This window comes from Pelobates fuscus, chromosome 4 (assembly GCF_036172605.1).
Source record: "Pelobates fuscus isolate aPelFus1 chromosome 4, aPelFus1.pri, whole genome shotgun sequence".
Classification (NCBI taxonomy): domain Eukaryota; kingdom Metazoa; phylum Chordata; class Amphibia; order Anura; family Pelobatidae; genus Pelobates; species Pelobates fuscus.
In genome coordinates this window covers 308,469,784-308,530,731 of record NC_086320.1, presented here as the reverse complement: position 1 = coordinate 308,530,731, position 60,948 = coordinate 308,469,784, and the positions used below count along the sequence as shown (strand labels likewise).

The 60,948-nt window shown below is 43.0% G+C and overlaps 2 protein-coding genes across 2 annotated transcripts; one reads left to right on the top strand and one right to left on the bottom strand.

The window, feature by feature from the left end:
• Positions 1 to 1,267: 1,267 nt before the first annotated feature.
• Positions 1,268 to 23,479, bottom strand: NKIRAS1 (NFKB inhibitor interacting Ras like 1). Its single transcript, XM_063450690.1, has 4 exons — positions 23,388 to 23,479; positions 19,711 to 19,820; positions 3,611 to 3,852; positions 1,268 to 1,634 (listed from the first exon to the last, which is right to left on the bottom strand). Exons 1-4 carry the CDS (start codon positions 23,432 to 23,434, stop codon positions 1,395 to 1,397), a joined length of 639 nt encoding a protein of 212 aa, XP_063306760.1. The 5' UTR covers positions 23,435 to 23,479; the 3' UTR covers positions 1,268 to 1,394.
• Positions 23,480 to 54,437: 30,958 nt separating this feature from the next.
• On the top strand, positions 54,438 to 59,533 carry RPL15 (ribosomal protein L15). The gene is made up of 4 exons (XM_063450689.1): positions 54,438 to 54,515; positions 55,604 to 55,786; positions 57,070 to 57,206; positions 59,181 to 59,533. The coding sequence occupies exons 2-4, from the start codon at positions 55,615 to 55,617 to the stop codon at positions 59,484 to 59,486; spliced, it is 615 nt and encodes a 204-aa protein (XP_063306759.1). The 5' UTR covers positions 54,438 to 54,515; positions 55,604 to 55,614; the 3' UTR covers positions 59,487 to 59,533.
• Positions 59,534 to 60,948: the final 1,415 nt, after the last annotated feature.

Sequence of the window (60,948 nt, the reverse complement as noted above, 5' to 3'; positions counted from 1 at the left end):
TGGGTCATCCCCTTCTGGGGTGAAATTCGCTTGTTGATAGCTAAAGTGAGATATTGAGGGAGTTCATACGAAGTGCGTCTTTTCTCCATGACAGCTAGGCCCCGCCCCCCAGAAGCTGCATTCTTAGTGAGAGGAGGGACAGTGTAGCTGCTGATTTAATAGGGAAATCGATAGCTAGGCTAGTGTATTCAGTGTCCACTACAGTCCTGAAGGACTCATCTGATCTCTGCTGTAAGGACAGCACCCCAAAAAGCCCTTTTTAGGGCTAGAACATCAGTCTGTTTTTTTTTTCTGTGTAATCTAATTGCAGTTGCCTGCCAGCGTGTCAGGCTCACAGCGTATACTGTGCCCACTTGCCCAGTGCCACCACTCATATCTGGGGTCACATTAGCTTGCATTTAAAAGAAACTAAACTTTTTTGACTGTAATATAATAGCAGTCAGTTTCCTTCACATGTGTGCGTTTCAGGGCCTGCCAAGGCACAGTGTCACACCAGTGCAACTCATATCTGGTGTAACAGTAGTGTACATTAAAATAAAAAAAGAAATACAGGGGGCTTGTTGTCACCTTTCGGGGACCCTTGGTGTTGTACGTGGCTGGGTGGAGGAAGAGACCTTCAATGACATCAGTGAGGACAAGGAACGGGACATGGCTAGCTTGGTTTCCAACCTTGTGCAAATGGGGAGTTTGCGGTTGTGCAAATGGACTGTTTGCGGTTGTTTGTGGTGCGTTAAACGGGGAGTTTGGTCTGTCACTGTGAAGCGGGCGTAACCCTTACACTACCTGATCGATACAACATCATACCTGATGTTTTAAAGCATGTTATTCCAAACAATTTAGGAATGTTAGGTGATTTATGCCCTTTATGGATTAAAACCAGACTGCATCAACTATGTAATTTTCCATGGGAGTTTTGCCATGGATCCCCCTCCGGCATGCTACAGTCCAGGTGTTAGTCCCCTTGAAACAACTTTTCCATCACTATTGTGGCCAGAAAGAGTCCCTGTGGGTTTTAAAATTCGCCTGCCTATTGAAGTCTATGGCGGTTCGCCCGTTCGCGAACATTTGCGGAAGTTCGCGACATCACTATTTCCCATATATCTTGGCAAACACAGTTTAACAATTTCCCACCACAAACAAACCAATCAACATGCATTATGCCACCCCACCTTCCAAAATCCTAAACCCTTCAATGTAAAACCAAGACCTTTTGAAGAAATAGGTTGAACAAGTGTAAATAAGATGTGAGCATCACCAACTTCGGTTGTATTAATAATTTATTTAGAAAATATAGGGTTCAAATGCATAGTGATAGAAAGACTGCTTTGGAACATTAAACTCTCAATGAGAACATTGAGGAACAGGGTTTATCTATCTCAGCAGAAATAGTCATTTTAGGTGTCGGAAGGAGTGCCTTTGCTTTTCCTCCCCGGCAAAGGGAAGGAGGATTTGGTCTGGATTTGATTCAGTTTGTTTGCTAGATATGTAAATGGTTCAATCAGAGTACTTCGGTCTGTCACAGACACATCCCAAAGCTTCACTCGCTCACTCTTCGCCCACTGACGAGCCATTTCTGGGTCCACTTTTCTTTGGTCAGCAAGATCCGTCTTGTTTCCTAAAACTATTATCATTACCTTTAAAAAAATAAATAAATAAATAAATAAATTAAATAATAATAATAATAATAATAATAATAATAATAATAATAATAATAATAATAGGCATTGGGCTGATGCAAACTCTCCTAACTGGCATCTAATAACACATCAAGCTTTTTATTCTCTTTGAAAAAGGTGCCTTAGTAGCACCCACACATATGTTTTCAGGATACTAAATACACCATTGTTTACAGGAATAAGGACTAAATTATGCCAACTCTAGTCTTTGCGACCATATTCATACAATGTCCTGCTTTAAATCAGGTCTCACTTGCCTGGCAGAGACAGCTCCTCCTCTCGCACCAGTAGTTTCTGTTGAAGGGGATAGTGGCATGTGTAGTGAAGTATGGTTAAGTACTTACACTTACAGGGTGATCCCAATCTATGTGCACACTGGCACCTGCAGATGAATGCCATAGAGATGCATGCATATAGTATTGCACAGGTTACATTTCTTTGCATGGCATGCAGCATCTGCCAGGGAAGTCAGGTATACAATATAAAACTGAAGCTGTTCAAGTTTGAATAAATATGCAAAGAATACTAAACTCATGCACAAAAGCAGATATCTACTTAATTGTATATGGTCGGTTACTTGTGGTCAACCTGGCAGAGTTCAAACTGCAGTATATGAGGAACAGTCATGTTGGTAGTTAAATTTGATTCTAGAGTTTAGTTTCTTCAAGGATTTTCAGCATATGGTCCTGTGATAGCTTATGTCCACCAGAGGTCTCACTACTTTGCTTGACACCTCGTGTTTTTCCAGACAAGTAAAAAAAAAAAAAAAAAAATTTACCAAGTTTAATGGTCAATGGAGAATAATTTGTAACCTAAAAAGCACATTTTAGCTCGATCGCAAGTATTCATCTTTTTTTTGGGTCCCTAGTAGACTTGTTCACAAATCCACTTCACCTGGGAACACATCAAATTACTGTTAAGCTACAGCAAAGACAACTTGGATAGCTTAGATCAGGGGTTACCAACCCAGTCCTCAAGTACCCCCTACCTACCAGGCCATGATTTAGGAATTACCCTGTTGTGTCTAAAGTGTTTTTATTTTCCTTTTTCTAAAAACATCTTCGACACAACTGGGTAATCCTTAAATCCTGGACTGTTAGGGGATCCTTGAGGACTGGGAACCACTGGTTTAGATGATAAACCAGGGAGAACAATAGTGTGAGTGAAGCGCTAAAAATGCTTTTAAATAAATATACCGTATATCTTTTTAAAAAGCCACACACACTTACCCCTATTTTTCACACAGTCTTATCTTGTGTACAGGTAAAACAAAATAAAAATAAAATAGTAAAGTATTGTTTAAAGTGCTAAAATAATAAAAGTGCACTTGTGTTGGTGAGTTACTTGCACTGACATTTGGTAGTAACATTTTGTAAATGGCTCTAAAATCCTGGCTTCTGTGCCTTTATAGAAAAACACACTGTTATTCTACACCCAAATTGATCTGACAAGGCATAGATTAACAGGAATTTGATTCATTTATCACAGGTGAGAAGGATTTGTGCTCACGTCTAGCCCTTTAGTAATGTTTTAACAAATTGGCTGGAAATCTATGTAGTACAAGCTCTTTCCATCTAGCCACTGTGCATTTATCTGGACCACTAAATAAATTGGCATTGACGTTTTATGTCCACTCCTCTGCAGCAACCAGGAAATATCTGATCCATTTCAGCCAGCCAATCAATGGGTAGAGCATGCTACACCTGACATCACATCTTCAATTCAAATATCAAAGTATCACCTTCTACTGTCAGTTTACTATTGGAAATGGCCAACGATAGACAAAGTGGAATTCTGGAGGTTACCTTGGGATATGTGTGAGAGATTTGCCTTGTTTCTACTATTCTTATTAAACATTATTTCTCATTAAATTCTGGTAATGTATAAAAGTTATCATGGAGCTGGAATATTACAACATGTACCATGTTGCGTACCTCTTTTTTGTCTTTAAACATATCCACTTCCCTCTTCAGCTTCTCAACTCTTTGAAATGATGCCATACAATCCACACTATAGACCAGAATGAAGCCATCAGCAAAGGAAAAATAGTGTTTGGGTAACTCTGCGCCTTCCTGAAGTCCTTGGGTGTCATAAAGCCTTAGTTGTTCCCTTACACCACGGTCTGTTTCTACTGAGGCAATATATATATCTTCTAAGGTTTCGCTACCTTCCAAACCTTAACACAAGTAAAACCACAAGGTACATAGTATTAAATGCAGTCAATGGGCACTGGAGGTTAAAAGCAAACGTTGTGTGTAGTGGGCAAATTGGAGAAAAGCATGCGAAAGATGCACTGGAATAGTCTCTAAAAAATAAAATGGAATAAAACCAGATGCTGCAGCTTTTACACGTCTCTCATCCCTAAAATAGAACAAATCCAATCATTGCGCCCCCCCCAAAAAGAAAAAGTGTAACAATACATTATTCATACAGCATAAATTATTAACATTCCAAAACAGTCACCACTAGTCAAATGTTACCAAAAATAACTGGAAATTATAAGATACTATGTGTCCCGTTACAATGTAACAGAAATGTTACTTCAAATATCTATGAAATTGCAGTTCAATCTACAAAGGTTATGTCACATTCCTTTCTTGTTAAAGGAACACTATAGGATACTATAGTGCTAGGAATACAAAGTTTTATTCCTAGCACAATACTTCCATCAAGTGCCCCCTCCAGAAGTGTAAGGGAGGGTTAATAAATCCTTACTGTACTTACCCAAATCCAGTGTTGATCACCCTCGGCGCTGGGTCGGCCATCCCCATAGGAAAGCATTTCCAAAAGTCACCCAGCAAGCAGGAAGTGCCTCTAGCGGCTGTCTGACAGCCACTAGAGGCAGTGATCTAGGTGCCTATAGTGTCCTCTTTAATCTGTTTTAACCCTGCAATGTAAAACATGGTCATTCTGCAGGAATGGAAATTTATTTTTTTGCAGGGATAACCTGCCTTTAGTGGCTGTCAAACTCACAAGCACTAGAGGCACTTCTGTGAACTAGTCTATTAAAAGTCCACTATTTCTATCAGATAGTCTCAGAGAGAATAGGATTGGTGCAGCATGGCGTTTCCTTCCTAGGAAAGTATTGGATGAGATCATCAATCCCGATAATCTCAGCTAAAGAGGAGCGTCACCAAGGAGATCAGCGCTTCAAGGGAGAAAAGGTAAGTAAACTGCAATTTGTAACCCTTGCAGCCGGGGAACAGTCACTTAAAATACATATCTCTTTTCCCAACACTATAGTGTTCCTTTAAGTGCAGTGTTCACAACCTCAAAATAATAAGTCTATATAATTCCCAACAAATTACGGAATTACCACTGCCTGTGTGATCTTCTGTGTCCCATATTTCACCGAAGTTAGAAAGAACATAACATGTTGTTGGTGATAAAGGTTTTGCTAAATGCATCTCCTGATAGAGTGACTTTATTGTGGTGCTTCACCAATAGGAGTGCGATATATGCTGGCAATGAATTTTTAGGGTTAAATCAGAATGGACAAACGGAGTCAAAAATAACCAATTTGTCAACAGCAGTATTAAGGCCTCAGGCTCTTTCACAATCTTACTTAGCAATATGCCTATTAGTGATCCTCCCCCCTTTCGAATCACCGGACATCTGACAGTGAAACCCCCGGAGAACATCTAAAGCCCCGGTTGGGAGGTGATCCCCTATGAGTACCAAGCACAACTAGTTGCCTATGGCCATTTATCACCACACCTGATCTTATGCCCTCGTGGGTTGTCTCGTTAGCTATTAATTTTTTGAAAAATACAGGAGAGCGCACCTTTTTTAAAAAAGTGAATACAAACAAGATACAAATAATAAAAGTAATAAATAATAAAAATAGTGGTATAAACGTTAGCAGCTAGACATAAAGCAAAACTCCTTAATGATCATGCCCTAGTATATAGAATTCAAAAAATGTCAGCGCTATATATGGTAGCCTATACAATGAGGCAACCTGTAACAATGTGCAGAAAAAAATCGTCAACCAAAATTCTGTGAGTTCAATAATAAATAGATAGAAACATTTAAAATCCCACAGTAGTCTAGATTTATGCACTAGAAATATATAAAAACTTGTTTAAGAGTCCATATAGTCTTATAAGGGAGTCTTGAAGGGGTTAATCCTGTGTTGAGATGGGAGATACACTGTAGCTTTTACCTTTAAAAGATACAAAAGAAAACTTTCATAGTGTAAAACCGTTTTATTAAATCACAAGATACCCTTCCCCCCAAATAGGAACCCTTACTTGAACAAGTTGTGATAATTGTTTCCAATATATCACGAAAAACACTTTTGTAAAATCAGAGGCTGTGTAGCCGTTTACCGTCCGCTGCTACTCAGTGGTTTCAAACTTCCCGCCCGATCTCAGCGCTGATACGGTGGGTATTCTCCTGCAGCTTGGGAGCGTCAGTGTGTGGACGATGGTAAACCGGCTATGAGCATCAGACCTCTGCACCCGATATCACATCAACGCGTTTCGCCCCTTACACCGGGCTTTGTCAAGATAGTGAATCGGATGAAAACGGCATCTTTAAATACATTTTCTCTTGATCAGCTAGTCCAAAACTGCTGATCAAATTAATAGTCTAAAACATATTCAAAGTGGAGGATGAACAGTATCCTGTCATTGTTTAGCAATTTAGAAATTTAAATCACATTTACGTATTTCATATCGATAAAAATATTAAATCATATCTAAAATCATAACGGAGGAGACATTATAGTGCAAAAGATTATGATAACATCAGGAACAATGAAATACATTATAAACTGAAACATGAAGTAAAGAATTTGATTCTTCTAGACATTGTTAATAAAATATCAATTTCGAAAATCATGCTAATAAAAAATGTTAAATATAAAACTAGAGTAGTGACATCTAATGTCTCTATCGATCTTTCAGAGGTGTATATATGGTAAAACAGGAATTCCTGTACCCTTAATAACAATACTTAACAGAAAAAATCCATTGTAATAAAATTACCTATATGCAAATGAAGGGAAACACAAATCTCCGTGTAGTGATAAATCGTTATTAATTCTGTCCAAAGAAAAGGTCTTTGAAATGAGGAAATGGAAACCATAGATAATTTAAAATAATTTCTCAGAATGGAATAGAATTTCCTTTATGGACAATTCTTCACCAATGACTCGCCTTAAGTTAAAAGGTTCCAAGTCTATGTGCCTTATATACAGGTTAGTTATAAAATATTTACAAGTTCTAGATCCACATTTAAACCCCGGGGGGCCAAAGATTTCAAATTAAAAATCCATAGCATTTCCTGATATATCAATCTCTGGGCTAATTCTCCCCCTCTCCATGGAACATTGACCCTTTGTATTCCACAGAAGGTAAGACCACCCGGGTCACCCCCATGGTGTTCCATGAAGTGCCTAGATACAGAATGTTTCTCAAATTTCCTCTTTATATTGTATATATGCTCATTAATTCTCGTCTTTAACATTCTCTTAGTTTGTCCCACGTATTGTAGTCCACACGGGCAACTTAAAAGGTATATCACTTGTTTGGAATGACACGTAATACACTCCTTAATGCTATACGTTTTCTTGGTAACGGAGGACTCAAAGGTAGAAATTCCTCTATATGGGGGACCTGTGGTTTTACATACATTGCAGCTCCCACACTTGAAAAAACCTTTATCTGTATTCAAAAAATGAGTTATAGGTTTGGTCTGTCTATAACTATGCACCAGCTGATTTCTAATCGTGGGTGCCCCCCTAAAGATAATTGTTGGTTTCTGGGGTAAAAGTGGGGCTAGAATAGGGTCTTTATGCAAAAAATGCCAGTGCTTGTGGATTGTTTTCCTTAAAAGGTGTGCGTGACTACTATAGTTAAAAATAATGGGACACTTAAGGTTCTGTGGATTCTCCTTGTCTTTCTTAGATGGGTTTATAAGCGTGGTTCTCTCCAGAGCCTTCACTCTATTAAGTGATAGTTCTAGAAGTTCAGGTTCATAGGCTTTTTCTATAAATTGTTGTTTAACTTGTTCTAGCTGTTGTTCACATGTTACAGGATCCGTGCAATTCTTCTTTATTCTTTGAAACTGACCATATGGGACATTGGTCAGCCATGGTGGATGGTGGCAGCTTGTTCTTAGGATAAAGCTGTTAACGTCAACCATCTTGAAGAAGGTTTTAGATTTTAAGATTCCTTCCTCCACATAAAGGACTAGATCTAAGAAGTCCACGCTAGTGGCACTATATTTAGAAGTAAAAACTAAATTGGATCCGTTTTGGTTCATGTGATCCAAAAATGCGGAGAGTTCCAGTTCCTCCCCTTCCCAAATGAAAAAGCAGTCGTCGATATACCTCCTATAGAGGACCAGGTTCGTCACCCATGGATGGCCGCCCCATACGTTCGTGTCCTCCCAATCTGCCATGAACATATTGGCATAACTGGGTGCGAACCTGGTCCCCATAGCGGTCCCCGTGACTTGTAGGTAGATCTCATCATCATGCCAGAAAAAATTATGGGTCAAAATAAAATTAATACACTCAATTAAAAACTCGACTTGTTCCATTTGTAGTTCTGAATCCCTGTACAAAATGTTCCTAATTGCTTTTAATCCCATCTCGTGTTGAATGACTGTGTACAACGATGTTACGTCACAAGTCACCAGCCAGTAGTTCTTTTTCCAGGTTATATTTTCTAATAAGCGGAGTAATTCGCTACTGTCCTTTAGGTATGATCTAGTGGTTTTAACTACGGGTTGTAGCAATGAATCTATATATTGGGATAGATTCGAGGTCAAAGACCCAATCCCTGAAATAATAGGTCTACCTGGTGGCCTTGTCATGTGCTTATGGACCTTAGGAAGGAAGTAAAAAACTGCCCTCCTAGGATGTAGATTGTGGACAAAGTCGTGTTCTTTCTTAGTCAGAATCCCCATATATTCCCCTCTATCTAAAAGTGATGCAAGTTCAGCTTGGAATTCAGTGCTAGGATCTTTGTTCAATGGTTTATAGGTGCTTGTGTCTTTTAATAGTCTGAGGCACTCCATTTCATAGTACTCTACATCCATTAAAACTGTCCCCCCACCCTTATCTGCGGGTTTGATCACTAGGTCCTTATTGTCACGCAGTTCTTTTAGGGCTTTTCTTTCCTCCACTGTAAGGTTGTGGTGCCTATTTGAGATTTTGTTGGGAATTTTTTCTAAATCCTCCAACACCGCTATGCCAAATGCACTCATTTGTGCGCTTGGAGGGTTTGGCGGACAAAATTTAGATTTCTGTTGGAGAGATGTATGTAGGAAAAAATTATTGTTATCTTGTCTCTTAACATTGGTATTAAAGGGATTATTTGAAAAAAAACGTTTCAAGTTTAAAGTCCTCATAAATTTCTGGACATCCAAAAAATTAGTAAAAGGATCAGATTTCGTAGCGGGAGCGTATTTCAAACCTTTGTTAAGAAGTCTGATTTGATTTGTTGTCAGTTCAGTCTTAGACAGATTAAAGATCCCCATTGGTTCTACCATTTTGTTCTTTTTTCTTCTCTGTATTCCTCTTCCTCCTCTGCTTCCCCTCTGTGTGGTCTCTTTAATCGTTCTTTCGGTTTCTGGTTTTGAAAACGAGGGTTCGTGAACAAATGGCGTGATCCTAAAAAATCTTTCCCCCCAATATGGTTAGGGTGATTGTTGGGCTTATCAAATGTATCATCATCTTTTTTTGATAATGCTTCAAATCTATTGGACATGTACTCTACCCTAGGAAAGGTTTTCTGTTGTGGTTGTGGTGCTTTAGAATAAACGCTAGAGGAATTCCTCCGTTTTTTGTTGGTCACCAGAGTCCAACCTTTCTCTCTAGGTGTCTTTGGGGTAGGTTTATATTGTTTCGATCTAGGCATCTCATGATGATCGTAATTTCTTTTAAATTCACCATCTCTTTGATGATGGTTATGTGTGTCCCTGGTATCATATTCTGTGCGCTTCTTATAAAAAGTGGGGAATTGGGTATTACGTGCCTGTCCCTTTTTGTGGTAATTCCTTACCCTGTTCTCCTGGAAATCTTGTTGATCCCTCTCAAATTTCTTTCTCTTAATACTAATGGTTTCTTCAAAGTTTTTATCCAGCTTTTTCTCTATTTTTTCCATTAATAAAACACATTCTGGAAGTTCCAGATATGGTGTTAAAATCTCCTTCAAATTGCCTATTTCCTCATCTAACTTAGTAAGCATTCTTTTCCTTTTACAGATAATATGGCTGATGAGTTCAAATGAGCAGTGATCTAAAATACGATCCCAGACAACATTAAATTCAATGTCGTCCTTATCAGCTGCTGATTGAAGCATCAATCTTAGGCCCCTTGGTATAATACGGTTGTCCCAATATTTCTCTAATGCAGCTATTTCTAGCTTAATTTTCATCTCTTTAATAATGCATTTCTCTAATAAAAATATATGTTTCCTCCAATGAATACTGTCTTTGTTTAGTAATGGTGCTTCATCTTGTTTCAAGGCTAAATCAATTTTGCATTGATCTCTATAAGTAAAAAGAGACATAATGTCTCTAGGTGCTGCTCTTCCCCTTTAAGGAATGAGAAATAAATGATTTGAAAAATACAGGAGAGCGCACCTTTTTTAAAAAAGTGAATACAAACAAGATACAAATAATAAAAGTAATAAATAATAAAAATAGTGGTATAAACGTTAGCAGCTAGACATAAAGCAAAACTCCTTAATGATCATGCCCTAGTATATAGAATTCAAAAAATGTCAGCGCTATATATGGTAGCCTATACAATGAGGCAACCTGTAACAATGTGCAGAAAAAAATCGTCAACCAAAATTCTGTGAGTTCAATAATAAATAGATAGAAACATTTAAAATCCCACAGTAGTCTAGATTTATGCACTAGAAATATATAAAAACTTGTTTAAGAGTCCATATAGTCTTATAAGGGAGTCTTGAAGGGGTTAATCCTGTGTTGAGATGGGAGATACACTGTAGCTTTTACCTTTAAAAGATACAAAAGAAAACTTTCATAGTGTAAAACCGTTTTATTAAATCACAAGATACCCTTCCCCCCAAATAGGAACCCTTACTTGAACAAGTTGTGATAATTGTTTCCAATATATCACGAAAAACACAAAAAAGAACAAAATGGTAGAACCAATGGGGATCTTTAATCTGTCTAAGACTGAACTGACAACAAATCAAATCAGACTTCTTAACAAAGGTTTGAAATACGCTCCCGCTACGAAATCTGATCCTTTTACTAATTTTTTGGATGTCCAGAAATTTATGAGGACTTTAAACTTGAAACGTTTTTTTTCAAATAATCCCTTTAATACCAATGTTAAGAGACAAGATAACAATAATTTTTTCCTACATACATCTCTCCAACAGAAATCTAAATTTTGTCCGCCAAACCCTCCAAGCGCACAAATGAGTGCATTTGGCATAGCGGTGTTGGAGGATTTAGAAAAAATTCCCAACAAAATCTCAAATAGGCACCACAACCTTACAGTGGAGGAAAGAAAAGCCCTAAAAGAACTGCGTGACAATAAGGACCTAGTGATCAAACCCGCAGATAAGGGTGGGGGGACAGTTTTAATGGATGTAGAGTACTATGAAATGGAGTGCCTCAGACTATTAAAAGACACAAGCACCTATAAACCATTGAACAAAGATCCTAGCACTGAATTCCAAGCTGAACTTGCATCACTTTTAGATAGAGGGGAATATATGGGGATTCTGACTAAGAAAGAACACGACTTTGTCCACAATCTACATCCTAGGAGGGCAGTTTTTTACTTCCTTCCTAAGGTCCATAAGCACATGACAAGGCCACCAGGTAGACCTATTATTTCAGGGATTGGGTCTTTGACCTCGAATCTATCCCAATATATAGATTCATTGCTACAACCCGTAGTTAAAACCACTAGATCATACCTAAAGGACAGTAGCGAATTACTCCGCTTATTAGAAAATATAACCTGGAAAAAGAACTACTGGCTGGTGACTTGTGACGTAACATCGTTGTACACAGTCATTCAACACGAGATGGGATTAAAAGCAATTAGGAACATTTTGTACAGGGATTCAGAACTACAAATGGAACAAGTCGAGTTTTTAATTGAGTGTATTAATTTTATTTTGACCCATAATTTTTTCTGGCATGATGATGAGATCTACCTACAAGTCACGGGGACCGCTATGGGGACCAGGTTCGCACCCAGTTATGCCAATATGTTCATGGCAGATTGGGAGGACACGAACGTATGGGGCGGCCATCCATGGGTGACGAACCTGGTCCTCTATAGGAGGTATATCGACGACTGCTTTTTCATTTGGGAAGGGGAGGAACTGGAACTCTCCGCATTTTTGGATCACATGAACCAAAACGGATCCAATTTAGTTTTTACTTCTAAATATAGTGCCACTAGCGTGGACTTCTTAGATCTAGTCCTTTATGTGGAGGAAGGAATCTTAAAATCTAAAACCTTCTTCAAGATGGTTGACGTTAACAGCTTTATCCTAAGAACAAGCTGCCACCATCCACCATGGCTGACCAATGTCCCATATGGTCAGTTTCAAAGAATAAAGAAGAATTGCACGGATCCTGTAACATGTGAACAACAGCTAGAACAAGTTAAACAACAATTTATAGAAAAAGCCTATGAACCTGAACTTCTAGAACTATCACTTAATAGAGTGAAGGCTCTGGAGAGAACCACGCTTATAAACCCATCTAAGAAAGACAAGGAGAATCCACAGAACCTTAAGTGTCCCATTATTTTTAACTATAGTAGTCACGCACACCTTTTAAGGAAAACAATCCACAAGCACTGGCACTTTTTGCATAAAGACCCTATTCTAGCCCCACTTTTACCCCAGAAACCAACAATTATCTTTAGGGGGGCACCCACGATTAGAAATCAGCTGGTGCATAGTTATAGACAGACCAAACCTATAACTCATTTTTTGAATACAGATAAAGGTTTTTTCAAGTGTGGGAGCTGCAATGTATGTAAAACCACAGGTCCCCCATATAGAGGAATTTCTACCTTTGAGTCCTCAGTTACCAAGAAAACGTATAGCATTAAGGAGTGTATTACGTGTCATTCCAAACAAGTGATATACCTTTTAAGTTGCCCGTGTGGACTACAATACGTGGGACAAACTAAGAGAATGTTAAAGACGAGAATTAATGAGCATATATACAATATAAAGAGGAAATTTGAGAAACATTCTGTATCTAGGCACTTCATGGAACACCATGGGGGTGACCCGGGTGGTCTTACCTTCTGTGGAATACAAAGGGTCAATGTTCCATGGAGAGGGGGAGAATTAGCCCAGAGATTGATATATCAGGAAATGCTATGGATTTTTAATTTGAAATCTTTGGCCCCCCGGGGTTTAAATGTGGATCTAGAACTTGTAAATATTTTATAACTAACCTGTATATAAGGCACATAGACTTGGAACCTTTTAACTTAAGGCGAGTCATTGGTGAAGAATTGTCCATAAAGGAAATTCTATTCCATTCTGAGAAATTATTTTAAATTATCTATGGTTTCCATTTCCTCATTTCAAAGACCTTTTCTTTGGACAGAATTAATAACGATTTATCACTACACGGAGATTTGTGTTTCCCTTCATTTGCATATAGGTAATTTTATTACAATGGATTTTTTCTGTTAAGTATTGTTATTAAGGGTACAGGAATTCCTGTTTTACCATATATACACCTCTGAAAGATCGATAGAGACATTAGATGTCACTACTCTAGTTTTATATTTAACATTTTTTATTAGCATGATTTTCGAAATTGATATTTTATTAACAATGTCTAGAAGAATCAAATTCTTTACTTCATGTTTCAGTTTATAATGTATTTCATTGTTCCTGATGTTATCATAATCTTTTGCACTATAATGTCTCCTCCGTTATGATTTTAGATATGATTTAATATTTTTATCGATATGAAATACGTAAATGTGATTTAAATTTCTAAATTGCTAAACAATGACAGGATACTGTTCATCCTCCACTTTGAATATGTTTTAGACTATTAATTTGATCAGCAGTTTTGGACTAGCTGATCAAGAGAAAATGTATTTAAAGATGCCGTTTTCATCCGATTCACTATCTTGACAAAGCCCGGTGTAAGGGGCGAAACGCGTTGATGTGATATCGGGTGCAGAGGTCTGATGCTCATAGCCGGTTTACCATCGTCCACACACTGACGCTCCCAAGCTGCAGGAGAATACCCACCGTATCAGCGCTGAGATCGGGCGGGAAGTTTGAAACCACTGAGTAGCAGCGGACGGTAAACGGCTACACAGCCTCTGATTTTACAAAAGTGTTTTTCGTGATATATTGGAAACAATTATCACAACTTGTTCAAGTAAGGGTTCCTATTTGGGGGGAAGGGTATCTTGTGATTTAATAAAACGGTTTTACACTATGAAAGTTTTCTTTTGTATCTTTTAAAGGTAAAAGCTACAGTGTATCTCCCATCTCAACACAGGATTAACCCCTTCAAGACTCCCTTATAAGACTATATGGACTCTTAAACAAGTTTTTATATATTTCTAGTGCATAAATCTAGACTACTGTGGGATTTTAAATGTTTCTATCTATTTATTATTGAACTCACAGAATTTTGGTTGACGATTTTTTTCTGCACATTGTTACAGGTTGCCTCATTGTATAGGCTACCATATATAGCGCTGACATTTTTTGAATTCTATATACTAGGGCATGATCATTAAGGAGTTTTGCTTTATGTCTAGCTGCTAACGTTTATACCACTATTTTTATTATTTATTACTTTTATTATTTGTATCTTGTTTGTATTCACTTTTTTAAAAAAGGTGCGCTCTCCTGTATTTTTCAAATCATTTATTTCTCATTCCTTAAAGGGGAAGAGCAGCACCTAGAGACATTATGTCTCTTTTTACTTATAGAGATCAATGCAAAATTGATTTAGCCTTGAAACAAGATGAAGCACCATTACTAAACAAAGACAGTAATTCATTGGAGGAAACATATATTTTTATTAGAGAAATGCATTATTAAAGAGATGAAAATTAAGCTAGAAATAGCTGCATTAGAGAAATATTGGGACAACCGTATTATACCAAGGGGCCTAAGATTGATGCTTCAATCAGCAGCTGATAAGGACGACATTGAATTTAATGTTGTCTGGGATCGTATTTTAGATCACTGCTCATTTGAACTCATCAGCCATATTATCTGTAAAAGGAAAAGAATGCTTACTAAGTTAGATGAGGAAATAGGCAATTTGAAGGAGATTTTAACACCATATCTGGAACTTCCAGAATGTGTTTTATTAATGGAAAAAATAGAGAAAAAGCTGGATAAAAACTTTGAAGAAACCATTAGTATTAAGAGAAAGAAATTTGAGAGGGATCAACAAGATTTCCAGGAGAACAGGGTAAGGAATTACCACAAAAAGGGACAGGCACGTAATACCCAATTCCCCACTTTTTATAAGAAGCGCACAGAATATGATACCAGGGACACACATAACCATCATCAAAGAGATGGTGAATTTAAAAGAAATTACGATCATCATGAGATGCCTAGATCGAAACAATATAAACCTACCCCAAAGACACCTAGAGAGAAAGGTTGGACTCTGGTGACCAACAAAAAACGGAGGAATTCCTCTAGCGTTTATTCTAAAGCACCACAACCACAACAGAAAACCTTTCCTAGGGTAGAGTACATGTCCAATAGATTTGAAGCATTATCAAAAAAAGATGATGATACATTTGATAAGCCCAACAATCACCCTAACCATATTGGGGGGAAAGATTTTTTAGGATCACGCCATTTGTTCACGAACCCTCGTTTTCAAAACCAGAAACCGAAAGAACGATTAAAGAGACCACACAGAGGGGAAGCAGAGGAGGAAGAGGAATACAGAGAAGAAAAAAGAACAAAATGGTAGAACCAATGGGGATCTTTAATCTGTCTAAGACTGAACTGACAACAAATCAAATCAGACTTCTTAACAAAGGTTTGAAATACGCTCCCGCTACGAAATCTGATCCTTTTACTAATTTTTTGGATGTCCAGAAATTTATGAGGACTTTAAACTTGAAACGTTTTTTTTCAAATAATCCCTTTAATACCAATGTTAAGAGACAAGATAACAATAATTTTTTCCTACATACATCTCTCCAACAGAAATCTAAATTTTGTCCGCCAAACCCTCCAAGCGCACAAATGAGTGCATTTGGCATAGCGGTGTTGGAGGATTTAGAAAAAATTCCCAACAAAATCTCAAATAGGCACCACAACCTTACAGTGGAGGAAAGAAAAGCCCTAAAAGAACTGCGTGACAATAAGGACCTAGTGATCAAACCCGCAGATAAGGGTGGGGGGACAGTTTTAATGGATGTAGAGTACTATGAAATGGAGTGCCTCAGACTATTAAAAGACACAAGCACCTATAAACCATTGAACAAAGATCCTAGCACTGAATTCCAAGCTGAACTTGCATCACTTTTAGATAGAGGGGAATATATGGGGATTCTGACTAAGAAAGAACACGACTTTGTCCACAATCTACATCCTAGGAGGGCAGTTTTTTACTTCCTTCCTAAGGTCCATAAGCACATGACAAGGCCACCAGGTAGACCTATTATTTCAGGGATTGGGTCTTTGACCTCGAATCTATCCCAATATATAGATTCATTGCTACAACCCGTAGTTAAAACCACTAGATCATACCTAAAGGACAGTAGCGAATTACTCCGCTTATTAGAAAATATAACCTGGAAAAAGAACTACTGGCTGGTGACTTGTGACGTAACATCGTTGTACACAGTCATTCAACACGAGATGGGATTAAAAGCAATTAGGAACATTTTGTACAGGGATTCAGAACTACAAATGGAACAAGTCGAGTTTTTAATTGAGTGTATTAATTTTATTTTGACCCATAATTTTTTCTGGCATGATGATGAGATCTACCTACAAGTCACGGGGACCGCTATGGGGACCAGGTTCGCACCCAGTTATGCCAATATGTTCATGGCAGATTGGGAGGACACGAACATATGGGGCGGCCATCCATGGGTGACGAACCTGGTCCTCTATAGGAGGTATATCGACGACTGCTTTTTCATTTGGGAAGGGGAGGAACTGGAACTCTCCGCATTTTTGGATCACATGAACCAAAACGGATCCAATTTAGTTTTTACTTCTAAATATAGTGCCACTAGCGTGGACTTCTTAGATCTAGTCCTTTATGTGGAGGAAGGAATCTTAAAATCTAAAACCTTCTTCAAGATGGTTGACGTTAACAGCTTTATCCTAAGAACAAGCTGCCACCATCCACCATGGCTGACCAATGTCCCATATGGTCAGTTTCAAAGAATAAAGAAGAATTGCACGGATCCTGTAACATGTGAACAACAGCTAGAACAAGTTAAACAACAATTTATAGAAAAAGCCTATGAACCTGAACTTCTAGAACTATCACTTAATAGAGTGAAGGCTCTGGAGAGAACCACGCTTATAAACCCATCTAAGAAAGACAAGGAGAATCCACAGAACCTTAAGTGTCCCATTATTTTTAACTATAGTAGTCACGCACACCTTTTAAGGAAAACAATCCACAAGCACTGGCACTTTTTGCATAAAGACCCTATTCTAGCCCCACTTTTACCCCAGAAACCAACAATTATCTTTAGGGGGGCACCCACGATTAGAAATCAGCTGGTGCATAGTTATAGACAGACCAAACCTATAACTCATTTTTTGAATACAGATAAAGGTTTTTTCAAGTGTGGGAGCTGCAATGTATGTAAAACCACAGGTCCCCCATATAGAGGAATTTCTACCTTTGAGTCCTCAGTTACCAAGAAAACGTATAGCATTAAGGAGTGTATTACGTGTCATTCCAAACAAGTGATATACCTTTTAAGTTGCCCGTGTGGACTACAATACGTGGGACAAACTAAGAGAATGTTAAAGACGAGAATTAATGAGCATATATACAATATAAAGAGGAAATTTGAGAAACATTCTGTATCTAGGCACTTCATGGAACACCATGGGGGTGACCCGGGTGGTCTTACCTTCTGTGGAATACAAAGGGTCAATGTTCCATGGAGAGGGGGAGAATTAGCCCAGAGATTGATATATCAGGAAATGCTATGGATTTTTAATTTGAAATCTTTGGCCCCCCCGGGGTTTAAATGTGGATCTAGAACTTGTAAATATTTTATAACTAACCTGTATATAAGGCACATAGACTTGGAACCTTTTAACTTAAGGCGAGTCATTGGTGAAGAATTGTCCATAAAGGAAATTCTATTCCATTCTGAGAAATTATTTTAAATTATCTATGGTTTCCATTTCCTCATTTCAAAGACCTTTTCTTTGGACAGAATTAATAACGATTTATCACTACACGGAGATTTGTGTTTCCCTTCATTTGCATATAGGTAATTTTATTACAATGGATTTTTTCTGTTAAGTATTGTTATTAAGGGTACAGGAATTCCTGTTTTACCATATATACACCTCTGAAAGATCGATAGAGACATTAGATGTCACTACTCTAGTTTTATATTTAACATTTTTTATTAGCATGATTTTCGAAATTGATATTTTATTAACAATGTCTAGAAGAATCAAATTCTTTACTTCATGTTTCAGTTTATAATGTATTTCATTGTTCCTGATGTTATCATAATCTTTTGCACTATAATGTCTCCTCCGTTATGATTTTAGATATGATTTAATATTTTTATCGATATGAAATACGTAAATGTGATTTAAATTTCTAAATTGCTAAACAATGACAGGATACTGTTCATCCTCCACTTTGAATATGTTTTAGACTATTAATTTGATCAGCAGTTTTGGACTAGCTGATCAAGAGAAAATGTATTTAAAGATGCCGTTTTCATCCGATTCACTATCTTGACAAAGCCCGGTGTAAGGGGCGAAACGCGTTGATGTGATATCGGGTGCAGAGGTCTGATGCTCATAGCCGGTTTACCATCGTCCACACACTGACGCTCCCAAGCTGCAGGAGAATACCCACCGTATCAGCGCTGAGATCGGGCGGGAAGTTTGAAACCACTGAGTAGCAGCGGACGGTAAACGGCTACACAGCCTCTGATTTTACAAAAGTGTTTTTCGTGATATATTGGAAACAATTATCACAACTTGTTCAAGTAAGGGTTCCTATTTGGGGGGAAGGGTATCTTGTGATTTAATAAAACGGTTTTACACTATGAAAGTTTTCTTTTGTATCTTTTAAAGGTAAAAGCTACAGTGTATCTCCCATCTCAACACAGGATTAACCCCTTCAAGACTCCCTTATAAGACTATATGGACTCTTAAACAAGTTTTTATATATTTCTAGTGCATAAATCTAGACTACTGTGGGATTTTAAATGTTTCTATCTATTTATTATTGAACTCACAGAATTTTGGTTGACGATTTTTTTCTGCACATTGTTACAGGTTGCCTCATTGTATAGGCTACCATATATAGCGCTGACATTTTTTGAATTCTATTAATTTTTTGGTTTGAGTTCCCCTTACCCATTATATAATTTTAAAAAAAAATAAAAAAAACTGTACTCCCGCACTTGCTCTTAGCTTGCCTTGTATGTGCTTTCCAGACATGTTGAATCTCAAAGAATAAAAAAAAAAAAAAAAAAAAAAGGAAAATAGCCAATTTGTGACTGAATTTGATCATTTCTCTAGATCAGCTATTTTTCCATTCAGATTTTATTTGTGAAAATACTGGAGTTCAGTGAATAACCCTATGTGTGCGTGAGTTTAAAACATACCGAACGTGAAAGCAGGTAAGCGCAATAAAAGTACAAGAAAGAACGGCTTATCAACAAGCCAAGTAACAGCATCCGGTACTAGAGGCTGACTAGGAGATAAATGTAAACACACAAGAATATCATGGGACTCCAATAGACAGACCAGGGAGAGGAGTACATTACATTACAAAGGGGGATCTTTAAATACATTTGTCTACTGGGAAAAAAACTTTTCCTTACCCACTACATAGTTTCCATACAGCAGCTGTTCAATGATGGCAGTTTTTCCAACTGACGCCGATCCGCAAACTACCACTTTGCTACCCTTTCCCATCGCAATCCAGGAAACGCTGTAAATAAATGTATATATATATTTTTTAAACATCTCTTTAAATACATGTATTAAAGCTCTGGTTCACGTGAGAGGCAATTTCATGATCTGAATTTCCTCTCCTCTAGCAAAGGAGGGCTTTAACATTATTAGAGTAACATAGCACACACTAATAATCTGGCCCTCCCTCAGGACCAAATACTTACCCTCTATTACAATCGCAAGACCTGCCTGACAACCCAGGTAGTCCCTCTGCAGCCAATCCATCCAAGTCATGATCACATGACTCAGACTGGCTGCCAGTCAGGTACCAAATATATAGTCAAAATAATTACATAAATATTAGCATCAAAATACACTGTGTATAATACATGTATATTAAAAACATAAAATTATACATACACAACATACTGTTTACAGGTATAGATATTAACATCAAAATACACTTTAACCCCTTAAGGACCAAACTTCTGGAATAAAAGGGAATAATGACATGTCATGTGTCCTTAAGGGGTTAAATAAATATAATATTTATAATGTACATATTTTAGTATAATTCATAACAGTCCAGCAGAAATACCACAGAATTTAATTTGCAAACGTTCGAAAACTGCATACAACCTTCACATGGGGGACATCATTGTACTCATGGGACATCACAGCATGCAAATGTGTATTTTATTGCAGGAAAAGCGAACAGTATTATGAAAATCACAGTTAAAATGCCATGAAGAACTTGGAAAAGAAAATTTCTTAATTTCTCACGTTTTTAGATTTTATTCATATTAAAATTAGGTTTTAATGCATAAATATTTGATGTAAAATGAAAACCCTATTTCCCCTGAACAAAATGATATACAAGTGTGGGTGAATTTAAAGGGATTTTCTAGTTCCAGGAAAACAAAGCCGTTTTCCTGGCACTGTAGAATCCTACAGTGCCCCCCTCTCTCCCGCCTCCCATCCCACGTTGCTGAAGGGGTTAGTCACTTATCTGAATCCAGCACCGATGTCCCACGGCGCTGGGTCTGGCGCTGACCACGCTCCTCACCCCTCAACTTCCGCCGGCGGGGGGAGACCTAATGCGCATGCGTAACAACGGCCGTGCTCGCATTAGGATTTCTCTATAGAAAGCATTACAGAACTCGTACAATTGCCTGGGGTTAAAGTGTTATTCTAACCACCATGACCATTTCAGTCATTTGAAGTGGTCATGGTTAGTGATGTCCCGAACAGTTCGCCGGGAACCGTTCTCCGACGAACATAGCGTGTTCGCAGTCGCGAACACGCGCGATGTTCGGTCCGCCCCTATTCGTCATCATTAAGTAAACTTTGACCCTGTACCTCACAGTCAGCAGACACATTCCAGCCAATCAGCAGCAGACCCTCCCTCCCACCTCCATGATGAATAGGGGGCGGACCGAACACCACTAGTCATGGTTGTAGTTGTATGTACGTGCAGTGTTTCTGCACATTCAGGGATATTTGCAATTGCGTGTTGGGGGCTAGTTGCAACCCCAGCACACGTGACATTGGCAGCCCAAGAAGACAATGTCAATTCTGTGCATATTTTGTCTGTCAGTGCACACAGCAAAACACCTGCAAGGGAAAGATTGTTCCCCCATCCCCCCAACTCAGTACATTTTTAATTACAAAAAAAAAAATCCTTCCTGCCCTCTATAAGAAGCCTGTGATTGGACCACGTGAGGCCCTGTGATCTTAGAGAGGGCTCAGCAGTCAGTGTTGGGAGCCTCGTCTGGTGCTGGTTTCCAGCAGGAGGTGGGGTGGGTGACTTTCTCCATTGTGCCCATTAAGGCATGTTACACAAGAAAGGTTTCCCACCTCCCAACGTTGGACTATTATTTTAAATAGACAGGATGGGAGAGATTTGTGCCAACAGCCTTGGCCAGTGTCCTCAGTAGTCCAGTCAACCTTAATAGCACAGCTGCAGGAACAGTTATGGAGGGTGGGAAGCTCCATGCTGTCCAAGCTCCTCCAGTGTCTGTGTGCAAAGTTTGACAGGAAGTGGAAGAGATCACTTCCCATCTGCCCTCTAACACAGGAGGAGCAGGAACAGCAATGAGTAATGCACACTGTATAACCACTCCTGTACCTCTAATATCATCAGTCAGAAGAAATTGTAGGCTGAGTACTTTGCAAATAACTCCAGCACTAAAGCCTAAACCTGAAAATAGACCCCCTACTTTAATCCTACGTGTAACCCTTATTAAAAACTAAACACCTTATGTACCCCAATACTAAATTTAACCCATTTCTAACCCTAAACTCAATAACCCTAAAGAGCCCTCATGTCACAGCTGTTACCCAGCTCAAGTTTTAATCCTCTTAAAGCGGCACTGCCCCCACCTGCAAACTGAGTATTTCAGAAAGATAAAATCTATTTTACCGAGTTTCCAACCAAGTCAAAAGATATACTGAAACACAGTAATGATTATTTTGTTTCAGTAGATTTCCTACGTCTGAGAAAGGATCCTGCCTGTGTCTCGGGATCCTCCAAAGATCTCAATGATGTACTATCGCGCATGAGATAAGAGGACTGGCCGGAAGAAGGAGGCAGGGCCGCAAGGGACAGGTTCAGGTAAGTAACTCTCACCTTTCCCTGCCCCCAAATTATGCAAAGTCTACAAACTGTGACAGTGCCACTTTAATACTATGTAATATTAATGTTAAATTAACCCCTCACTAATCTTAAACCCCCTTTACAAACCTTCCAACATTGGCATTCCCAGAATCGGGACACGGGTGGGAGGAAAGTAAAGAGGGCAGGCAAGTGATGCAATTGTGTTATTGGCTCTTATATTACGGGCAGGTAAGCCTTGTGTGAATACACACCAGGCATGTTGGTTTTTCACTGTTTTAGTGTTCCCGGCAGGGTCCTAGTGCCCTAATCACAGAGCGAGCACTCCAAATGATGCGCTTGGGCTATGAATATTAGGGACAGTTCCCTGGTTTCCCCAAATGCGGGACAACAGGTTACTAAGCCTGGGCGGCAGGATATGATCTGAAAATCTGGACTGTCCTGCAAAAATCAGGACAGTTGGAAGGCATGCATTTACCATAACCACTTCTAACTGTCTTTAACCCTGCATGCATTTAAACAGCTGCATACACCAACTATACTTACAGATTCAAACAATACATTACAAGCAGCACAAATATGCACATACATATGAAGTTATTTTTTAAAATGTTTTTTTGGCCTGTAGTTTTCTTTTCCATTATACTTACTTTATCTGCTTTATTTTGGGGTTGGGGAGCATGGGGCGCTACAATTTTGTGCCTACAGGCACCTGACATGTAAATTGGGCCCTGTATGCAGGCAGTAAATCAAATTACATTCCTCCTTGGATATTTATTAACTTTTCTAAAAGAAAATAATATTTCTGTATTGACCTATTGTTTTGTGACCATTTGCATTATTCCCCAGATTATCTTCTACAAACATGTTATGATATAAATTCTCCATAATAACGATGGTACTAATAAACTTTTAGCACACATAATGCAGACAACTGTCTACCATCTTGTCTTATAGGAAATATTATTAAATTATAAAACTTCAGCTCACCTCTCACTTTCTCTTGATTTAAAGAATAAAAAAGGCAAGCAACCCATCTGAAGATCTTTACCTCTAGGGTCTGAGTCAAACTTGCAACAGGAAGGAATTATCTCCCAAATCACCTGTTTCCCCTACACAGGTGTGTATTCATGTTATATAACAGGCTACTTAATCCCAGCCTTATAAGGTACAAACTACTTCTAGTGAGTGTCACATGCAAATATTTCCCTGCAATATGTAGCATTCACATGCTGTAGGAAGGAAATCAGTCAGGATTATTCACTGAAGTGAGACTTGTTGGGAATTAAAATTGAATTTTAAATCAAAGTTCAAGATAGCTGAACTGGAAAAATGTAACAATGGAGCAATCTTCCACTTTAGCTAATTTGGCTTTAACCCCTTAAGGACCAAACTTCTGGAATAAATGGGAATCATGACATGTCACACACGTCATGTGTCCTTAAGGGGTTAAATTAGAAATTAACTTAGAATTCACTTTGATATTCAGACAATTGTCCCATTTGTAAATAACCCTGACAGGGTTAAGAGGTACTTATGGTTAAAGGGGCACTATAGGCACCCAGACCACTTCAGCTCATTGAAGTAGTCTGGGTGCAGTGTTCCAGGTCCCTTTAAAGGCATTCTATAGTCACCTGAACAACTTCAGCTTAATGAGGTTGTTCAGGTGAGAACTATAGCTCCCTGCAGCCTTTGTCATGTAAACACTGTATTTTCTGAGACCTCTGCCTCTGTTACTAGTCTTCCTGTGTTACAAATCTGCCTCTATAACCAGTCTGCCTTTGTTACCAGCCTGTCTTTGAAACCAACCTGCCTTTGTATCAACCCTACCTGGAGATCAGAGACTTTCTTTATTTGCAAGTATCCTGTTTTGTTGGATATTGCCTAAAGTCTGTTTTCCGTCAAGTTGCATAATATGTCTAAAGGCACAAATAAAGTCTCAAATAAAAACCCTGGCCAAAGTCTCCTATCTGACCTGCACAAGATCATGACAAATCTTTTAACCTTTCCTTGAAAGTTTTATCCTGCAATCCATGAACAAGTTTAGTAGCCCTTCTCTGAACTCTCTCTAAAGTATCAATATCCTTTTGAAGATACGGTCTCCAGTACTGTGTACAATACTCCAAGTGAGGTCTCACCAGTGTTCTGTATAATGGCATGAGCACTTCCCTCTTTCTACTGCGAATACCTCTCCCTATACAGCCAAGCATTCTGCTAGCATTTCCTGCTGCTCTATTACATCGTCTGCCTACCTTTAAGTCATCTGAAATAATCACCCCTAAATCCCTTTCCTCAAATGTTGAGGTTAGGACACTATCAAATATTCTGTACTCTGCCCTTGGGTTTTTATGTCCAAGATGCATTAACTTGCACTTATCCACATTAAATGTCAGCTTCCACAACTCCGACCATTTTTCTAGTTTTCCTAAATCATTTGCCATTTGGCTTATCCCTCCTGGAACATCAACCCTGTTACATATCTTAGTATTATCCGCAAAAAGACACACCTTACCATCAAGACCTTCTGCAATATCACTAATAAAAATATTAAAGAGAATGGGTCCAAGTACAGATCCCTGAGACACCCCACTGGTGACAAGCCCATACTTCCAATATAGTCCATTGACTACAACCCTCTGTTGCCTGTCACTCAGCCACTGCCTTACCCATTCAACAATATTGGAATCCAAACTTAAAGGGAAACTCCAGTGCCAGAAAAACGATCCGTTTTTCTGGCACTGGAGGGTCCCTCTACCTCCCACCCCCCAATCCCCGGTTACTGAAGGGGTGAAAACCCCTTCAGTCACTTACCTGGGACAGCGGCGATGTCCCTCGCCGCTGTCTCCGCCTCAGCGACGCTCCTCCTAGTGATTACGTCGGCCGGTGGGCGAGACTAATCTCGCTCACCGGCCGAGGAGACCTAATGCGCATGCGCGGAAATGCCGCGCATGCGCATTACGTCTCCCCATAGGAAAGCATTGAAAAATCATTTCAATGCTTTCCTATGGGGTTTTGAGCGACGCTGGAGGTCCTCACACAGCGTGAGGACGTCCAGCGACGCTCTAGCACAGGAAACCTGTGCTAGAACCCAGGAAGTGACCTCTAGTGGCTGTCTAATAGACAGCCACTAGAGGTGGAGTTAACCCTGCAATGTAAATATTGCAGTTTATGAAAAACTGCAATAATTACAGTTGCAGGGTTAAGGGTAGTGGGAGTTGGCACCCAGACCACTCCAATGAGCAGAAGTGGTCTGGGTGCCTGGAGTGTCCCTTTAAAGATTGCAATTTATTGATGAGCCTTCTATGTGCAACAGTGTCAAAAGCCTTACTGAAATTTAGGTAAGCAATGTCTCCTCCACCACCCTGATCTATTATGTTACTTACCCAATCAAAAAAATCAACAAGATTAGTTTGGCATGATCTCCCTGAAGTAAACCCATGTTGTCTCTGATATTGAAATCCATGTGATTTTAGATGTTCAACAATCCTATCCTTGAACATGGTTTCCATTACTTTCCCTACTACTGAAGTAAGGCTTACTTGCCTTTATTTGCCCGACTCCTCCCTACTACCTTTCTGTGAATGAGCACAACATTTGATAACGTCCAATCTTCTGGGACTACTCCTGTTAACAATGATTGGTTAAATAAATCTGTTAATGGTTTTGCTAATACACCACTAAGCTCTTTTAATAACGTTGGGTGTATTCTATCAGGCCCCATTTACTTATTTGTCTTTACGTTTTGACAGTTAAAATAAAACCTTTTCCTCTGTAAACTCATATGTAACAAATTACTCATTTGTCCTTTTTCCTAACTTAGGCCCCTTTCCTTTATTTTCATCTGTAAATACTGAACAAAAACGTTAATTGAGTTTTCTCACAATTATAAGATATGGAGACATTGGCTATGCAAGTTATAAACATAGAGGTTTAAGTGCGCCCTTTTTTCAAAGGGTTGTGCGGCAGTAGTCGCGATACAATTACGTAGTAACAATACAACATTAACAACTTATTAATACTCGTTGATTACAAGTTAACTTGGGAACATAGAACGATATGCATAGCAGTGTCTTGGGGCATGTGCTCGTGCTGTCCGAGTGTGCCATCCAAAACGGCAGAGTCAGTGGAGTATGTGGGCTGCTTGTTGGCTAGAGAAAAGACACTGTGTTGCAAATAGGGTGGTTGTCGGGGCCTAACGCCCTTGATATCGATGTCGGCCGCAGTCTTGTTGCCTCGATAGCTTTTGACTCTGGGCAGGTGGTTCTATGCATGACTGTGTGATATTATGGCGTTTCGTCGGGGCGTGCTACCGGTCTGCAAGTGGTTGGGTTTGCTAGCGCATGGAACTTTGCTGAGTTGGCGTGGGTGTCTTAAGGGACCCGTTGCGTGCCTATCGCGGCTTATGTTAGGCTTGACACTACAGGTTTCTATAATCGTTTTTTTAGTCGTCTTTTGTAGTAGTTGATCGTATGCCCAGGTGGGCATGTTGAGCAGGGGCTGTCACATAAAGTCCCCGAGTCACTCGCCTGAGCGTGCTGTGCCCTGGGTTTGTGAGACGGTCGAGATCGTCTGCTCAGGCATGGGTTTTGCCGCTTCTCGGTTATGTGGCTATGCTTGTGTTTGATCTATCATCCGTCTGCGTCCTGTTATCGGTTACCTGTGGGTGTCTGTGTTTGCTGTCGTGGGTGATATGGTACGTTGTGGGGTAGCTGTTTTTGTTTGTGTATGTTGACGGTTCTGGTGTTGGCAACACTCGTTGGATGGTATATTTGCCGGTTGTTTGTGCATTGGTTTCGTGTATAGGACCGAAACATGAGAGAGGGAGAAGAAGAGAAGAGAGAGAGGAAAAAAAAAAAAAAAGGGGGGGAGGGGTGTGGGGGGAGGAAGGGTAGTAGCGTGAGCCGACCTATGATGCAGGGCCCCTGCGTGCATCTAAGGAAGCTCCATGGGGGTGCCCCCTCTCCTCCCCTATTCCTTCTTGGTCCCGTCTGTGCGGCCCTCTGAGACAGAAATACTGTCCATGGGTACCATGTCAAAGCACATTTATCCAAGCGTCCCTGCAGGGATGCTGTCTTCATTTCCTTGTTGTGTATGTCCTCTACTCTCTCTACCCATTGTTGGAAGGTGGGAGCTTCCGTGCTCTTCCAGTGTGTGGGGATTAGTGTTTTTGCCGCTGTAAGTAAGTGTATGGTAAGGCCTCTTTTGTATGCCTTTATCGGTGTATGTGTGTGGTTTAAGAGCATGGTTAGTGGCTGAAGTGGAATGTCGGATGCCGTGATGTCACGGATTTGTTGGTTTATCATGCGCCAGTATGGCGCTATCCGGGGACATGTCCACCAGATGTGTAACCCCGTGCCTACATCAGCCCCGCATCTCCAACATTCGCCTGGTATTGATTCATGTACATGTCTGAGGACGTCTGGCGTCCTGTACCAGTATGTTAGGATTTTGTAGTTGCTCTCCTGGTATTTTGTACTGATGGATCCTTTATGCGTCAGCGTGGAAATTTTGGTCCATTCCTGTTCCGTCAGGTTAACACCCGTTTCCCTTTCCCATCTTGCTGTGAAACCCAGGGGGGTATTGTTAGTTTCCGCCTGTAGGACCGAGTATAGGGCTGAAATTCCATGTGTGAGTTGCATTGTTGTTCTAGGTACCCTAGGGGTCTGCGGAGGTGGTCCTTGCCTGACAGTTTGGTATAATATGTTTTGATCATGTGATAATGAAATACGTCCAATGTGGTGGGTCTGCGGTCTGGCATCAGGTCTGTCAGTGATTTGAGTCTGTTGTCTGTGCTCCAATGGCGCAAGTGCACCCAGTCGGAGGCCTGGAAGTTTGCAAGCGTGGCCAGGTGTAGACCCTCTGCGATTCTCGGGTTGCGCGTTATGGGAGTTAGTGGGCTTGGGGACGTGGTGAGCTTTTTGGTGAACCTTATTCCATACCATATTCTGAGGGTCGCGTCGATCATGGGGTTGTCCGTCAGTGCTTCCTCGAGCGTAGCGTCCCCAAGCCAGAGCACGGCGGGTATGTTACCCCGGGCTTGGAGTTTTTCCATGTGTACCCAGTGCTTGGAGGTTGGTTCAGTGTGCCAGTCAACCAGGCGTAATAGGTGGGTTGCGTGGTAGTACGCGAGTATGGAGGGTAGGCCAGCTCCTCCCTCAATCTTTGGCCTCTCCAGTATTGACCTGCGGATCCGGGCCGGTCGATTGTTCTAGACAAATTGGCGTATCGCTGTTGTTAGGGTGCGGAAAAAAGCTTGCAGGATGGATGGTTATGGGTATTGTCTGGAAGAGATACAGCAGCCTCGGTAAGATGTTCATCTTGACCGCATTCATGCGGCCAAACCAGGTGATGTAGCTGGGTGTCCACCATCTCAGATCTCCCTGTATAGCCGTAAGGAGGGGTGCAAAGTTCATTTGGTACATTTGTGCTAGGTCCGCTGGGAGCCATACCCCCAGGTATCGCAGTTTAGTAGCGCACAATCTGAACTGGAAGTGTGCACGGAGGTGAGATGCCGTGTCTGCCTTCGTGGAGATTGGCATGGCTTTGGTTTTGTCCAGATTGAGCTTTAGATTCGATACTGCCCCGTATTGCTTGAATGCTTCTAGTAGGTTAGGGAGTGAGATTCTGGGTTGTTCCAGGAAGAAGAGCATGTCATCGGCATATGCTGATACCCGGTGCTCGCTCCTCCCGTTGCGGGACCCCGTTATTCCCCCGTCCCGTCTGACCGCCTCCAGTAAGGGCTCTAGAGAGAGGGCAAACAGGAGGGGGGACAGGGGGCAGCCCTGACGGGTGCCATTGTGGACGGTGAAAGACTCCGTTAGAGCGCCATTGATGCGTATTCGTGCCGTTGGTGTTGTGTATAGTGCGGCTACCCACGCACGGATATTTGGCCGTAGCCCATGTGCCGCAGTGTCTCCGACATGTACGTCCAATCTACCCGGTCAAAAGCCTTTTCGGCATCGGTGGACAGGAGTACCGTTTCCGTTTTTCTTTTTGTGGCTGAGTGGATGACATTCAGGGCACGGATGGTATTGTCCCATGCTTCCCGTCCGGGTATAAACCCAACCTGGTCTGGGTGTATCAGGTCCGGCAGTGTTGGAGATAGTCTGAGTGCAATGGCCTTGGCAAAGAGCTTCAGGTCGGCATTGAGCAGGGAGATCGGACGGTAGATGGAGCAGGCGGAGGGGTCCTTACCTTCTTTTGGTAGTATTGTAACCACTGCGCGTAAGGTATCTGTCTCAAAGTGCTCGCCGTGGCATATGGCGTTAAGCCCTGATAGAAGCTTCGGTAGCAATATGTCCCGGAATTTGCGCAAGTAGGTTAGTGGTAGTCCGTCTGGACCAGGGGCTCGGTGCGATTTGGAAAGTTTCAGTGCGGTGGCCAGCTCTTCTATCGTCAAGGGGTGTTCCATCTCCGCTGCAACCTCCGGGGCTAGCTTGCGTGAGACGTGTCATTTCAAGTAGTCTGTGATGCGTCCCGCGGGGTTCTGTGATGCCGTATTTTGTCTGGATTGCGTTTGGTTATACAGTTCCGAGTAGTATTCCCGGAAGGCCTCCATGATGCCTTCGGGGAGCCTGGTGGTGTCTCGGTTCTTGGTGTGAATCTTGTGGATGTGCTGACTCCGGCGTTTGTCTCTGAGCATTTTAGCCAGTAGTCTCCCACTCTTGTTAGAGTGTTCGTAAAAGTATCTGGAGATTTTCTCATGTTGTACAACAGCCCCTGGGAGAGTATATTACGGAGCTCGTGGTGCTTTGCAGTAAGCTGCAGGTAAATACCGTCGTCCAGTGTGCTTTTGTGCTCTTGTTCAAGGTCAGCTAATTGTTTCGTTAGGGTGGTTATTCGATGTGTTCTGTCCCGTTTGCGTCGGGTGCTCTCGCTAATGAAGTGGCCACGGATGACGCATTTATGCGCTTCCCATATGGTCAGCGGGGAGACATCCGGCGTTTCGTTGGTTTCAAAGTACCGGGACAGAGTTTGTTCTGTCTGGGTGGTAAGTGCTAGATCGTCCAGAAGGCTTTTGTTCAGTTTCCATTGTCCTTCGGTTTATACAACGGGGAGGCGGTGGCTATTGTAACAGGTGCATGGTCCGAGTCTATCGTAGGTCCTATGTCGGCTCTTTGGAGCAGCGGCAGGAATTCTTGTGCCATGATATAGTCTATTCGACTGTAATGTGAGTGGACAGCCGAGTAGTGTGTGTCGTCCCGGGCTTCTGGGTGTACCGTCCTCCAGCAATCGACCAACCCCAGCTTACCCAGGGACCTCATTGTGGAGCAGATGCAATGCGCGGGGATTGTACTCAATCCCCTGGAGGTGTCTAGATGGGGATCAAGTGGGACGTTAAAGTCCCCTGCAACCAGTAGTAGGCCCTCCCTACCTACCATAGCCGCCTGAGCAGATGTGCTCTCTTTTCGGGCACATTCAGTCCGTGAACATTATTGGACCAGTAGATTAGGCTTGCTGGTTTAAGACTCATCTTAATTCTTGGTGAGGGGAGGAGGAGGATGTGAGTTGGTCAGGGAGGGAGGGCTGGTTAGAGGTAGTAAGCTCAGTGGAGGAGAAGAGGAGAGAGAAAAGAGAAAAAAACAAAAAACAAAAAAACACACACAACACAAAACAGCTACCCCCTCTGGGGTGAGTGTAACGTCTACCCGGTACCGGGTGGGAGTGTTCAGAGAGAGTAGGGACCAGCCCTTCTCTGTGAACTCCGGTAGTACTTACAGTTTGGGTATGTTACAGTGGGGTTCGTGGTATAAACCAGCGAGTGTGGGCCCATCCCTGTGGTGATAGGAAGTCGTCTCTGTCCTCCTCTGGCTCCCAACCCGTGTTTGAGGCTGTTGGTTATTTAGTGTCGCAGTGGAGCATGGGGAGAGAGAGTGTGTTCACCATCTGGATTTAATCAATGGTTGGTCCGGGGTCTTGTGATTATGTGTTGGTTATGTGTTACTTCATCACGGTCCTATGTCGCTTGGGCCTGTCGTACGTCTCCCGTCTTTCCCCTCTGTACATACATGTCCTGTCTAAGGCAAGGCCAGGGGCTCGTATGGGGGTCTGGGGTCTGCGTGCCGTGTCTCAGGGTGGTCTGCATGTGTACATATGCGTGTGTGTAGTGATGCGTAGCTAACAACTATATACATTATGTACATTTGAATCAGTCCCCCGTCCCGCTCCTGCATCCTGCCTGTGTACCACCCCCCACTCCACCCGTCCCAGTGCTGGAGATGAAACCGTGGACCCTGGCCTTGGGAGCCTTGCTGTCAGCTGTATTGGGTCTCATTGTAGTGGCCTGGACTCACAATGACCGGGCTCGGATCACCCGGTACCCACGGCGGCGCAAGTGCCCCACCTCCCGCGACCCCGTCCCCAGATGTGCAGGCCTCTAGACCTCCCCCTATACTTGTATCACTGGCTGATTCGGTACTGGTCCATGGTTACATAGTCCTGGCTAGAACCCCCGTACCCTTCCCAACTAGGGGTGCCTGAGGGGACATACCCCATCCACAGTCCTAGGCAGCAATGTTCACGATAGTCCCAGTGAGTGGCAAGGGAGTCACTATTGAGGCCAGGGCGCGTTCGGTGTTCCCTCAGCCCTACCTTATTCTTCCGGGCCTGACTGGCCTCCTTGTCGTCGTTGAGGTCTCTGGGTCGTTCTTAGATTCTGTGCGACCTCCGTGGGGCCCGAAGCTCGCGCCTGCAGGCCCTCCAGTATCCAATTCGGCACCGAGACTGCAGGTAGGCCGGTAGCCCTGAGGAAGCGTGGGACATCGTTGGGCCAGCGGATAACGTGCCAGGTATTATCCACCCTGGCCTGTAGGCTGAAGGGGAACCCCCACTTGTACCGGATCCTCTGTTCCTGCAGCATGCTGTTTAAAGTGCGCAGGGCCCGGCGTGCATCCAGTGTGATAGTGGAGAGGTCATGGTACAGGACACCTGTGCATCCATGAAGGTTATGTTGTGCTGTGTTCTGGATTCATGCATGAGGCTTTCTTTGAGGGGGAAGGATGTCAGGCGGCATATGATGTCCCTGGGCTGGCCGTCACTCCTCGGTGCTCTAAGGGCCCGGTGTGCCCTTTCAATGCCAAAGTCGGATGGGGCAGCTTCTCCCAGTATTTGGTGGAACAGACCTGTCAGGAGCTCTCGGGGATCTTCGTCGTCTGCCTCCGGTATGCCCCTTATCCGGATATTGTTCCGGCGCCCCCTGTTATCCAGGTCTTCGACCTGTCGGCGGAGATCAAGGAGGATGTTACCTTGTCTCGTGGCGGCCAGATCAGAGGCCTGTTGGTGCTGTGCGGACTGCAGTCGGTCCGCCTCATGGTCATCAACCAGCTGCTCTAATGCTGTGAGGTCTGTCCTGACGGCCGCGATCTCCTCCCTGATGGTCGCTCGCAATTCGGCCACCAGGTCCTTCTTGTCCGCCTGCGTCATCATGTTGGCGGAGATTGCCGCCAAATCTGCCGAGATCTGGGCAAGGGAGCCGCATGGGGGTGAGTCGGGGGTCGAGCCCGTCTGACTGTCCGAACTCGGGGACGGTGGTGGCGGGGCCTCCTGGTCCCCCGTGCCGTGTAGGCCGTGCGGTGTGGATAGAAATTCGTCCATCGGGCCGGATTGTTGCCACGTGGAGGGTGCTTTTGCCTGTCCAGAGGTTGTCAATCTCTTTGATTTCCCCATTAATGTGGGTATTTAGTGCTTTGAAAGCGGGCTGCACGAGTTGGGGCCTAGGAGCTCAGGAAATATGCGTCCTACTCCATCAGTGTCTAGGCCACGCCCCCCGTCAGTTAGACCTTTATCCTCTTCTACATACCTTCCTTCTTTTATTTTAATCTAACTAATGCTTCTTTTACTTTTACTTTCCTTTTCTCGTGTATGTATCTAAAAAATGTTTTGTCCCCCTTTTTTTTTTTTTTTTTTTTTTTTAGTGACTGTGCTATTTTCTCTTCTGTGTGTGATTTGGAAGCTTTTATAACTTGCTTAGCCGTTTTCTGCCCAATCTTATAGATCTGTCTATCTTCCTCACTCTGTTTTTTTTTATAATTACTAAATGCTAACTTTTTGTTTTTTACTATTTTGGCCACATCTGTGGAGTACCACAGTGGTTTCTTACATTTTTTGCTTTAACTGACAAGCCTAATGAAATTTTTCGTTGCCTTCAGTAGTGCACATTTTAAATAGACCCATTTCTCTTGGACTCCATTTAAACTGATCCAGTCTGATAATGACTCCTTTACACATATTCTAATTTTCTAATGTCTAAAACTTTTGTTTTTGTGTGGTGTGACTCAGTTTCTGTTTCTTATATTAAACCATACTGACTGATGATCACTGGATCCTAAAATTTCACCTACAGTAATATCTGATACCAAATCTCCATTTGTTTACACTAAATCTAGTATGGCCTCTTTACGAGTTGGCTCCTCAATGACTTGTTTTAGAGACAATCCCAGTAGGGAGTTTAGAATATGTGTGCTCCTGGCACAAGCAGCTATTTTGGTTTTCCAGTTCACATCAGGAAGATTAAAGTCACCCATGATGATAACTTCCCCCTTCATTGTCATTTTAGCTATTTCCTCAACTAGTAGATTATCTAACTCTTCTATAAAACACCTACACGAGTTACTGTGCGATTGCCAAATTCTAACATAACCCAAATGGACTCTATGTTCGTCTTACTAACTTTTATTAGGCTAGATTTTATGCTATCCTTCACATACAGGGCCACCCCTCCCCCTTTCTTGCATTCCCTGTCTTTTCTATATAAAGAGTACCCTGGTATTACTATGTCCCAGTCATTTTTCTCATTATACCATGTCTCAGTTACAGCGACTAAATCTGCATTATCAGTTTCCATTATTGGATCTTATTCCCTAAACTAATTTTTAACACACTTGCTACAGGCACCTTCTGTCCTTGTATTGGGGGACAATTGGATTGATGTTTTATCACCCTTTTGCACCCCCCCCCCCCCCCCCCCTCCTAGTTTAAATACATCCTAGCAAAACCTCTGAATTGCTCACTGGGAACATTTGTTCCCTTTTGAGAAAGATGCAAACCATCTTTTTTGTACAGTTTATTTCCATTCCAAACAGAGCTACCATGAGAAATAAAGCCAAATCCTTACTCCCAACACCATTAGTACAAGAACAACCCCGAGTATTAAGTTGGATGCATAGTGAATGTAAACATATGTGAACCATCACCACAATATATATCGGCAATGACTTACCTGAATAGGTTTAACCCAGCTCCAGGGAAGGGAAAAGTAATTGGGTTGGGGGGGGGGAATACTCGCATCCTGTCATTATTAAAATTAAGATTAAATTATTAAACTAAAGCTAGCATAATCTTCAATTTTATTACATGACAGGAGGCTTAATATTTTGCAGTTTTAACGCAAAGGCAGTAGTGAGAAGGCGGCATGAGAAGGCGGGCGGAAGTAGAACGTACGGTAGGTGATTTCCTGTGACCAGTCTGCCGCAAGTAATATGTCTGATAAGGAGGCCCCCGCCAAACCGAGTGACCCCTGAACGAAGAGTCAATCCCGGCGAGAGATAAGTCATTGTACCCATCAGGACAATGTGGTAACCGATACCGGCCCATGTGGTCTAACATAGGACACCATTAATTGTTTGGATAATTGTCTGGTAGCTAGAAGCCTAACTGTAGCAGTAACGTAGTCGTGTAATGCCTGGACCACACAAAGTTGGGGTTCCAATGGAAAAAATGGATAGACAATCGCAGTAGAATTCGACTTGGTACGTCGAGACAACCGAAAAGCGACCCCTTCCGGAGAAAATGAGAAGGCGTCTAGGTCAAAAGCCCGAATTACCGAAATCCGAGGGAAAGATACCAAACACAGAAGGGATGTAAACTTCGCCGTCAATTGTCGTAAGGACAACTTATCGTTTAAAGGCCCCTCCTAAAACAAAGAACCTGGGCTACACCCCAAAGGGAGGAGTATTTGGGGGCTGGAGGTCTACACACCCGAATGCCCCGAAGCAGTCTACAAACCAAAGAATTTTGACCTATCGGTTTCTCTTGGATTGGGATGTGAGCCGTCGATATCGCAGAACGCACCCCGTTAATGGTCTGGTAAGACTTACCTTTCGATAACAGAGATGCCAGAAAGTTCAATATGGAGGATATAGAGGCCGTAAAGGAATCGGTATTCCATCCCACATACCAATTGTTCCATGAATTCCAAGCCGAGAGGTGACATTTCCATGTTCCTGGGGCTCATGAATCCCAGAGGATATCCCTAGCTGTTGACGCTAGGTCTTTGGTACACCAAGCACCCCTGAAAGACTCCAAGTTAGTAAAGAGAGATGTCAATCTTGTAGCATGGGGTGAGGATTCTTCATGGGGTCCGTGAGCAACATTTGATCGTCCGGCAGTAGCAGAGGATTTTGCCACGACAGTGCTAGGAGATCCGGGAACCAGGGTTGACTCCGCCACCAGGGGGTCACCAGGAGGATCGCCACTTCCTGCAATCTGATGTAATGGATCACTCTCACAACCATTGCGAATGGCGGAATGCATAAGTACATTTGGGTGGCCAGTTCTGCAGAAGTTCATCTACCGCCGAACCCTCCCGGTCTGGCAACCAAGTGTAGAAAATCGGTAGTTGTCGGTTGGTGCGAGACGAGAAAAGGACCCCTCAACCTGTTCAGCATTGCAAATACGTGCAAATCCAGATACCAATCGCTTGTCTTGCTGTTGTCACTTGCTAGTGAGAACCAGTCCGCTGTCAGGTTAGTTTCTCCTCGCAGATGTTCTGCCATCAATGTGATAATGCGTGGTAGGCAATAATCGAAGATTTCCTTTTTGAGTTTTACCAATATCTGAGAGCGAGTGCCACCTAGGTGGGTGATGTATTGAACTGCGGAGACATTGTCCACGCCTGCATACATTCGAGCCATCATCGCAGTTCTAGCCGTACTTCCTCTGTCATAAAGACAGGCTGGTCATAAGTGGTGTTCCTCCTGAGGAAACGAGCTTTTAGGCATTGCATGGCCCGATAGTGCAGCGCGCCTGGGAAAATCGTCTGGATGGAGGAGAATAGAAGGCCCATTATCTGTGCTAGCATTCTGAGTGGGATTGCGTCCCAATGCATTATTTTGCGTATCTCCTTGCGAATCGCTGTGACTCTGGTAGCTGGAAGTCGTAGTGTACATTGAGTCAATGATGAATCCCAGAAATTGGACACATTGAGTTGGAATCAGTGATGATTTCGTCCGATTCACCAGGGAGCCGAGGGCTTCTAGCAAGGTCAACGTGTTGTCCGTGGTTGAGACTAGATTACTTAGAATCTGGTAGAAGAGTAGAATGTCACCCAGGTAAATAAAGCAACGCATGCCTTGTCCTCGCAAGTGGGCCATTACTGGTTTCAGGACTTTTGTACAGCACCATGGTGCTGAACTGAGTCCAAAGGGCAGACAGGTGAATTGCCATGGAGTCACATCCCAGAGGAATCGTAAGAAGGGACGACTGTCGTCGTGTATTGCCACAGATAGATATGCGTCTTTTAGATCTAAAACTGTGGAGCATTGGAGTCCTGATGTGCATGCATGGTGAGCGCCATGTGTGCATGCAATGCTTTCCTATGAGCTACCGTGTCATATGACCGAGTTTGACTTGGTCTGCGCTGTGGAGCCCCTATAGTGGCTGTCTGGCTGTTCGCAAACTCGTCTCAGTCTGGAAGGCCACCAGTGGTCAGGGTGGTGTAAATAGATCCAAAGATCATGGTGCATGTCAACCTGGCAGTAACAATCACTTGATCTCAGCATAGAGAAATAAACCAATATTTACAAATGATCACATTCACTTTTTTACGTTTGCACCAGTTTTGTGGATATGCACCATTTTCTTCTATATAAAACTGTTACTCTACCTTTATGCATTGGTGACTTTTTCCCCATCTTTTCTGTAATACACCAAATAAACATTTTTTTTTACTCTTGCACCTTCTTTTTGCAAAGTGATTTTTATTGAGTTTTCCAATAAATACAGGCATAACAGGTGTATTGACTCAGCAAAGCATGATCTTTCTATATATATTGGGAACAACAAACGTGAAGAGAAAAAAAGAACCAAAAGGGAACCGGAAAACAGAGTCAAAGATTGTCACGTTCACATATAGTCAGATGGAGCTCAACTGCAGATTCCAGACTGAATAGATGTGAATGTAATATATTGAGGAAATAAAGAGATGACAGTTCACCAGAGAATTCACTTATACTGTGTCTTTAATATTTTGATTGGAGGAACATAGGTGCTGTATCTTTAAATACTTCAGAATTGGTGAGTGATTCTTAGATTGTCTTATACAATTGATTTGCAGCAATAATTCAATGAAGGAAGGTAGTTGATATTAACTTGCAGAGAATTGATTTAGATTAATTGGTAGAAAACATATCAGCTGGAGACTGAGGGGTTAATGAATAGGAATTACTCCTATAACGATAGGAGAACGTGCGAGCAGGCTAAAGCTTGAGTGCTCAGAAGACAGAGGAAAAGTTTGTATATACAAGCGAGGTAACTTAGCTTCCAGAGGCTTTAAGTTGGTCCCAGAGTCCCCTCCGGGGAGGTTCTGTTGTAGAGAGGTCGAGAGGAGTCAAAGTATTAGCCGTGATCGAGGGAAGGAGAAGGAGGTCAGTTGAGTACGAGTCCGGTTCGGTACACAGGAAAATTGTAGAGAGGAGTTGCAGCCGGTTTAAGTCCGCGGTACGCTTTTCATTAATCCAGCGTCTGTTGTCTGGCGCGGTCGCATTATGTAGCGCAGCGAGACCGCGTCATAGAGGGGGAGTGGCAACAGTCCGTCAACCCGGAAGAGACAGGAATTACCGGTAACGGCCATGACAGTACCCCCCCTGTAAGGAGCACCCACCGGGTGCTACCCACGTGGTTTGGCTGGATAACGTTTGTGGAACGCTGTAAGCAATTTGTCGGCATGAATCTCAGAGGAATCTTCCCATGAATCTTCATCAACTCCGTAACCCTTCCATCTAATGAGGTACTGTAAAGAGCCACGATGGATCCTTGAATCAAGAATCTTTTGGACCTCGTATTCTTCACTACCATTTACCAAGATAGGATCAGGAGAAGTGATTACATCTCTTTGGAAAGGGTCAGGATGATGGGGCTTGAGCAAGGATACATGAAAGACCGGGTGGAGTTTAAAAGTAGGTGGAAGCTTCAATTTCACAACGTTAGGGTTTATGATAGACAATATTTGAAAAGGACCAAGAAACAGGGAACTCAGTTTCTTTGAAGGACGGTTGGTGGAGATGTTTTTTGAGGAGAGCCAGACAAAATCGCCAACTTTATAAGTGGGGGAAGGTTGTCTCTTAGCATCAAAAAACTTCTTCTGGTTAGAGGATGCCACCTCGAGATTTTCATGTAACTGTCGAAATAAAGAGGACATATGAGAAATTTGATCCGAGACAGCGGGGTTAGATGAAGGAATTATTTGAGAAGGAAATGAGGAGGGATGAAATCCATAATTGGAGAAGAAGGGAGTCATCTTGCTACTTGTATGAATTGAGTTGTTATAAGCAAATTCGGCCATGGGTAACCACGTCATCCAATCATCCTGTAAGTGGGAACAATAGCAACGTAAATATTGTTCTAGGCATTGGTTAACTCTTTCAGTTTGCCCGTTGGTTTGAGGATGATAAGCGGAAGATAGTTTACGTTGAATACGAAGAGAAGTACATAATGCATTCCAGAATTTAGAGGTAAACTGGGTTCCGCGGTCTGATATGATTTCATCTGGGAGTCCATGAAGTTTCACAATATTATCGAGAAATGTTTTTGAAAGTTCTGATGATGAAGGTAATTTCTTCAAAGGAATGAAATGGGACATCTTTGTGAATCGGTCCACTACTACTAAAATGGTAGAATGGTGTTGAGAAGGGGGAAGTTCTACCAGGAAGTCCATGGAAATGGATTGCCAAGGTCTTTCTGGAACCGGTAGATTCATCAACTGACCAAAGGGTTGATGATGGTCAGGTTTGGATCTTTGGCAGGTTGAACAGTTTTTCACGTAGGATTCGATGGTGATGTCCTGGCGCGGCCACCAATAATATCTTTTGGATAATTCGAGGGTCTTTTTTATACCTGGATGACCTGCCAGAGGAGAGTCATGAATGAATTCAAGTATTTTATTTCTAAATGGAGGAGGAATGTAGATTCTATCATGAAAATAATAGAGACCGTCCTTCAACGATAATTTAGTTGATTTAGGAAGTTCAAGAGCATCTGGATGAAGGCCTTTTATGTCATCTATAAGGGATGTGGCAATTCCGATGACTGCATGTGGGGATTCTGATTCAGGTTCTTGGTGAATTCTGGAAAGGGCATCCGCCTTTTTGTTCCTAGCCCCAGGTCTTAAAACGATTTGAAAATTAAACCAGGAGAAGAAGAGGTTCCATCTTACTTGCCTTGCAGAGAGAGTTTTATTGGAGTGAAGATATTCAAGGTTTTTATGGTCAGTATAAATTATTATAGGAGTTTGTGTTCCTTCTAGAAGATGTCACCAGGTTTCTAAGGCTGATTTTATGCTTAATAATTCTTTTTCTCCTATAGGGTAATTCTTTTCAGCCGGAGACATGGAACGGGAATAAAAAGCAACAGGATGAAGAGGATCTTGAGGAGTTTTGTGTTGGGAGAGAACAGCTCCGATGGCAGTTTCGGAAGCATCTGTTTCAAGGACATATAGACATGTGGGATCAGGGAGTTGAAGGAAAGGAGCAGTTGTAAATCTTCTTTTTAACTCATCAAAGGCCTTTTGGGCCTTTTCATTCCATTTGAAAACATGTTTTTTGCTGTTAAGTGAATTAAGGGAATGAGCTACATCAGAGTAATTTTTAATAAATTTTCTGTAGAAGTTAGCAAACCCCAGGAACTGTTGTAATTCTTTTTTTTTTTTTTTTATAATTCTTTATTTTTATTGTGCGTAAGTGAACAAGTCGTCCCGCACCGCCACAATAACGAGTGCAGGAATAGGCATAAAACACAGTGAAACAGATTACATAGGGTATTGAACATCATGAGTTTTTGCTGGTTTCATTTCGCTTCTTCAGCACATTTTTATATTTAGGTGTACAGTTGTTTAGCTTTCATAGATTGACATTTATATTAGATATGTTTACAAAACGCAAAACAGAGAGCTTATTTCGCCTTGTAGACAGACGCTAGGGTCCTATTGATGCTTAAATCATATATTAAAACATAGTTTAAACAAGATGGTAGCTAGTAGGCTGCTATGTAACATTTAGGAGGCATGCACACGTTTACATATAGTGAGAGTAACTAAATCAAGCTGGGTACATGCTGGTTGGTCATAAAGGGATCTTCAGTCGTTTATCAACAATAGCGTGAGGTTAGTGAGTGTATTATATGTCGTCGCTTTAGCCTCGGGCCCTAGGATTAGTCGCGCTTTATCATGCTCGAGTGTGGCATAAGTACTCCGAGCAATAACAGGCTGTCCAACCAGTCATATCCTACATTGAGTAGACAATTAGGTCATGTGTCAAGCAGTGTGTCTGTCGCTAATTAAGTCACATTGGTACGAGAGATTAAGTGTGTTTGTTTAAATCCTGCGTTTGTCGGGTTAATCTACCATACTTTAGGTATCCAATAAATGACAGTTATCTAAAGAGACAAAAAACACAAAAAAAAACAACAAAAGAAAAACGACTGGTTAGGTTAACAGGCTGTGTGCCCGTGTGTACAGTGTGGACCATAGGTGAGTATGTTGATGGAGGATATCCCCAGGCATCGGATCTCAAGTTGGTGTGGTACAGAGTTCCAGTGGGATAGATGGTTGGAGGCAAGATAGTGTCAGACTTAAAAAGTCCTGCTTTAGATGATTGAGAGGTGTCTCCTGCAGCTGCTGATATTTGGTGTCAGGGAGCTTGTTCTGCGGCTGGTTGCTGAGTGCTTGTCAAGCCCTCCGCTATGCCCCTTCTGCCTGTGAGCTTCTCTCCGACAACAGGGGTGCGGATGGTCAGTTTTAGCTTCTCCACGTGTCAGGTAAGCCCCTTAGCGCAGCGGTGGTTGTGGGGCACAGTAGTCCCTGTGGGGCGATTCGGTTCTCTGTAATGAGGGTATACCGGGATCTTGTGGGGGCTGTCTGAGGGTCCTGTCTCAGTGAGGGTGGTAAGATTTCCAGGGTTCAAGGGAGTTTGCAGTTGGATGGTTACTTTATGGGTCTGTACCTGCGATGTATGCATTCCGCTCTATATACTGCTGCTGTGGTTAAGTAGCTCAGCGCCATCCCGCATGGCCTCCGCCATTTTGGAGTCACTGCCTGGGGCGTGGGTCCTGCTGCTTCGCCTGGAGTACTTGTAGGCGATCAGGTCTCGAGGGCGTAGACCGGGATCACCCCCCCGGTCCAGAGGGGGGGGAACGGGGCCGGTATCCCCGCGGGCCCGACTTTAAGCCCCAAACAGCAAGCGGCAAGGCAGCGGACGTCCGCCCCGCCCGCCTCCGGAGTAGGCCTGTAGAACGTCGGGTAGGATTCCTCCTCCAGGGGACTGTAGCCTGTTGGGCCAGCCTCACCCTGGATCCCAGGGCTCTCTGCCCGGCGAGGGCCACCGGTGCCGGTAGGTTTTGTGCCCAAATTAGCAGTTAGAAATCTGCGTCTAAACTTATGCTGCAGGAGCTGGTCCTGCATGCGACCAGCCAGCTCGGCGGTCCGGCCCCGCCCCCGGAACTGTTGTAATTCTTTTACGTTAGAAGGAATGGGCCAGTTGAGGATACAACTGATTTTTGAGCTATCCATTCCAATCGAATGAGGAGTGATAACGTAACCCAAGAAGGTTATTTCATTGACGTTAAAGAGACATTTTTCTGGATTAGTGTATAATTTATGGGTTCTAAGTCGGGATAACACCCATCTCACGTGTTTTTTGTGTTCCTCAGGTGTATTAGAATATATAAGAATGTCATCTAAGTAAATGATGACACAGACGTCCAGAAGATCCCTGAAGATGTCATTTATGAAATGTTGAAAGGTGGCAGGGGCGTTGCAGAGGCCAAAAGGCATCACAAGATACTCGTAGAGACCATATCTAGTTCTGAAGGCAGTTTTCCATTAATCGTTAGCTTTGATTCTAACGAGATTGTATGCCCCACGGAGGTCAAGTTTAGTATAGATAGGGGGCGTGGCCTGAGCTCTGGCCGAGATGGACGCTTAGAGAGTGAGCTCCGCTCCGCCAGCACAATACATAACCTTAAAACCAGCGATAAACGGCACACATGGGACGACACCGCCGCACCGATACCCCCCAGACCCCGAGGGGCTCCCAGTCCGGACACACTCACGGACCGATGGACGGCTTCCTCCAAACCCACACCGAAGTAAGTGGGGAAGCGTGCGTATCCAATATGGCGCCGACATCATCCCCCACAAGCGGACCGCGTGGCACTACCCTGGATGGGCTTGGGGAAGAGATCCGCTCGATGGCTGCAGCCATGGTGACTAAGGCAGACCTCTTGATTCACACCACATCCATACAAGATGCATTACGTGCGGAAATAGCAGGTATCAGATCTGAGGTCGCAGTACAAGCAGGCCGCATTCAAAACGTTGAGCACGCACAGGAGGCCCAATCCACAAGACGGCAGGCAACTGACACAGCCCTTGCATGCCAGGGGGAAATGCTGTTGCATATGAGGAGAACTGTGGAAGACTTAGACAATAGGGGACGAAGAAGCAATATCAGAGTACATGGAGTCCCTGAAGCTGAAGGGGAGGAAAATATAGAACACACCCTGAATGATCTCTTCCATCAGATCATGGGTGAGCAGGCTCCACACACCTTCAAATATGACCGTGCACACAGAGCATTGCGCCCCAGATCCCTAGATGACAGCCCAAGGGATATTATATGCTGCCTCAGCTCGTTCCGTGACAAAGATGCCATCATGAAAGCAGCTCGAGCTCAACCTACCTGGAACCACCGAGGGGCACTAATCTCCGTATTCAATGACCTCTCGCCCATCACCTTAGAGGCCAGGAGGGCGTTAAAACCTATCACGGCAGCCTTACAAGAACGAAATATCGCCTATAGATGGGGTTTCCCCTTTGCCTTGATGGCCCGACACCAGAATGGTTGGGCCTCCATCCGATGGCCAGAAGAGATCCCCAGATTCCTCGCGGAAATGGACTTACCGAACATCTCGGTCCCGGACTGGGTCCTGGGCCCACTGGGAGGGAGACCCCAACATCAAAGGGGGGCACCACGGAGGCGAGGAGGTGGATCGCCTCGGGGCCTAGCGAGACGCAGACGCAACAACCCAGAGGCACCAGAATAATGAGTATGCCCACCGCCTCCCTGAATACCCATCCCAGCTCCTGCATTCACCTGAATACCCACGTACCCCACCGCCCCTTCGAAATATATGGACTAACCGCAGACACTGGAACCCTAGGGGATCACCCCTCTCATAGACAGGTTACAATATCCCTTCGTTACGCCAACTCACTGGATGTGGACAGCAGTTGTTATACGCCCACGCAGACATAAGAGAGAACACGATCAGTACCATCTCTCAGACCAAAGGACACGGAACCCACCGACTAAAGAAAATGTGGACACTGCGATACACTTATTGAATGGTGCACCGAACCAGCTCCTGGAAGGCAGACATAGCTGGGGAACGACCCCATGCACGTGTGACTGTATATACCCCTACAAAACAGGACTCCGCTGTGAAAACCATACACCTCTGCATTGAACAAAACTCTGAACCCCCACACTGCACCGTCTAACCGAAAGCTGCTCACGATGGACTAACGGTACAGGGTGTCACATTCACACTCACACAACACTGGGTGTTCAACTTATTGACACGCTCATGGTCATGTTACCAACACATAGGCCGCACACGGCACACATTTCAAAGGTTATGCCACACTCATACTATTGCAACATCTGTAAAACCACGGTATACTAGCCGGGACATATACCTATACCACATGCTACACTCCGCAACATGATGTAAGGGGGGGGGAGAGGGCTCGAGGGGGTATTTGACTACAACACTGTCGAGGAATAATGCTACCTATAACTTATACAGGTACACGTGGATGTGATACCAGTGATTGTACTTTATATGCATTGCCTGATACTCGTTAAATGCACATCAATTGCGGGGATAACTATGGGATGGGAGGAGGGGAGAAAGGGAGGGGAAGTGGCTTGAGCTCTGCCACATGTTTACTAATATTGCTATGTTGAAATGTTTATATGTTGTTATTCATGCTTTTTTTGTTCCATACCCTACCATGTGTTCTTCACAGCACTAGGCTGTGGTGCTGGCGGAGAGGAGTTAGTTGATACAAAACACATACCACATCCACACTTTGGATCCATATCGGATCGGGGCGAGGCCGCCTACCCCTAAGACAGGCCGTGCATAGAATAATACGGCGGAGCTCCCCGGGACCCCACCTCCCGGTCTGGTTACTGGGGTGGGCCTGGGCAACCCCTGCCGTCGCACGACTATACCCCCCTTCCCCTGAAGGGGGGCCGAGGTGAACACTCTCCCTTCCCCCTGTGGGGGTCACCTCTATCTGGGGACCTAACAATCCCCATTTTCTTAATCTCTCCACTACACCCACTCTACACCTTACAACCCACCCTTAACACACCGGCGTCTACCTCTCCCTTGCCCTGCGGTACGGCCCACAGGCGGGTGAACTCACCGAACCCGATACCCTACCCAATCCCAACATCACATACCCAGACAACGCATAAAAGTCCGCACACTCACGAGACCCACAAATTATTACTACACAGTTATAGCTAGGGATTCCAGTGCACGCACAGGGGTAACACAACATAACCTGCCACACCACACCCGCGCAGCGCACAGAACCCAGGGAAACTACACGGAGACACGTTTAGGCCTATTGATAACAATAGCTAAGGGACAGGTGCTGGTAACTCCGCGTGACCGGGCCCACTTGGTGGTGTGACTATGGCGTACCTCGGTGCCCCGCTCAATGTCATGACTCTCAACTGTCGGGGCCTGAACGTCCCAGAACGGCGCACTCACCTACTCCGAGAATTACGTACGAAACGGATCTCAGTGGCAATGCTCCAAGAGACCCATTTCCTTGAGGGCTCCGCGCCTAAACTCCGAAACCGACATTTCCCTAACAACTCCTTTGGCAATCACCCCACGGCCCGCAGAGCTGGAGTTGCAATCCTAATCGCGGCCGAATTGGATTTTAAAGAACTAGGTAAGATGACCGGCACACAAGGGAGATTTCTCTTCCTAAAAGGCACCATCGCAGACAAACTTTACACCTTAGCGTCAGTCTATGTGCCCAATAAGAACCAGGCACGTTTCATCCGAAGAACACTGAACAAGCTGCGGGAATTCTCCGAGGGCACACTCATCCTGGGGGGGGACCTTAACACCCCTCTAGACCCCCAAATAGACACCTCCACAGGGCACAGCCATATACCACGATCTAGCCTTCACTCAATCCGTAAGACAATGGGCGACCTGGGGCTAGTGGACTGCTGGAGAGCGCTCAATCCAGATGCCAAAGACTACACTCATTACTCCGCACTCCACGGGCGCTATTCGCGAATTGACTACCTGCTACTTCAACAGGAAGGATTGCCCCGATTACGGAAGGCCACCATAGAACCCACTACGTGGTCTGACCACGGTCCTGTGACAGTGGAACTGGAATCGCTGATGTTCAAGCCGGCACAATGGACTTGGCGCTTGAATGAGTCCCTGCTCCAGGACCCGGAGGTGAAAGGGGAAATTACACAAGCTCTTGACCTCTACTTTCAAGAAAACGACGTGGCGGACATTTCACCAATCGCACTGTGGGAAGCCCACAAGAGCACCATACGTGGCACACTCATCAAAATCGCCTCACGCAAGAAAAAAGCAACCCTGAGGGAAATGACGGACCTATATGCTACCATCTCGAGATTGGAACTCCAACACAAAGAAGCTCAACGTGCCGACATACAAAGGGACTTAACAGAGGCCCGACACCGACTCAGGGACCTTATTACGAGAAGACACCACCGATTTCTACAACACTCAAAAAACTTTTTTTATATCCACGCAAACAAAGGTGGCAAATACTTGGCCCGCATCCTGAAAGGCGATACCCCTCGCACACGGGTGCACAAAATACGACTACCGACAGGGAACTCATCCCAACACCCAGACGACATCGCAAATGAATTCCGTTGATTTTACCACGCCTTATACAACCTATCTGGCCCCGGAGTTACGCCACCGACGCAGCATAACAACACACCTATCCATGAATACCTGCGTAACACTGTAAGCAGAAAAGTGACAATGGAAGCAGCTAACATACTGGACGACCCGATTAGTATTGAAGAGATGGCCGCGGCCCTGAAGCGCACCAAACTGGGCAAAGCTCCGGGACCTGACGGCTTCTCCACGGGATATTACAAACGCTTTTCTTCCATCCTCTTGCCTAGACTGACGACAGCGGTCAACGCCATCACCGAGGGACAACGACTTGGACCAGAATCTCTGGCAGCTACCATTACAGTGTTACTTAAGCCCGGGAAGGACCCCGAACAGTGCAGCAGTTACCGTCCAATATCCCTACTAAACGTGGATACGAAGCTGCTTACTAAAGTGCTCGCAACCAGGATACAACGCGTGCTACCGAGTCTGATCCACGCGGATCAGACAGGGTTCATACCAGGGAGAGAAGCCCGAGACAGCACCTTACGCCTCTTCTCTATACAGCACAGAGCCCGAGAGTCACGGGATAAGATCTTGCTACTTTCCACGGATGCTGAAAAAGCTTTTGACCGCGTCAACTGGTCATACATGCTGGACACGCTGCGGGCCATTGGACTCGGACAAAACATGCTGACATGGATAACGGCGCTGTACGACTCGCCCCGCGCAACGGTCCGAGTGAATGGGGCCCTGACACCTAGCTTTGCGATCAACAACGGAACGAGACAGGGGTGTCCCCTGTCACCACTCCTGTTCGCAATAACACTGGAACCGTTGCTGCAGGCGATCCGACAGAACCCAGATATCACGGGATACACATGGAAGGACACGGAACACAAGGTGGCCGCTTATGCGGATGACCTCCTTTTTTTTATATCTAACCCACGGATCACGATCCCATGCCTGCTCCTGGAATTTGAAAAATTTGGGAGAATATCGGGATTCAAGCTGAACCTCTCAAAATGTGAGGTACTCAACTTGACCTTCCAAACAGGAGAATACACAGAAATGGGAGCCGCCTTCCCGTTCCGATGGTGCGTAGGGAGGATGAAATACCTCGGTGTCTGGATAACTACAAACCCCCAAGAGCTTTACCGGCATAATTTCGCACACATCCTCCAACAGGTAACTAGAGATCTTGACAACTGGAGATATCCGCACATTACATGGCATGGTCGAATTGCCGTACTTAAGATGAATGTGCTCCCGAGGATCCTCTATCTATTTCAAACAATACCACTGGCACCACCGCCAATCTTCTTTTCCACCCTAAAATCGGCTATCATACGATACGTCTGGAGGGGAGAAAGGTCCAGACTACGACACGAAATTCTATGCCTACCTAGAAGAGAGGGAGGGCTGGCACTCCCAGACTTCAAACGATACCATCAAGCAACCACGATGCAGCGAATTCTAGAATGGCACGCAAATGACCCCCCAAAGCTATGGGTGACTCTGGACAGAAGAGACTCGAAAGCTAAACTTAAAGCAGCAGTGTGGCAAGGAGGATCGAGACGTCACAATGACGGGGGGACAGGGAACCCAGTGACTCAAACACTGGTAACATGGGGGAATATAAGGAAAACCACACAGGTCTCCCCGATCCCTAGCCCCCTGATCCCCATTACCCCTAACGCGGGTATAGGGGGAGGCGTCCCGGCCCGGGCTTGGATATTCCTGGAGGAAAGGGACTACATCCCGATATACACTGTGCTTAAGGAAGGAACGATACAGCCCCTACGCACACTGCTGGCAGATAGACCTCTTACGCCAATGGCGTCCCTCCGACATATGCAGCTGACACATTATTATGAATCGCTTCCACTCAAAGAACAGCTGCATAGAGAACTCACCTGGTTCGAGGATATGTGCCACCGAGGAGCGCAGCTCGACAAGGCAGTCTCACAGCTCTACCAGCACTTAATAGTCAGTACCACCGCGAATAACCACACCTTCAAGAGACGATGGGAAGACCAACTGGGAGAATCCATATCAACATCGAAGTGGGACAAAGCGCTCTTGTGGCAACACAAGAGCTCCTCCAGCTCTCACTACCAGGAGGTCAATTATAAATTGATCTCCATGTGGTACAGAACGCCAGTTGCCTTACACAGAATATTCCCGGAGGTGTCCCCAACATGCTGGAGATGCCAGGAGGAAAGAGGGACGGTGGTACACCTGTGGTGGGACTGTAGTACCATTATACCATACTGGGAACGAATCAGGACAGAAATCAAAGTGGTCCTAGGGGATGACACAGAGTGGTCCAAACAACTGGCCCTCCTCCATATCACCTCTCAGTCCATATCTGGATATAAGAAGTCCATACTCCGCCACCTATTGAATGCAGCCAAGGCCCTTATACCTATGTACTGGAAACGTGTGGAGACCCCCACGGTAGAGGAGTGGCGCCATAGGGTCGGAGACATACAATTGGCGGAGGCACTGCAGGCATCCCTAACGGGTCGAGAGGCCAGGCACGCGGAGCTATGGCAACCATGGTTCATTTACAAAGCCAGAGGACATTAAATAAATCACGGCCTAGCATGAGGGAGGGGGACAAGAGGTCGGGCATTAGAACATACCACAGCACGATAACACTGCCGGAAACACAAACACCTTTATACCGAGGGAATACCCCCGAGAATAGTAACCTCAACGTTAGACTTCTGGTGTGGTCTCCCACACATACAATCTGACGCTGGGGATGAGTGGTTCGAGCGAACCAGGCCATCTCTCACTGGGTCATGGGGTTCGCTGGCCGTGGGGGCTGCATCGCAGGGATCCGGAGGGGGACGCCGACACGAACACCACCACACCCCACCTATCCTATCGCCTACCAACACTCTGATCCTCCTCACTAACTAAAAAAGACATCTCACATAGATATCATCACGTACACTCTACCCGGAAGGGCAAAAAGGTACTCAAATATGAGATGAAATACCCCACCTATGGGAGCACGTTATTTTTGTTTACTTACACACACTACAGTCTTGACATACACACACTATACACTCACAGAAAAGGACACTGCATCGTATGCATATCGATGGTATTAACAAGCACAACATGTTGAAAAACTGCTGAATTATAAGCAGAAAAATATAAGATGCAGACATATTATGTAGCCACGAATGTTTATTTGAGGCCTACGAGCCCTACATTTACCGATACCTTCTTAATGTATATGATCTCCTACTCTTTTTCAAAAGCCAAAAAAAAAAAAAAAAAAGCTATAAAGTACTTATGCAACACTATATAGACTATTCTTACTGGCCTGCGAGCCTAAGACACTTGTTGCTGTACAGTGAACAAATAAAGAGATTTATAAAAAAAAAAAAAGTTTAGTATAGATAGTGGCAGTTTTCAACCTTTCAATCAGCTCGTTTATCAGGGGAAGAGGATAGCGATTTTTCACTGTTATCTTATTTAAAGCTCTGTAATCTATGATGGGACGGATGGTCTGGTCCTTATTCCTCACAAAAAACATACTGGAGGCAGCAGGTGAGCTGGAGGGTCTAATGAACCCTTTACGGAGGTTTTCATCCAAGTACTCCTTGAGGAATTTTAATTCAGATTCAGAGAGAGGATAGATGTGCCCAAAAGGTATGGGGGCACCAGGTATGAGGTCAATAGGGCAGTCGTAGGGACGATGAGGTGGTAGTGTTTCAGCTTCCTTTTTACTGAATACATCAGAGAACTCAGAATAGCAGGAAGGTATAGTTGGTTCTTCAATAGTTTGGAGGAGTGGAATATGTTGTAAGCATGTTTCCTTACAGTACTCGGAGTTAAAAGCGAGAGAAAAGGGAGACCAGGTAATTTGAGGGTTGTGGTCCCTTAGCCAATTGATTCCTAGGATGACCGGATAAAGGGGAGAAGAGATAACATTGAATATAAGATATTCGATATGAGCGTTATGGGTGGTTGTTCGTACAGGAATAGTTTATTTTGTGATAGGACCCGAGGCTATGAGGGAGCCATCAATTACTCTGACAGAAACAGAAGTGCTTTTACGGACACAAGGAATTTTATTTTTGGTTACAAAGGATGAATCGATGAACACCCCGTTAGCCCCAGAGTCAATGATGGCAGCAGTCGTTATTCTTTCTTTGTCCCACTGTAATATGAGAGAAATGGAGAAAAATTGAGTGGTTGATTTAGAAGGGAGTGCACTCAGTATAGAAGTGGTATGAGCATGCTTACCACTCCGTGGTCTTTTCAATAGAGGGCAGTCCGGGATTAAATGATCTTGGGAGGCACAGTATATACAAAGGTTAAGTAGTCATCTTCTAGTTTTTTCTTCTAGTGAGAGAGGACTTCTTATAGTGCCAATTTCCATAGGTTTGTTAGGTGATGAAGGTTTTACAGCTGGTTTTGGAGGAGCAGCTGGTTTCCTAATTGATGAATTTGAGAGAGCTTTTTCGGTCTTTCTTTCCCTAAGCCTTCTGTCAATACTGATTGATAGTTGAATAAGAGCGTTTAGAGTCATAGGAAGTTCAGTTCTAGAAAGTTCATCCTTTACTCCTTCGGATAACCCAATTCGAAATTGGTTGCGCAGGGTTATATCGTTCCATTGAGTTTCTATTGCCCATCTCTTAAACTCAGCTATGTAATCTTCGACAGGTCTCTGTTTTTGCTGGAGAGTTCGGATGGTTAGATCAGCTGTAGACTGTTTATTAGGATCTTCGTAAAGGAGAGACATAGCTTCAAAGAACTCGTCCAATGAGTCTAAGATGGGATCATCATTTTCCAAGAAGGAGTGGGCCCAGGCCATAGGTTCACCTCTTAGGAAGGAGATAACTGAACAAACCTTAGATCTTTCAGTGGGATAAGATCGAGGTTTTAGAGTAATCAATAGTTTGCAGGAATTAAGGAACTCCCTGTATTTCGATCTATCTCCAGAAAACTTCTCGGGATTACAGACAGCAGGGTCACTGGCTGAGTGCATAACGGTATGAGGAGTGTGGGTTTGTAAGTCTCTGACATAAGTAAGAATCCGTTCATTTGTAACCTGGAGATCTTGCATGCCTTGAGCAAGTGTATCGACTCTTTGATTCAGCATAGTGAGTTTTGAATCGAAATCTGCTGGATCCATTACAAAGGCTGGATTAATCTGTCACGTTCACATATAGTCAGATGGAGCTCAACTGCAGATTTCAGACTGAATAGATGTGAATGTAATATATTGAGGAAATAAAGAGATGACAGTTCACCAGAGAATTCACTTATACTGTGTCTTTAATATTTTGATTGGAGGAACATAGGTGCTGTATCTTTAAATACTTCAGAATTGGTGAGTGATTCTTAGATTGTCTTATACAATTGATTTGCAGCAATAATTCAATGAAGGAAGGTAGTTGATATTAACTTGCAGAGAATTGATTTAGATTAATTGGTAGAAAACATATCAGCTGGAGACTGAGGGGTTAATGAATAGGAATTACTCCTATAACGATAGGAGAACGTGCGAGCAGGCTAAAGCTTGAGTGCTCAGAAGACAGAGGAAAAGTTCGTATATACAAGCGAGGTAACTTAGCTTCCAGAGGCTTTAAGTTGGTCCCAGAGTCCCCTCCGGGGAGGTTCTGTTGTAGAGAGGTCGAGAGGAGTCAAAGTGTTAGCCGTGATCGAGGGAAGGAGAAGGAGGTCAGTCGAGTACGAGTCCGGTTCGGTACACAGGAAAATTGTAGAGAGGAGTTGCAGCCGGTTTAAGCCCGCGGTACGCTTTTCATTAATCCAGCGTCTGTTGTCTGGCGCGGTCGCATTATGTAGCGCAGCGAGACCGCGTCAGAGAGGGGGAGTGGCAACAGTCCGTCAACCCGGAAGAGACAGGAATTACCGGTAACGGCCATGACAGTGATAAAGTACACACAGTAAAAAATATTTTAGCACAACTACAGGAATAAATAGGATAATATAGAATGATTGCCAGAAAAACAACCAAAAAAGTGAGCATGACACTGTATGCATAACTGCGTATGCGTTTCTGTTATTTTATTAGATCCTGGAATCTATGTTTTGAGTTCTCGTTTATTCCAGTCATAGTTTGAGCCAATGGTCTCAACAGATGTAACTGCATTATTGATGTCATTCCATGTATCACAGCATGGGCTGTATTGGTAATCTATAAACTCTGCACATGTAGAATATAGCGGCTGTTGTAGATTGACATGTACTGAGGTTTCAGAACTCATGTGATGTAACTACATAGCAGGATGCACTGCTTACAGAGCCTTCCTGCTCTACAACGAGCTCCCTAAAGCTAATCAGATAAATAAGTCTGTGATAAATCATAAAATAAATTGTGCTTATGTAATAATGGAGCATTAAATCTCTTTTATTGACATAATTTACCACTACTTCAGTAGTTGCCCTAAATAGGTTAACCGTATAAGAAAGATATTATTAATCAATCCTGGGATTGTGTAGCGTTTACAATGTAACTGCATTTTTTGACTAAAACTATCGATTTAGAAGTGTTCTTAAACTTGGCTTGTTTTCAGATATTGTGGCCTGAAATCACGAATAAATTACAGCATTCTATAAATTATGCAGGTTCTTCACATTGTTATTTTTAGTACTTAAATAAAAGGAGAACGTCTATTATTAATTTAAAGTTAAAGATAGGCTTAAGTCTGCAATGATGTATTGTGTAACTATGTACATATATGCTAGAATATAAGGCTTTATTCCTCAAGCTTGGCATACTCAAAAAAACAGAATGCACAATTTAGGCCAAAAAAAAATCACAATGGAAAAATTTGACACTTCAGATCATTTCCATCAATTTATTCTAGGCTACTTTGTTTTTAAAAATCGATTTTTACTTTAAAATAAATAAACTATAGAATATATCCCAATAAGCCCATTTGCTGGCTTGGGTTTCTGACTGAAAGAAGGACATAACTTTGTGATAAAACCCACACTTCCTAACAGTCAAACATTCTGGCAGAATATGCCAGGAAATTTTTTTATTTTTTTGTATTCATAAAAAGGGTGCATGTGTGTGTCAGTGTGTATCTGTGCATGTGTGTCAATCTATGTGTTGTAGATCTGTGCATGTGAGTCAGTGTGTTGATCTGTAAATTTGTGTCAGTATGTGTGGATCTGTGCGTCAGTGTGTGGATTCTGTGCATGTGCATCAGTGGCGGTGTGTGTGGATCTGTGCATGTGTGTCATTATGTGGAGCTGTGCATGTGTATCAATGTGTGTGTGTGTCAGTTTCTGAGGATCTTTTTGTGTATCTTATATCTTGTTTGTGTTTCTATATGTTGAAGAGGATTGGTGTGTACTTGTGAACTTCAATACTTTGCATGTACATTTATGGGGTAATATTTTAGTAGAAACTAACAGCTATTGTCTACTTATTGACAGGCAGGAGGACTGACATGAGAATCAGGGTGGAAATTGTGCCTCTGGGCACTAGCATGCAGGGTTTGTGAGCTGCAGCTTCTACTGATAAAATATGTGTGTTGCAGGAGAGAGACATAAAGTAGGCAGGGATTTTCCTTGTTAAAATTGCCAAGACTACAGCAGAGTTGCAGAAGTCCTTCAAGACAACTATTTTAGCCTTCCTTTTGCCATTCTGATTTAATTATCTGAAATTCTGTGTTTAATGAATAGCTCCCAGTCCAGTCTATTATTGTTGTTGTTGGTATTATTATTATTATTATAACTATTAGTAGTAGAAGTCTATATTTAGTGATTGTATATTTTCCCACACTCTGTGTTATGCTCTGCATGTAAACTACAAGTCCCGGCAGTCCCTTGAATTCTTTGCCGGAAGTCGTCAAGCATCTGGAAACGTCATAAAGGAAGCTGTGAAAGTCCTTCCTTCCTTTCCGGCTGCCGAGCCATCAGGTAATGGAGGCGATTGAAGCATTCTATGGTTTTCAATCCACTGTAAATCGCGGGTGATTTCTTGTCATCCGCCTATGGAGATTTAACTTTCTGTGTCTCTCGTGTCCCTTCTCCTCTTCCACCCCCTCGCCGGCTGATTCTCGCCTGTATTTCTAGGTGAATTAACCGGCTGGCTGTATCCCCCTCCCGTTACTCGAGCCAGGCTGTGAGGGCCGCAGTGTGCATGTCTCTGCTGTAGGTCTTTACTGTTGTACAATGTGTCGTTCTATCGCTCGTTCCTAATAAAATTCTAATTCTAGTGTAATGGAACGATCATACCCAGCCAGTCTGGGCTTTATCTGACAATCTCACCCCAGGAGTACTCTGCCAGCTCTGCTTCAGGCACTAAACTGGAGGCACATTAACACGTTGTATCTATTAACTATTGATTTGAAGTCTAGCTTGTAAACTACAATACTAAATAGCAGTCTTGTCTAAACGTTTTAGATTACTGTTAGTTTAGTATGATGTATTGTTACCGACTCTGTATTTTTTTTTGGGGGGGGGGGGGGGGGATATACTGTATTGTTTTTCCTCAAGTTCTTTACTCCTATGCCTTTTGAACTTTATTTTATGGGTTTCTGCTCTTAGGTTGATGCCAATGTTCTCTTAACAGTTTGACTAAATTTGTTTTTCCTTGACTAGAGTTTCTGAAAGTTGACTTATGGACACTATTTTGATTCTTTGTGCTTTCCAATTTATATCTTCAGTCTGTTCAATATCTCCCTACCCCAGCAGATTTTTGCTGCATGTAGTGGGGTTTAAAACTACATGGGTTTTAAATCTTAAACATGCTTGCAATTGTCATTCTGTAGTTGGTGCGGTCCCATTAACCCCTTAAGGACTCATGACATGGGTGACATGTCATGATTCTCTTTTATTCCAGAAGTTTGGTCCTTAAGGGGTTAAAAGAAAATCAAGAGACCTTCGGGGCAAAGTAATTTAAATGTAATACAATTACTGTTTCCTGTATCAATTGGGCCTTGTAGAGTGGCATGTGGTGGTAGTGAATTTTGTCTTATAGTTTCTTACTTTCTTTTACCATCTAGTATAAGCCAGCATGGGTGCCTACAAGTACATGCAAGAACTATGGAGGAAGAAGCAGTCAGATGTCATGCGCTTTCTTCTGCGTGTCCGTTGCTGGCAGTACCGTCAGCTGTCTTCTCTCCACCGTGCTCCACGTCCCACTCGCCCCGACAAGGCTCGTAGACTTGGTTACAAGGCAAAGCAAGGTGAGTTAATATGCACAACTATAGGGCTCGAACCATTGACAACTCTCCAATGTTGGCGCTCTCGGTCTAATTTACGATAGCATTCTACACAGTTGATCACTTTGTTCTGCTGCTTCGTCAAACCTGTTCCATGTTTGTGAAGTGAACTTGGTATGCACATGTTCCCTAGCTTCATGTAATGTTTTGATTCATCAGCTAAATTAAGTATACTTGCCAAAATAGAACTTTGTTGTTGTTCAGTAGTTTCCATAGACCTATATGCAAGGATCAACCTTTTTTTTTTTATACCTCCTCTCCTATTCTCTCCCTTAAACTGTAAACGCATGCTTACATCTGCATCTTTTTACAGCAACAAATGGGCTAGGAAAGGCTTGCAGACGTGTTTTGATTTTGGCAGAAAAGTACAAAGTATGCCCATGACTTGCTTATAAACTATCTTGGATGAAAGCATATCCTAGTGCTTGCAACAGAAACTAGCATAGCTCCTGCTACCCTTTCTTGCTGCAACTACTTGTTGGTCAACCTTGTGTATAATACTGCAAAATGTTGATAATTTATAAATACTGCAGATGTATGGATGATTACTGTTTAATAGTATAGGTGCACAGGGCATTTACTGAACATGGTGGCACATGTATTTTTGTTCTGACAGCTTTGTTTAAAATAAAAAATCCTGGGTTGCTTTATACTTGACTACTCTAGGTATACACCGAGAGGGTTATTCACCAAAGTGTGAATTTCAAAATGTTAGGATAAATTAGTCAAATAGGAAACATTTTGTAACTTGCTATGTTTCAAGCTGTGAAACTTTTGGCCTAAAAGTAGAATTTATACTGTAATGTATCAGACTGTAGTGTCCCTTGAGTTTTCACTAAAATTGTACTTTAGTGTAATCTGAATCTGCTCACACTTGGGTATAATCAACCTATTCATATTATGTGATGACAAAATGTTATGTGGTTTATGCCAGCTAGCTTGCTTCTTCCTATAATGAGGCTTTTTAAATGGCATATTTGAATGGGCAGAATAATTCAAAATATACTGTTGGTAATGACTTCATAAAGTGCGTTTAGTGCATTGGTAATGACTCTGATCACCTATAGGTGTGGAGGAGGCTTTGGTATCTACATGCTGTTACTGCACACCTTACCTCAGTAAACCTTTTAATATTTCCTTGGGTGATCTGAAAATGGATCCATCTTTCTATATACAAATATGCATTGTTCTGACTACTCTACAAAGTTTGTATTGTGTATTACTTATGATTTCTACTCTCTCAACAGGCTACGTAATTTACCGCGTCAGAGTTCGCCGTGGTGGCCGCAAACGCCCCGTGCCCAAGGGTGCCACCTATGGAAAGCCCGTGCATCATGGTGTAAACCAGCTTAAGTTTGCTCGTAGCCTCCAGTCTGTTGCTGAGGTATGTGGGGGGGCTGTTTCCGCTACAAAACCTAAATGTTTAAAGGATTGTTAATGACCTTTCTCAATTGCATTTGATGTTGCATGTATGTTATTCCTACTTAGAAATTCTTGGATGGAGAAAAAGGGAGAGATCTGCAGCTATTGCAGGCTGATTTTTAGATATAGCTCCTTAATGAAAAAATGCATAATTAAATGCATGCATGTTTTCATTGGCAGTATTTTTAGTAAACTTTTTTTTTTTTTTCCTCAGAGGTGTGACTCCACCTCTCGCAGTCATTGGGGTGTCATCAGCCTGCCCAGAACTTGCGTTCTGGTCCATTCTGAGTTAACTTTAAAGCACATAATGTAACTTTCTCACTGACTGTGAACAGTGAGCTCACGCTCTCAGCCAATGAATGAGTGGCAGAACCAGCATGTCTTAAATCCTGCTCCATTAGTTGGAGGTTGGATAAACCTTTTTTTTTTTTTAAGGGCATAATACTGGTATTATGAAAGTAAAGCCCCATGTCACCAGTGAACTGAGGTGGGCATGGAGTCTATATGTACGGGGGGGGGGGGGGGGGGGGTAGAGAGAACCATTTGCAAACAGTCCTGGCCCCATTCCCCCAGTAACCGGGCAGCGCTCATACCTTCAGAACCACTGCTGTAGTAGTTTGCATTAACATGTATTTTTCATCAACACTTTGTGGATGACCAGTTCACATTTTTACGGAGTTAGGTATTTGCTTGGTCAGTCAAGGTTATTTACTGAAGTGAGAATTGTGAATTTTCAAATTGAACTGGAAACCTAGCTGACTTGGAGGATTTTTCTAACTTTTTGTTTTTTTTTTATAAACATTTCTTTTGAAATTTGCTTTGAATTCCTGACATTCTCGCTATAGTAAATAGCCCTGTATGTAATGTGCTGTCAATATCAGTCTTGTAGATTAAAGATTGTTTGGGTTTGGGGGGGGAGCGGGGTGCTGGGCAAGGTGTTTAAACTGGTGAACTCTGCAAGAGAACTCAAAGCATACAGTTCTGTGTACTAAATGTATCATTTTAATACATGGGATGCTGGAACTGTGTGTCCTTTAGCGTTGGTTGAAATAATTACTGGCATGAAGAAATGGTCACCTCTGTGGAATTGACAGTTCATCCTTAAGAAATCTGTCTGTGATCAGGTTATGGACTGTGGGGCCAGTGAAAGTTGCTACCTTGTACAACATGGTGTTCGGGTGCTTTGGTAAAGTTTTATATAGAAAAAAGGAATACAGCTGTAAACCTTAAAGAATATTAAAAAAATAACAGTGTAGTATCCTTTTAAACAGTATATGACCCCGCTATGTATTGCACTCACAGAATGTCGAAATAATAGTCGCCGGTATAGTGTCTCCCCCGATAGCACTACATTACATTAGCGTGTCATATACTGTTTAAAAGGATATTACACTGTTATATTTTTTCTATATTCTTTTAGGTTTACAGCTGTAACCCTTTTTTTTTTTTTTTCTTTTCTATATTCTATACGTATATTTGTCAGGGACCCACTGGGAGGGTTACCCTGGGAAGCTGTTAAGTGATTTATATTCTTGTTTTTGTGTTTTGCTTGGGTAAAGTTGTCTGGTGTAGCTGCACTTATTTACTGTGTGTTGTAACAAAATGGTGAAAGAACTTATCTGTACACAATGGCGACTGTATGTATCTGTTAAGTATTCTGAATCCTGTTTTGTATGATATGGGGCATTTTTTAATTATCATACATGGTTTTTATACCATAACTTTACTTTTCCTTTAACATTTGCAATGGGGTGTAGCTTACAAAACTATCCTGCTTTACATGCTACCTTCTTTTAATCGACTTATGTGTTGGTCAGAAAGATGTGTGAACATACTGTAACTTATACCGGCCATATACAACTTTCTTCCATGTAACGGTTTAAACGTTAAAATAAGATGTTAAGATTTAATCGTGGATTTTATTTTTTTATTATAGGAACGTGCCGGTCGTCACTGTGGTGGATTAAGAGTTCTAAACTCGTACTGGGTGGGACAAGACTCCACTTACAAGTTCTTTGAAGTCATTCTCATTGACACCTTCCACAAGGCAATAAGGCGCAACCCAGACACCCAATGGATCACAAAACCAGTGCACAAGCACAGGGAAATGCGTGGCTTGACATCTGCTGGCAAGAAGAGTCGTGGTCTTGGAAAGGGCCACAAATTCCATCTCACCATTGGTGGTTCTCGTCGTGCTGCCTGGAGAAGACGCAACACACTTCAGCTGCACCGTTATCGCTAAACTGTGATTGCACTTGTAAATTTGACAATAAAATAGTCTTTCGAACACCTGGCTTCTTTGTTTATGTTCATGTTACTTGGTGAATAGCTACATTATGTATATTGTGTAAGAGACCAGCAAAGTGTCAATATAGAGGGAGTGCATAGCGTTGACCGAAGGTGGGCAAAAAGCTTAAATGGACTGCTGCTTACAATGTTAGTCAGCCAAGCATTGAGTAAAGAGGGGGGTTATAAGGCTGGTAGAAATCTTGGGCTTGGGCTTGTGCATTAAAAGGTACAATTTCAAACCCATATCGGCACTCATTTGCTCAGCTCCCCTTGTGATTTCATTCAGGAGTCAAATCCTCTACAATTGTCCAATCCTATACCCCACATAGAGGAGCATTGTGGGACCTAGTGTGTGTGTGTGTGTGTGTGTGTGTGTGCGCGCACAGCGAGCCATTGGCCATACTGACAGCCACTATAGGTGGACGTAACTGGCAATATAAACCTCAGTTTCTCAAACTGAGCTGCACTCAAGACCACTTCATTGAGATTAAGTGGTCTGGGTGACTATAGTGTTTAACCCCTTAAGGACCAAACTTCTGGAATAAAAGGGAATCATGACATGTCACACACGTCATGTGTCCTTAAGGGGTTAAGGAGTGTGTTACGGTTGCCTCCAGGCTGGCTGGAAGTTGGACCGTAGAAAAGGATGCTCCTAGCGCTTACCAAAGGACCATCAGCACCGCAGCCACCATAAGCACTGCAGACTCCACGAACCACCGCTGCTGGGCTGGTATCTCGCCGTCTGCTCTGCGCCCTGGACCTACGACCAGGCTCCAGGTTCCAATAGGCGAACCTCTTCCTTCTGTCGAGCGAAGCAGGATCAGGAACAAGAGCTCTTACAAGAGCTCAGTAGCTAAGGGAGTATGCAGAGCATAGCAATCCCTGTAGTGATTATAGCTGTCCCCTACAAACATGAGTCGAGGCTGCAAGTTAGAGGGTCAGAAGAGGTCTGAGGTCTGGAACACCCAGCCTGGCTTTTATTGAGGTTACATGCAAATAGGACACTCCCAGGGGGAGGCATAAAATCACCAATCACACATCTGGTGCAGCCCACACATTCCCTCCCCTCAGATAAACAGTTAAACCAATTATTACATACAGTAAAAATACAGTTTTTACACACACACTGTAACTTTAAAACCATACATCCAATTTCAATAAAAGTTGCATATTCCGACTCAGCATACATCACACATAAACACTTCCAAAAATCAGCCAAATCCCTCCAGTGGATCAAAAGTTAGCTGGAAGTCCTTTATGACCGACCGCAAGCACAATTTCCTGCCCAAAACAGTTCCATAGATTTGGGCTGTGCGGCCGGTCAATTTCATGCGGAAAAACGACTAAGTCCCATTTCGAACGGGACTTAGTCTCTGGAGCTGCAAGTTCAGTATGGGAGAAGGTAAGGGTCAGCG

Bases quoted from the DNA above. Each gene is read 5' to 3' on its own strand.
- NKIRAS1 (XM_063450690.1), bottom strand. From the start codon at position 23,434: ATGGGTTGCTTGCCTTTTTTATTCTTTAAATCAAGAGAAAGTGAGAG. The intron at 19,821-23,387 runs GTGAGCTGAAGT...ATTTATTTACAG, and splicing joins AAATCAAGAGAAAGTGAGAG to CGTTTCCTGGATTGCGATGG. The intron at 1,635-3,610 runs GTACGCAACATG...ATTTTTTTAAAG, and splicing joins TGTTTAAAGACAAAAAAGAG to GTAATGATAATAGTTTTAGG.
- RPL15 (XM_063450689.1), top strand. From the start codon at position 55,615: ATGGGTGCCTACAAGTACATGCAAGAACTATGGAGGAAGAAGCAGTCA. The intron at 55,787-57,069 runs GTGAGTTAATAT...CTCTCTCAACAG, and splicing joins TGGTTACAAGGCAAAGCAAG to GCTACGTAATTTACCGCGTC. The intron at 57,207-59,180 runs GTATGTGGGGGG...TTTTTATTATAG, and splicing joins GCCTCCAGTCTGTTGCTGAG to GAACGTGCCGGTCGTCACTG.